We start from the raw sequence: 60948 nt of genomic DNA on the forward strand, positions 1-60948 counted from the left end.
AGAATGTATTTATATGGTTTTGAGGAGTGTTAATAACATATTTTAACACACTTCTTTTAAAAAACAATTATATTATTAATTAAAATTTATTAAAAATGATACAACATAATTATAACTCATTAAATAAAAAGTAAGACTCATAGATTTCTAATAAATTTTAATTAATAAAAAAGTATTTTAAAGAATGTACGGCTAATTTTTTCTATATTTTACACAAATACTATTTTTAATATCATGTGTATATATATATATATATATATATATAATGTAGTTATATATAGTTTTACATTTTTAGTTAGTTTTGAATTCTTATAATTTTATTTCAGGAAATCAAATTTTTTGTTAAAAATAAATAATTTTTTAATAATTAAAATGAACACTATAATAGAAATTATTATCAAAAATATGTAATATTAAAAGAGGAATTAAATTAGAAAATTAATTATAATATTGGAAATCACAATAGATATTGTAATAAATTATAGGTTCAAAAATACTATTTTAGGTATTATTATAAACTAGTGAGATAAATTTATTTATTAAAGACTTTATTACCATCGAATAAAATTCTGTAAGTTAGGTAAATAATATGTTACAAAGTACTTATTTTGTCTATGATAAAATAATCAATTAATTAATTGAAAGATGAAAAACTGATTTTCAACTATTAGTTATTAGGTTGTTAGCTTATAAAATTAAAAAATATTTGATAAAATTAATTGTTCAACAAACTGTTAAAATGTAAACTAACATAACAAGACATATTTTATATGGTTTTTATATAACTACTATTTTTATTTTTTATTATAATTTTGTTTTTACCTAATTTTGAAACTCTTATTAATTTTTCAATTCGTCGAGAGGTCAAATATTTTTTTAAAAATAAATATTTTAATAATAAAAGTAAATATTACTTCCTCCACCCATATTTATAGGACATAGTCAATAAAATTTTTATCTTGTGCATTAATTATTTTTTTTTACTAAAATACCCATTTATTTTAATTTATAATTAAATGCTACTTTAAATTGTTACTTTTTTTTTCTCTCCTATAAAGATTGGAGAAGATAAATAAACTCCCATTAAAGTTAAGGGCAAATTTGAAGAAATGTTTCAGCTAAATAAAAATTTAATGCAGATACCTAAATTAAGTAGTTTTCTTACTAAGTATAATATTATCAACTATGTCTTACAAATAGGGACAAATGGAGTATAATATTAGAAATTTATTGAAATAAATAATGTAATATAATATTTATTTATTAAAATATTGAGAATAAGAATAAAAATATAGTAATAAATTCCAAGTTGAAATACTACCTATATATAAAGAAAACTTGATATTTTGTTAGCCGTTAGATTATATATATATATATATATATATATATATATATATATATTATAAATAATAGTTGAGTTGATTTTAAACTTCTTAATATTCTATATTTTATCTCTTGTATCATTGTTTTCAAGAATTAAATTTTTAAAATGATATTTAACGATTTTGTACACAAAATAAATAAAATGAAAATATTTTCACAAAACTTATCATTATATTATATGTGTATCGAATTCATTGATTAATGGTTTTTTTTTTTATTCCAAATCTTCCTAACGTTAATTTCAAAAGTATCTATATACTATATATGCAAAGGGAGCTTGGATCAAATTTTAAAATAATTATAAATTTATATTTATCATAATTTATATATTTTTTCATTTATACATTTAATATTGGTATTATATCACTATATTGACTTACAGAAAGAATAAACCATACTAAGTTTCAACTTGCTTACATTTTTTTTCAGAATTATCAATTAAAAATGTAACTAATCTATAAATCTTAGAAATATACTATTGAATATTTAAAATTAAATAATTTTATTTAAATACATATAAATTTGAAAATAAACTAAAATAATTAATAGTCATAAAATTTTTTAAGACAACATCTCCTCCTGAATTAAAATATAAATAATTATCTTCCTCAATTTTAATATAATTATATTTTGTTAATGTATATATTTTTTATATAAATATAAAAAAACATTTGCATGAGAAGGGTTTAAAATCTAGTTTTAAGTATTGTAAGCTAATAAGATAAACTCATTGAGAACATAGGCTATGTAATGATGATAATGTAAAATAATTAATTTTGTAACTCATCCAATTTAATCACAATTAATCATATAATAAATTTATTAATTTTTACCATAAATATCTTAAAGTCATGATTTATAATTAAATGAGAATATGAAATTACTTTAGGCTGTGAATAGCTATAAAACTCAAATTCATGAGAAGAAAGGCCATGCAGATTTTGCTTTAATTTCCATTAAATAAATTCATCCTGTTACACACACGGCCACAAGGAGCTCTTGGCAATCGACAAGGCAGAGAGAGACCCGTGCCGTACCACTTTCCATGGACTCATCACAAACAGCATGAAGTGTTCAATTTAGATATTTTATGCGTGTTCATAAGGGCCGCACGTACGTCACTGCGTTTACTTCTTGTTAATTTTAATCACAATTTTTAAATCAAAGGCATAGATTATAAATAAAATTAAAATTCACAGACGACTTTGACAGACAGCATGATCCATGAACACTTCAATTCTTTGTTGATTTTGTGCAAACTAATCGTAAATTATTTGTACTTGCCTCTGTCTATGTGATATGCATTGACGTCTCCCTACCCATTTCTATATATAAAATTATTTTCATCATCCTATTGGAATTAATTGGTGATCCTTGCCTTAGTACCCATTTTCGTACGGTTAAATACGTACTAATAATATTAATCTTCTTATGATTAAAACTGTTGTGCAGTCACATTAGTTGGTGTTATGCATCCATCGTGGAATAATTTATCCTGTGTGTACTTGTTTGCTGCTATTAATTGAGTGAATTCCCAAATTTGTCCTTTACAGTGTGAGACTTTAATTCTCAGAAGTAGTAAAATTAAAAAAAAAAATCTTGAAAAAGAATTTGTTATTCTCGTTAGTTCAAAATTTAAAATATTTATGGACTTCAATAATAAGAATTTAATTGCAATGCATACATATAAAGTTTTTTTTTACACTGTGAACCAATTATTATTCATGATATGTATAACTTTTAAGATAGTTAGAATAAGACTCAAACTTTTAATGTGTAAAAGATCTTTAATAATATTAAGATGCTATCTGGTAGGAATGTTCATCCGTCTGGATTTACCAGTAAGTCATCTGACTCAATCATATTATAGGTTGAATTTTTTTTAAGTGTTTAATCAAACTCAATCTAATTTAATTAAGATTCAATTATAAAAAAATTGAATAATAAGTTCTATGTTTTGAAGTTGACCCAATTCATATAAATAAATATAAAATACATTAATTTTTAACTCACATATTTTATTAAATTAAATTACTCATAACTTTTTTTTTTATTTTTTAAGTTGTTATTTTTATTTTTGTATCGATTTTATTTATATTTTTTCATACTAATATAATAATTTATTTCTATCTAAAATAAAAATATCGTATTAACATCAAAATCATCAATTCTATTAATTAAATATTGTCACAATTTAGACTCTTTTAAATGTATTTAATCATTATATACTTATAAAATTTTAATTTAAAAAATTATTGTTTAAAAAATACTAAATAAAAAATATTTTGCAAATATTCTGAGATTAACTTAACTTGTTTGTGATAAGTTGGTTTAGTTAAGTTTATAAAACAAAAAATAAACAAACCGAATCCTACTTAACTCGTTAAATTTTAATCAAATTAAACTATGAATTTAACCAAATCTGATCGAATGTGATCCATCAACATCCCTATTATTATTGGGGGACTAAAGCAACAACAAGTAATTAAGTTAAGGAATTAAGATGATTGCATATAGAGTTGCTTTGAATTTCTTACTTTTAGACACTACTAATGTAAGAATGCTCTATAATTTCAGGACTATAATAATAGTTTGCCCACTATTAAATTCTTGAATGAAAACAAGGCGATTGTAACGTCTATATAAAGCAAATTACAAGTACAAGTGAGAAGTGTCCTTTAGTCTGTGAAAGAGACAACTACAACAATGGCCACTTCACTAACCCTATTCAAAACAATCTTTGTTTTCTTAATTATCTTCACTCTCCTCACACCCCAAGCCACGGCTGATTGTGAAGCCGAATCCAGAAACAGTTGCAACAACAAAAAGAAAGCCCTACCTCTAAAAATCATAGCCATATTCACCATCTTAGCCTCAAGCATAATTGGCATATCCCTACCCTTGGTGACACGTTCGGTCCCTGCCCTAAGCCCGGAAAACAACCTCTTCATAATAGTGAAGTGCTTCGCAGCCGGCATCATCCTCGGCACGGGGTTCATGCACGTGCTCCCGGATTCCTTCGACATGCTTTGGTCGGATTGCTTGAAGGAGAAGCCGTGGCACGAGTTTCCGTTTTCGGGTCTCGCCGCTATGTTCTCCGCCATAATCACGATGATGGTGGACTCCTTGTCCACTAGTATTTACACCAAGAAGTATAGGACTACTGAGGTTGTTCCTGGTGAGAGCAACCGTGCAGGTGGTGGGGACCAATTGGAGATGGCTGCTGTTAACTTGGGGCATTTCCATGGCCACCACCATGCTCATGAGACCAAGATTGAGGGCAAAGAAGCACAGCTTCTACGTTATCGTGTTGTTGCCATGGTAAGATACTGTTTGGCTCTTGCAAATTAAATACATTTTCGTTACCGACTAGTGTACTGTTTATCCCAAAATTAATTGTTGGGGTCTATCCAGAAAAATTATTATATGGTAAGTAGTGTGGAATCATTATCAGACCATGCTCCCATCAATCTCCATATAACATTATATGGTCTAGTTTTTTAATTGGTGTGAAACAATTAGGAGTAAATAATTAATTTAATCCATGAAATTATATTTCATTGTCATTCTAATCTCTAACATCTATCTTTTAGGTCTAGAATTTTTTTAAGTCTCTAAAATTAACTATTTTTTTTCATGTTGATCTTTAGGCCATGGATTGAAGTGATAATAATAATAATAATATAGATTTTAGGATTTATTTGAGACTTTTTAGTCTTATAGATTAATGTGACAACGAGATATAATTTTAAGGATTAAATTGATCATTTATTTAAAGATAAATAAGATTTGATTATGTTACACGAAAATTACTCAGGATTATAATAATCTTGAATCATATAACAATTCTTCAAAGCTTGTTAATTGGCCAATGATTAATTTTAAATATTTATCTAATACTTTAAAATGGATTTATTATATTTTTACTACTCCCTAATTTTTTTTATTGATTTTAGTCTCTTATTTTTTTTCCATCAAGAATTAAAAATAAAGATAAAAAGGTTAAGGGATGAAAAAAAGTAAAAAATTTGACCAATAGACAAAATATTCAAGACCTAAAAATAAAAATTTTACAAAATTTAAGGACTAAAAAGATGAAAAATATTTTTAAAATTTTACATTGCCACATCCAATTACCACATTGTTGTGTCCTTACACTCTTCTTTCTTTGAGGGTTATAGTGAATTTTCAACTTGTACATCTCTAACACCCCACACATGTAGAAATTATTATATGCTCTTAGATTATCATGTCTTGACTAATTTTTTCATGACATATAATTGAAAATTTTAATTTTAAAAAACTAATTATATACACAAAGATTTGTTGAAACTTGAAACTATAATAACCTTAAATCATTTAATAATTTCTCCCATATACCTCCATTTTAACATGAAATGTGTGACGGTTAAGTTTTCGTGGATAATTTAATATTCTAAGCAAATTGATGATGTTGGAAATGCAGGTATTAGAACTTGGAATTATTGTTCATTCAGTGGTGATAGGACTTGGCATGGGAGCCTCAAATAACACGTGCGCAATAAGAGGTCTTATAGCCGCCATGTGCTTCCATCAAATGTTTGAAGGAATGGGTCTTGGTGGGTGCATTCTACAGGTAATAAGAGCATATTATTTCCCACCTCATTTAAGTTTCACATGATTATGCGGTTAAAATTAATAATTTAATGATGATGAGTATAAAATAACTTTACGTTAGTATTTAATTACCAATAATTTATAAAATAACTATTATAAAAATTAATAAATTTATCACATATAATAATTTGTAATTGAATGTGATTGTAAGTGTAATACATAACATTTTTTTCCTCACTCTAAAATTAATTAACCCTTTAATTTTTTTTAATAGGCCGAGTACAAGTTTTTAAAGAAGGTCATCATGGTGGTCTTTTTCTCCGTCACAACCCCATTTGGAATTGCCCTAGGAATTGCAATGTCCACGACCTACAAAGAGAACAGCCCAAGTGCACTAATCACCGTGGGTTTGCTTAATGCATCATCTGCTGGTCTTTTAATCTACATGGCTTTGGTTGACCTTCTCTCTGCTGACTTCATGAGCCCAAGGTTGCAGGGTAGCATTAAGCTTCAATTAAAATCTTACGTAGCTGTGTTTTTGGGTGCTGGTGGCATGTCCCTTATGGCAAAATGGGCTTAATTTTCCCTTACGTGTGGTCTAAGCAATAATGTTGTCATAGAGCATCTTCAAAGTTGGCAATGTCAAGCTTTGATGTGTTCCATTTAAATAGGAAGTTTGACAGTGATGTGCTATATCCAGAAGACACAGTTTACGTTTTCCGTTAAACCAAGTATTTTATGTTGGTAATTTTTTTTAACAATATATATATTGAGGTTTGAATATATACTATCCAAATCTCTTCATACTAGCCGATCCTAGTGGTTGTTATTTTATGTTTGTATTTGACTAAATAAGTAAAAAATAAAGTGATCTAGATTTGCTGCTTTGAAATAAGAGTAATGTCTTTCTACTATATCCTCTTGCATTCTCTAAAAAGTCATAATTACAGTATTAAATAATTTTTTTTATTTAGTTACGTGAGTCTGCAAGAAGATTTCCGGTAGCTTAAATTTTTTTATTAAGTAAATAATTAGATTGTATGAAGTTTTAGTAAGATAATGTGATTAATTATACTTCAGGAGATGTTTTTATTTATCATACTTCATCAGGAGATGATAACAACTCATCAAATGAATGCAAATAGGACTTAAAGCTAAGTAAAATTTTCGATGGGATGAATTATTAATGGCTAAACGAAACTCGTTAAACCAGTAGTTAATTGATTGATAGGTGCCCCTGCATGACCCAATGTAAAGGAACTTGTTGGTTGACCAATCTATTATGCCTTGAAGAAAGACCTTTTATATTAACTAGCATGATACCCGTCCATTCGCACGGGCTATGTTAATTTTTATTCATATTTTAATTTTTTGATATATATAATAATTAAAATAAGTTATTATTATACATATTTTAAAATAATGTATTTTTAAGCTAAAATAATTAGTTTAAATATAATTTTGAAATTAGATAGTATTAATATTTGATACTACTACATATAATACTAATGCAAAAAGGTTGAAGAGAAAAAAAAGACCTGAAATGGAATAGATGTATTTACAAATTAACCGTTTCAAAAATGATTTTTTTTAGATGCACAATATACATGGTATTCTATTTTATTTTAAAATTAAATTAATTTTATAAGTTTAAAAAACCTAAAGTTAAAACTTTTTCAATAGGTAATATTGGTCCAATACCTGATCAAAGGGAAACTACAGTACCAATAAAAGACCTTTGCCAAGGAATAGTCACGCACAACAAATAAAATTAATTTCTAACAAAATAGATTAAGAAACATCTGTGGTTTCTAATCCAAGAGAGAAAAAAAGAAACAAAAATTTAAGTACCAAAGTCTGGCGTATATTAATCTTAAATTAAGAAATAATTGATGAATTCATTGGATTAATTCCAGTTGAAAGTAGATAATTTCGGAAACTAAATCGATTATAATTGGTTTGGTTGGATTTGAAGTGAGAATAAATTATTATCCAAATCAAATTAATTGATTTGATCTTATTTGGATTTTAAAAATTTTATGGTCAAATTGGGTAGATTTAATTCAAATCTTTGGGTTATTATAAAAAAATAGATAATTATATTTGTTTTTTAATTTTTTTTATCTTTAATTATTGTCTATTTTATATATAATTTTAATTTTGTGTTAATACTAGTCTAGTAATATGTGCCTCGCACGTGTATTAAAATTTCACTTTTTATACTTTTTATGAGTAAATTTTTAATATTATTTTGAATTTTTAATATATTATTAATTATTTACTTTAAATAATTGCAAATGTAAAAATTAGAAAACAATATCAACAATCAAACTTAAAATTTCATATGTTTAATTAGAAAAAAGATGTTGCAAAAATAAGGTGAGTAAAAAATGATAGAAGCATTTATCAAGATTGATATGTGAAAATAATTACCACATTTATTAAGACATATACCTTTTTTATTATAAACATTCCAAATGATTTACAAATGACAAAAGCTAGTACATCAAAATTAATATAAAAAAAATAAACTGATGGGGGAGAGCGACATTCTCCATCCAATACATATAAGGCTATAGGTGAGATCAATTAATAAAGAATAAGTACATGCTTGTTTTGTTACATGTATATTTCTTATATAGGTGAGATCAATTATTGTACATGAGAATCTCCTAATAAAAGATAGTCATAAGGCTATAGTTACACTTATTAATACACTTGTCCACTCCATTTCTGAATAAAGCATCAAATCCTGTACCAACAGCATATACTTCTTCGATCTATTATCAAGAAAGTAAGAAATTAAGATTGTCGAAAGAAAATAATACTCCTATGTAATATACAAATATTAATATAAAAATATCAATTTGGATATATTAAAATAAACTTAACATGGTAGAGACTATGACATGTCTTTCTAATTATACCTTGAAAATTATCCACCGTGGCATACCTGCAAATATATATACCAATCAACAACAACCTCCATATCAAATGACATAAAAAAATGAAAATAAAAATAGAAAAGGATGTCAATTCTATGATCATAATGATTATATATAGTAGAACTAATTCTAAGGGGAAAAAAAATTTATAGGAAAAAGATACAAATTAAAAGCTAGAGAAAATAAACAAAGTCAAATGAGAAAAATATTACAAAAAAGTAAAAACATATATAATATTGTAAAATTTTCATCCACTCACAAATATATATAACATATAAATATAAATATTATTTAATTAAGTATATATTATTATATTTTCAACCCACCAATCAATTAAAATATATATCATATCAATTAATTTAAGATTTAATAGAATGATTAAATCAATTTAATAGAATAAAATAAAATAAATAAAATAGAATAAATATAAAATCTGCATTAATTAGTTGAATTATTTGAAAAAAATAAATACGAGATTATCATGCACTTAATATCATCTCATAGAATTTTCTTATATATATATATATATATATATATATATATATATACTAGATACGGTGAAATATTTAAAAATATCATTAAAAACGTATTTTTGTAGTAAAATACTATATAATTATTGTTATTATATTATCCCTCGAATGGTTTCTAATAGCAATGAAAGTGAACTGTGACTCTATATAATATTTACTTTCAACATTATGAATTAAAAAATTGTTAATATGATAATTACCTTACCTTCTCTAACTCAAATAATAGTTTCTGAAATACGCTTATAGCAACCTTGTCAAATAATGAAAAATATTATATTGAATTATTTTAATGATGCATAATAATAATAATTTTTTATTCGAAATTTAAACTCTGACAATGTAAATATGAGAAGGATTGTTGAGGTGTATTCATAAATGCATATACTAGTTTAAAAAAAAAAACCAAATCTTAGATATGTAATCGTATAAAGTAAAAGAAGAAAAAAAATCGTTACCTTCTCACACAGAGAATAATGGTTGGTTTGGTAGAAAACAGTATTTTCTTCTTATTGTTTGGAGAAAAAATGAAAAGAAGTTGTTTTCGTAGATACAAAAATTAAAGTTTTTCCTTTTTGATATTTTCTTTTCAATTCATATTTTAAACTTTTCTTTCCTTTCTTATTTTTCCTTCTATGCAATCAAATATACCGTAAAAGAAGAAAGAGAGAGACAATAAAAAAAGTTTGACTTTAAATGAAACTAGTCACGTACTCTTGTGTATGCACGAATCGTTCCATTTTGTTTTATTTTTTTTATGCTTTAACTGTACTTAGATTAAAAAGTAAAATATGTCAAAAGGTATAAAAATTGTAAGAAAAAGTATAAAAAATTATTTATATTTTTTTCAAACTACTTTTAATTTAGTGAATAAAAAGAGTTTGATCCTCTCCATTATTAAAAAAATGATATATTCATCTTTACTTTTCTTCCCATAACACATGGTTGTTACACTCCACAGGTATGTCTCATGTATTTATTATGTAGTTTTCTTTCTCTTTTCCTATTTAATCGAAGTGTCAATAAGGATAATTTAAGTCATATAATTGGATCAACAATTTATTTATTAAAAAACAAATAAAAATAATTTATTAATTTTTATAATTTTTTCTTCTCTAACTATAATTTAATAAATGAATAAAATGTATATAAATTATATTGTTATTTAATCACAATTATAATATATGATAAATAATGTAAATAGAATACTGAAATTTGGATAAGTATCACAAATTTAATAAGGTTAAATTGGTATTTTTGATAGACTATTCTTTTATATATGTATATAAATGATAACACTTGACAAGAAAGGACAAATTTTATAATATATTAAATAAATAGTGTAAATAGAATACTGAAATACGCTTATAGCAAACTTGTCAAATAATGAAAAATATTACATTGAATATTTTAATGATGCATAAAATAATTATTTTTTACTTGAAATTTAAACTCTAACAATGTAAATATGAAAATGATTGTTGAGGTGTATTTATAAAAGTAGTTAAAAAAATAGAATCTTAAATATGTAATAATCATGTTAAAGTTAAACAAACTCAAGGAGGATTTGTTCTCATAAAATATACTTGTGATGTTTATCATAAATATAGTTTAAAAAATATTAAATTTACAATGTTATTGAATAAGTAATTTAAAATTATTTTTAACGACATATAGACTTAATTGTAATTTTTATATTTTTGACAAATTTTACCCCAATCAAATTATTCGATGCATTTTTTTCAACTTTATTAAAAACTTCAAATTTTCTTTATGTAGTTCAAATGACATTGCATGCGGACATAAACATAAAAGTTAGGTATAAATTTTGTCAAAAAGTAAAAAAAAAAATTAAGGGTAAAATTTGTTAAAAAAATTGAGGGTAAAAAATAAAATTATTTCAGCATGTCACGTTAATTTATTGACGAAAGATAAAATTTTCAAATTTTTCAAAAAAATACGAGGTAAAGTATGCCAAATTAATTTGTTGGGATTAAAACTGTTAAAAAGTAAAAATTAGGGATAAAAAGTGTAATTAAACCTAAAATATATTTAATAAATATATTTTAATATTTTATTATATTCTTTTGTAAAAAACTATACTTATCATATAAGTATTAATAGACAAAGTTTTTGTATATAAATTTATTAAATATAGAGTCAAAATATTACTTTGTATTAAAATAGTTCCATGTAAAAATGAGTTTATAGAATTTTAAAATAAAAAATTTAATTAATACAAAATAAATACAACATTTTTTATTCTTATGTAATAGTGTAATATTATTATAACTTATTTAATTACAAAGTATAATATAATGTAAATATAATATAAATAAAAGGAATGAGACAAAAGAAAGAAAAAGAGAAATTGAAAAAATGAAAAATATATGAAACTGTGGTATAAAAATTCATTATAGATTTTTTTTTTTTTGAAACCTGCCTCTTTTAGAAGAATATAAAAAAACCATCATTAATTAAAATAAAAAATAAAAATGATGAACTAAAAGAAGAAAAGAAAAGAAATTCCCTGCCATCACAAACCTTCCCACACGCCCACGGAGAGTAAAATAAGAAAGAGAGAGGGAGTGACAAAAGGTTTTACTTTTAATGAAATGATGACACTTGACAAAGAAAATGTTCACACTTGATAAGCGACGACAAGCTTTTATAATATAGTAAATAGACTAGCAACGAGATATGTGCATTGCACGAAATTTTTTTTATAGAAAAAAACAAAAACAAACTAAAAAGTGAATAAAATATAAAAACATCTAACTTGAAAAACTGTACAACAATTTTTATAATACTACTGATGATCACGAAAATAAAATTCAAAGGGTTGTATCACGAAAAGTAAAGGGGTAGTATTCACCTTTTCAGATTGATTCTCTCCTTTTAGTGATGAAAATTCTTTTTCTTCCATTGAATGATATTCATTTTTTGCCTAAAAAAAAAGTAAAGTGACGGTGTGTGATTTGATGTTTCTTACCAATAACTATAATTAATAATTATTTGAGAAACTAATATTATCATTATCAACTTTGTCATTGTCACTATCAAATTATGTAAAATTTCTCTTTTGCCCTCTTAGTAAATTGTTCTCACTCCCTCTTCTTATCGAGACCCAAACTACTCTAACCCATGAAATCAACCCTTATTGTCGAACCGCAAAGATTAGGGTCGCTCCAACTATAGGGTCTGGGTGGTGGTGACACACACTTGCGGAGGGCCTTGGAGGTTGAGGTCGCACGTGGGATCTGACCTAGTTGTTGTTATCGTTGGTGACAAGATTAGAACAGATCTAGGTGTTATAGGTCAGTGGTGGAGGAGGATGTTGATGTTGGCATGCACACGTGTTCGATGGTACTGGTGGCGACGCGCCAACGATGAGGTGACATGGAGGTGTCACATGTGTAGTTTGTTTGTCTTGGATGCTATTTGGGTCGCTTCATATGTGTGAGATAGAGATGTACGATGACATGATGGTGATGGCACAACGCGATAATGGTCATGGCCTAGGTGATTGAAGGCATTGGTGACATGATGGAAGGTGGTAGCCTCCATTGTTGAATCTATGTTGATGTTCTTGTTGAGGGATGTTGAGCCAATAACAAAAATACATTTCATTATTCTACAATGTATAACAAAATTATATTTTCATTACATATACAAGGTGGGGAAAAAAAATAAAAAACAACGAATATAAAAGTGTACAATGAGACAATATTTTCTTTGTTTTTTATTTTTTTCCATTCCTCGTATGTGCAACAAGAATACAATTTTGTTATACACTTGTATATTTTTGTTGTTTTTATTTTTTTTATCCCTAGGTGTGTAACAAAAACACATTCAATTGTACAAGTCTGTAAATATTGACATTTTCGTCAAAAGAGTAATTTTAGAATAATGTGAAAAGCACTCCATGTGAGTGCCATTAGCACTTATGATATACCAATAGCAATTCCCTAACTAATGCACATTGAAATATACCATTTTGTTAAATTTGATACACAAAATTGGATAAAATTATTGTGACTTATAAGCATATTATTTTTAAAAGCGTGAGCACACACATACATATATGAGAGTGAGGCAATTGCTTCCCGTAGTTCTCATATTGTGGTAGGTCTAGGACTATATACCAAAGGAGATGGACCTACAGGATATAGGAAGCAGCAGTGGAAGACCCAAAAGGAGAATTAACCCACCCAAGTACCTGAAGGACTACGTGTGAAGAAACTCTAAATTCTGTTAGAAGTTGGATTAGCTGGCAAGATAGGATTAGCTGGCATCTAGTAGGAGAATATACTTGTTAGAATAATTCGGTTATAGGAATTGTGCAATTCTGTTTGTCCTTGTCTGGCCCTTGTTTGTAATGCTTGTTATGCAGGCTCCCTAAATTTCCATTTTTGAGAGAAAAAAAAAAGATTAAAAAAAATACTACTTAAAAGATACAATTGAAAATTAGAGATTCATCAATAAATTATTACATACAAATAAAAAGAAAAATAAAATAACATAATTTAGAAATAAATTCATCATCTATGTGATCTACTCATTCTGTGATTTCAAATCAAGAGACTTATTAATCAACTCATGAATTGAGTAAACTAATCTAATGATAATGAAAATCTTTCGTATTATTTTATATATTATTCTAGAATAGAATTCTATTTCTATTAGAAATAAAAATGAATATTAAAACAAAAACAAAGAATAATAATTTTGTTATTTCAATTTATTTAATTTTGAATTAATATAGAAGAAAATAGAAAAAAAAATTAAGTCTTTGCTGGTATGAAAAACATAAAGAAAATTATCAATAATTTCCTTCTTAATCTTGCTTTTGGAGGTTCCCTTACTCCTCCAATGGGTTCCAACCCATGGGCCAGCCGGCCCATTGCGGGCTAGAGGTGGTCGGACTCAATTTTTTTTTAAAAAAAATCGGTACCGGCAACTCTTCAATCCGACCCACTTAGCCCGTGGGTTAAGTGGGCTCAACCTATGGGTTGGTGGGCCAACCCGTCAACCCACCAAATTTAAATAATATATTATTTTATTTTATTATTATTATAAATTTATAATTGTTAAGGAATTAAATTTTTATTTTGTAGCTAGCAACCCAATTGGCAATTCACAATCAGTAATAGAGTAAGTCCAAACAATAACAAAGCCCAATTGAATTAGCAATGGTTAATTTGTTAATGGTCCGCAACGCAACTACGCAAAGCTTGCACCTTTCTTAATTTCTTTGCAACCTAAAGCAACACCAACACATTTGAGACAATTGACATTATGCTTACGAATAGCGGCACCTCCACCACACGTGCCACCGACGATGACGGTGAGACCTCCGAACGCTCGATTGCCTGTCACCACGGCACCAACCTTCCTCTTTGTTTTCAATCGTTTGTGTCGTCATTGTGGTTGACCTCCAAAATGGTAATTTCTCTCCTATTTTCATGCTTTTAATTTCTTTCCTTTTCTTTGTTAAATGTTAATTATTCTTGATGTATTGAATCTGAGTTGAATGGCTTCTAACTATGAACCGAGTTGAATCCGAGTTTAATTTCTTTCCTTTTCTTTGTTAACTACAGGTGTATTAGATTGATGAAAATGACTTCTGAAACTGTAAATCGAGTTGACTCTGTTGATGATATTGAGTTTATGGAAGATGAGGAAGAAGCCAAGGTTGAACCTAAACCAAATGCAAAGGAGAACAGAAGTGACAATGATGAAAAAGAGAGTAAAAAAGTTAAGGTTTGCACTTCTATAGCTTGGAAATATTTTACTAAAATTGGTGTGGTAGATGGTAAAGAAAAGGCGAAATGTAATGCATGTGGGCAACAAACAATATGTAATTGGTGGGAGTAAAGTAGGTACTTCACATTTATTGCGTCATGTTAAACTCTTGTGTAAAAAGAAAGCTAAATTTCATGATGTGGGTGGAATGATAATTGATCATACTGGAAAGTTAAGCTCTAGGGAAGTTGACCAAATGCGTGTTCTTGAGCTTCTAACAATGTGTATTGTTCGACATGGTTTGCCATTTAACTTTGTTGAATATAAATGGGTTAGGGAATTACTTTCATATATAAATTCGGATGTTAAACATGTGAGTAGGAACACATTGGTGTCTAGTTTGCTGAAACTTCATGGTAAGATGAAAGAAAAATTAAAATATGCAATTCATAAATGTCATAATAGAATTTGTTTGACATCTGATTGTTGGACTGCTTGTACTCAAGAGGGGTATATCTGTCTAACAACACATTTTGTTGATAATAATTGAAAATTGAATAGTAAGATTCTTGCTTTTTGTAAATTGGAGCCTCCTCACACCGATGAAGATTTGGCAAACAAAGTGTTTGAAGTCTTGACTGAATGGGAAATTGATAGAAAAATATTTTCCATTACTTTAGACAATGCTAGTGCTAATGATCGTATGCAAGAACTTTTGGGTGAGTAATTAAGATTGCAAAATAGCTTGTTGTGTGATGGTGAATTTTTGCATGTGAGGTGTTGTGCCCATGTGTTGAATCTTATAGTTCAAGATGGATTAAAAGTGGCTGAAGTTGCTTTACAAAAAATTAGAGACAACATTAAATATGTGAGGGCATCCGAGTCAAGAAAAATAGTGTTTACCAAATGTATTGCTCAAGTGAGAGGTATTGATACTAAAGTGGGCTTGAGGTTGGATGTGCCTACTCGGTGGAATTCTACTTATATCATGCTTGAGAGTGCTCTTAGGTATCGTCGTGCTTTTGCAAGTTTCACTATTCGTGATAGAAAATACAAATGTTGTCCATCTAATGAGGAATGAAAAAGAGCTAAAAAATTGTGTGAATTTTTGAAGCCATTTTATAAGATGACTAATTTGATTTCAGGTATATTTTTTCAAACTTCATAATTATAATAAATAGTTTCAGATTTATATTTATAGTTTAATTATCTTATTTTAATTTTTCTTTCATCTCACCATGAAGTTTCAACAAACTAGACACCAATGTGTTCCTACTCACATGCTTAACATCCGAATTTATATATGAAAGTAATTCCCTAACCCATTTATATTCAACAAAGTTAAATGGCAAACCATGTCGAACAATACACATTGTTAGAAGCTCAAGAACACGCTTTTGGTCAACTTCCCTAGATCTTAACTTTCCAGCATGATCAATTATCATTCCACCCATCATGAAATTTAGCTTTCTTTTCCCACAAGAGCTTAACATGACGCAATAAATGTGAAGGACCTACTTTACTCCCACCAATTACATGTTGTTGCCCACATGCATTACATCTCGCCTTTTCTTTACCATCTACCACACCCATTTTAGTAAAATATTTCCAAGCTACAAAAGTGCAAACCTTAACTTTTTTACTCTCTTTCTCATCATTGTCACTTCTGTTCTCCTTTGCATTTGGTTTAGGTTCAACCCTGGTTTCTTCGTCATCTTCCATAAATTCAATATCATCAACAGAGTCAACTCGATTTACAGTTTCAGACGCCATTTCCATCAATCTAATGCACCAGTAGTTAACAAAGAAAAGGAAAGAAATTAAACTCGGATTCAACTCGGTTCACAGTTAGAAGCCATTCAACTCAGATTCAATACATCAAGAATAATTAACATTTAACAAAGAAAAGGAAAGAAATTAAAAGCATGAAAATAGGAGGGAAATTACCGTTTTGGAGGTCGACCACAACGACGACACAAACGATTGAAACGAGGTGGAAGAGGAAGGTCGGTGCTGTGGAGACGGGCAATTGAGCGTTCGGAGGTCACCGTCGCCATCGGTGGCTCGTGTGGTGGAGGTGCATCCAGATCAATTTTCGCAATTCGCACTATTAGGGATTTAGGTTTTGTAACTTTTGTTGGCTTGTTGTTGTTTAGGTTTTCTACTTGTCTACTTTTCTCTTTTCTGTTTGTGCGAAGCGTAATGTCAACTGTGTCGGTGTTGCTTTAGGTTGCAAAGAAATTAAGAAAGGTGCAGGATTTGCGTAGTTGCGTTGCGGATCATCAATAAACAATGACTTCAATTGGACTTTGCTATTGTTTGAGCTTGTTCTATTAATGAATGTGAATGGCCAATTGGGTTGCTAGCTACAAAATAAAAATTTAATTTCTTAACCATTATAAATTTATAATAATAATAAAATAAAATAATATATTATTTAAATTTGGTGGGTTGACAGATTGGCTCACCAATCCACGGTTTGAGCCCACCTAACCCATGGGCTAAGTGGACCGGGCTGAAAAGTTGCCGGTATCGATTTTTTTTTAAAATTGAGCTGGCCCACCTCTAGCCCACAGTGGGCCAGACTAGCCCACAGGACAAAACCCATTTTGACGGCTCTATTGCTAGGTGCACCTAGTATTATTGCTGGTGCACCCAACACTTAAGGGGAAAAGACTGAAATACCCTTAATTCGTAAGCCTTTAATTTGATCCGTAGAAGGCATACAGATCAACTTGATCCGTAAGCCTTTTACGGATCAAGTTGATCCGTATGTTTGTATTAAGCGCATACGGATCAACTTGATCCGTAAAAGGCTTATGGATCAAGTTGATCTGTAAGATTTACGGACCACCCTCACGCACATGCATCACAAATGCGAAGAAAGCGCAGGGGTAATTTTGGCATTTTGAAAAAAATGCTGGGTGCACCAGAAATAATGCTGGGTGCACCTAGCAACACCCTTGTTGGTTCTTGGTTCTTGCTTTGGGCCCCTTGTAGCATGTGGCTCATTGAACTGTTGACAAAAAAAAAAAAACATAGAAGAGTGCGGAACTGCGAATAACTGGCTAACTGCCATTAGCAGAAAAAATTAAGGGTGATATTGTCCTTTAACTCAGACGTTCCCACTCGAATAACATAAGGAAGGAAGAGCGATGTTTTTCAGAGGAAGCTAAACACCACCGCATCAACTGGGTTTGAACTTTGATGAACGGTAAACGATGAACGCAGTGAGGCGTAGATTGTTGCACACTCTTCGCAGCGACGCCCCCTCTGGAACACTGAAGAGAAGGGCGTTGGAATTGGAGAAGAAGAGAAAGACTCGGCACTCGAAGAGCAAGGACCAGTTCATCGTCACAGTTCCCGAATCCCTCTCCTACCTCGACACCGCCACCATCCCCATGTACTTCGCCGCCATCGGAATCGCTCTCTTCGCCAAGCTCCTCATGACGGTATGCCATCCACCACCACCACTCATCTTATTATCAATGTCATGGTTATTATTATAACCATTTTTTCATCTCGCTGCACACCACGTGTTCGATGAAATGAAGTAGTGACTAACGTATTTTTTTTTTCATTGACAAACATTAGTTTGTTAGAATGTTAGTTATTTTGTTAACAGAGGGATCGAAACCGCAACATTTCCCCTCTTTCCATTCTCCCCTAACCATCCAAATCACCTTATATTTTCGAAGTAGTAACTAACAGTTATGGATGTGACGGGTGGTGGCAGTACGATGATTCGAGGTCCCAAGAGCTGCTGGAGCGGAAGATAAAGAATGCCCCTGAAGGGCAAGGCAGTGTTAGAATGCTCACTCGAGAGGAGTGGGATGAGTTTCGAGAAGTCAGGCCCAGAACTCCGTTTGAGTCCACGCTTGCGCGCCCCAATTCCAGAATAAGAACCGGCGAACCGTTGCGTCTGGTAATAGCATGTGCCTCACTTTACGCTTTGTTTTCTTTGTATGCATGTAGGGATTGCATTAGATGAGAACATGATTTCACTAGAGGAACTAATCTTGAATAGACAAGGGTAGAAACAAAATGTTTTCAGTTCCTGTACTTTCGGTCAACAGTTGCATCTGGTAATAATGCACACCTCAATATATGCTTTGTTTTCTTTATAGGTTTAATTACTCATTTACTACATATATGATGTATCAATACAATCTTGACATTTTAGTCTCGACACCTAAAAACTTCATGTTTCAATTCCTACATATGCAGTTTTTAATCTATTTTCGTCCTTGGCATCCAAAATTGTGGAGTCTAGAAGGGATTAAAAAGTGTAAGTGTGTGTATAGGGATTAAAATGAGTTAAAATACAAGTGTAAGGATTAAAATGACTAGATTTTAGGTATAAGGACTAAAACAGAAATTGTGTGTTGATAATAGATATAGGGACAATGTTATCAATGACGGATGGCGAAACACGGCAGAAGGCCAAAATTCTGCCATATAGGCATGCTATTGTGGCCTATGGCACCACCATAGCAAGCCTCCCTTCACAAATTGTCTATGGCAGTTGGCGAAAAAACCTCCACGCCATTCCGCCATGGTGGCCATAGCACCGCCATTTAACAATATTATATAAGGATCAAAGGAGTAATTAAACCTTTTTTACATACATGTAGGAATTGTATTTGATGAGAACGTGCTTTCACTAGAGGAACTGATCTTGACTATAGAACCATGAAACTATGTATTTTTTGGGGGTGTCAAGAGACTAATTCCTCCAAATATTAAGATGCATTTAAAGAACTAACATCTTCTAATACATGGACTTGGAGATTGAACCCTGACCACATGATTAAGGGAAATGCTATTTGTTAATCATACCATGCCATGTTGGTGCATAAAACAACGGTTAAAGTTAACTTATCTCGCCTCTTATTAAATTCATCTCATATATTTATGGGATATATCATGTTTGAAAGGTGAAATGAAATAATCTTGATCACACATGATGCACACACATACACGGGCAGACTTGTGACATTTATGGCGTGGTTAGATAACAAGAGTTTTGCCTAAAGGAAGCATTTAGATTTAGTGGCTGAAGTTTCCTCACATGCTGTGTATAGGAGGACGTGAAGGATTGGACGACTGATGTTCTCATGGATGCTTTTCACAGGGTAGAAGAGTATGGTAAACATGGTTCTAAGTAATGTAACTTGTCCTTAGTTATATCTTTTTTTTTTCTTTTCAATTTTAATGCTTAATATAACTAATTTCCAGTACTATGTGTTGTTGTAATCTCTGATGAGATGGGGTGAAATCATAATAACTACTGCACATTCACCAAGGAAAATTGTATGAAATTTTGGCAAACATGAATTACCGAATGGATTATATATTGGTGTAAGTATGTTGTAATGTACTCTTTAAAACAATATAAGATAGCTACTGTGTATGCTCATCAATACAGAAACATTATCAGAAAAACACCTAAATTAACGTGAGTTTGGATTAGTTTTCATTTGATATCATTTCTACTAAAATCAATTCCGAAATCAAGTTGAAAACAAATAGTTGTTTTAACTTTGTCAATTTTCATCATGATTTTGGGGTCAAAATTGATTTTAAGAAGTAGCCAAACATATTATTAGACAAGGTCGATATGTATTTTAAGAATTTGTACCAAAACTTGTAAGTTTAGATAGATGGCATGGCGGGTGTCATTCAGACATTCATAAATGCTGTTATTCATAAAATTACTTTTGGTTGAGCATGATTTTAAGATTAAGTCTTCAGAGTTGTCTTCACACTAAAATGCACAACGACATGTCTGTTGACCATCCCTGTATTCCGCACCACAAGAATATCGAAAGTATAAAACTCATGAGCTCACCTGAAATTGAGACACAACAGAATTAAGGACTACAACAAAGTACGTTCCATGGAAAGAAAAATTACAATGAATTGTAGATAACAAGTGTGCAGGAGCAAAGTATTCAACATAAGTAAATCATTAAAATGAAAGGAAAAAAAGTGCAATTGTCTTCTTTTGTGGAATATTATTTTCTTCCTTTTCTGTATGGTTCTCATGAAATCCTTTTTCTTTTTCCTGGAAATTGACCTCGTAAGATCCCAAGCCTGCAATTTTTTATAAAAGTATTTTAACTTTGTTTTAAAACTTAGATATAGTATTTTTTTTAATGATTCAATTGCTAGGACTTCAAAAAATATAGGAGATTTGGAGAAATGTATCAGGAATGAATAATTGGATTCCTTGACTAGTGTGACCCAGTATATTGTTCATCAGAAGAATATTGTTACAACTGACTTTCTAGAATAATGCAAACTAATAGTACAATCATATCAGATTTTGATTTGAGCCATTTGATACATAATTTGAATTAATAATGCAAACTAATGCAAACGGGGCCTACGACCTGGCCTACATAAAGCTTGGTCTGAACTGTCCTATTTAATTAAAAGGTTAGACTCAGGCTTCTTTAAAAGCCTATTAAATTAAATAGACCAGGCTTAGACTTATTAAAAAGCCTTATAAGTATGATACACCGGCCTATATATATGTATATATATTTATATTATTTTTTTGTTACCAATATATACTTATATTATTTTTTGGGTATAATTAATTTTATTTTTGAAACTAGCAGACTTTGATTACACAGTACTGTTCCATAACTTCTATTCCTATAATCAAGTAAGACTTTAATTACAATTTAGGTGTGAGTCATGTGTCCCTTTATATTTCTCATTATTTTTATTGGTTTTTCTATTCCTGTTTCTTTGTCCTTTACCTATTACGTTCTTCTTACTCCATACTACTAAAGATTTAATATGAAGAAGGCTTTTAAAAAAGCTATCAGGTTAGGCTAGGCTTTTAAAAAGACCAGACCGAGCCAAAATAAAAGCCTTTGATAGGCTATAGGTCAGGCTCAGGCCTAAAAAATTCATCGTAGGCTAAATTCAGGCCTTTCAAAGCCTGACCTGACCTATTCCTAACCGTATGTTGCAGCATCCCTATAGTTACATCTATTTTTACTGCACCCATATATCTCACAGCAGTCACTCCTCTAACTATTGGAGAAATATTTTCAACTCATTTTCACACATTTTTTAACACTTAAATAAAACCTCATTAATTGCACTAAATTAAGAAAGTGATTCATTAAATAAAGATTAAAACATGTATCATTTAACAAATTTCAAATAAATATTAACAATAATGAAAAATATATTAAAAAATACTACACAAGTATGTTATTAATATTCTTGCTCACATTGCCTTCCCATCCCAATTTATTTTTGAGTAGATGGTCAATTAGTCACTAAAGTTATTATTCATTGTTACTTTAGTTTTGATATTTATCAAATTTAAAAAGAAAATTCATATACCTGTAACTTGTTTCATCTATGTCTCTAAAATAATTATTTTTATTATTGTCATTTCGATGCTTGAACATATTTAGTATTATCACAAGTCACAAGTTGCATAAAACTTTGGAAAATAGTGAGCTCCAAATTACAATTTCAAGAACTCTTAAACTGTTAATTCTAAAAATTAAAATAATATAGCGAATCTCAGTTGCAGTGTTGTTTACTTTTTTTCCCCTACCTTTCAACATTATCCCATGTAGTTTAATTTTTTTTTAAAAAATTCATTAATTCTAAAAGCTAAAGTGACAATGAATCATAATTTTAAAAATTAAATTGTTTATTTACTCTTTTGTTTCCCTATTTTTCAACATTAACCCACGTGACTCCAATAATTTATTCACATAACCACCCCCGAGATATTTTTAATTGGTCAGCAACGTTTCAAGGGACACAAATCCCATCCTCTGTCACTTCTTCATTAAGAAAAATAGTAAGACAACGGAAAACTAACACCGCTGAATAAGAAAAGGACATATATCCTCATCTGTTAAATGCTCTCAAAATTTGATTTACATTTACTCTTCCCCAGCAGTGGCATGTGATTCTACGAGGGACTCATGGGACAAATCATTGTACACCAAGGGGAACCCACACATTAAAGGCAAGTGTTCTGTTGTGTTGTGATTCTACTTTGGACACCAAATTCCATCGGCCAAAATGATAAGAATCAGACAAAGAGAAGGACCCAACAAATAAAGGAAAGAAAACAACACTGAACAAGAAATGCTTCCCGTTTTCTCTAGCCAAACTAAAACAACTTTAGCCAAATTAGTTCATCATTCTTTACAACATATATATTTAAAGGGGCAAATCATCTAATCAAAACGTGAACATAAATTATTTACCGACTATGTAAGTATATGTTGGGGATAGCAAAGGATAGTTGATTCTTGAAGTCAAAATCATGATGAAAAATTAAAAAAGTATAATTTATTTATTGTTGTAACTTTCAACATAATTTTAGAATTAATTATGACAAAATTAAATCTCATCCAAACATGTTATAAAATAATTACATTATTATATAATCATAAAATATTATTTATAATAAATTTATTAATGTTTATAATAATTATCTTAAAACACTTATCAATTGTGATTTATCTACTATCTACTGTAAAATGTTTAGGCCAGTGAAAATACCATTTTAATCTCAACATATTTGTGACACATATCCAATTGGAGACCATTTTTGTCTTCTACCAAATATTTACTCAATTTCTTGGAAATTACAGTGAGAGTGTGTAGTGTGTTTGGATGAGAAAATTTAAAGTTCTGAGAAATTTTTAATTCTAAGAATTTCAAATGCTTCAATTGAAATTCTTTTATTTTCTAAATTTTGTGTTTAGATAAAAAAAATTAAAATTGTAAGGGTGAAAGAAAATGAATGCAAAGAGAAGAAAAGATATGCTTGGTGTACTTCTAAAGAGAAGAATACTGATGCGCATGGGAAGTCACAGAGAAACCAGGACACGACGACATACACCACCACACCCGACCACAACATTCAGTCAATGGCGTAAGGCATGACCCCGGCCCTCGGCACAGGCAAGCACCTCCGCTGCGTGATGGATAGCGAAGGCTGCTCCCCTGACTGACAGATGCAGTTCTACGTGTCCCCATACGCCCACACCTGATCGATGTTCCACGAGCTCAGACGATGTTTCTTGAAGAAGAGGATCATCAGAGTGAGGGAAGAGTCGCAAGTCTGAGAACGGGATTTCGGGAACTTTCAGGTGGAAGAGAAGATGACAGTTATAAAGGAAATACGCGAATGTTTTAGAAAATTCTTCTATCAAGAAGAGAATTTCAATTTCTCACCTTTTAGAAGAAAATTGAAATTTCACATTTTTAGTTGCTTAAAATTCTGTTTTAAAATTCCAAAAATTTAAATTCTTCATAAAAAAACATCCAAACAATGAATTTTAGATTACAAAAATTTAAATTCTCTGATAAATTAATTTCCTGAGTTAAAATTCTCTATCCAAACACACTCTTGAGGAAATGAATAATTTCATATTCTAGATAGTAAAGGCAATACAAGGGTGGACCAGTGGAGTAGACTTAGCAGTTTTACAAACACAATTTGGGAAAATTAGCTTTTGATGGTAAGTAGAAAATTTTGAAAGCTGGTATGACTTACTTTCCATTTTTAATACCTTATATTTCATACTTTCTTGACTTCGGATATGCCCTCTGTCTTGTCCATTTTCCCGTGTCTGCTATTTGAATTCGTAAAAACATAGGGAAAAGCTGGTATTGAATGGAGAGTCTAAGCCCTTTTGTCCTTGCATTGGAAAAAAAGAAAACTGGTCATAATTTATTGATTTTAGACTGAATAGGAGTTGAACTTCAATACACTCATATGGACTTGGTGCTTGATGTTATGTATGAAAGTTTGAGTAAATTATGATTGAGTTAGCAATTCTATATAATGTCTAATTTTGGGGTTTGAGGTTGGAGACTTGGAGACATGAAGATAGACGTAATTAATTGGTGTTTGAATTTGGAATGGAATTACTCCTGAGACATTTGACATCGATCCTGATTTGAACTAAATTGTTTGATCATTTGCTTGCACATAACTCATTTCTATTGCAACTATTGGCTTATATAAATTCCAAAACTCAAGTTTGGTAAGCTGAATATCCAATTATTTTAGATTTGCATAAAGATTTGCCCTTGCTTCTTCAATTTTAAGTTCATATGCTATGTTTAGAATGGATTTAGATTTTTCATATATGAGAGAGGAAAAAATTAGGACTCACTATTCTTTTTGTAAGGTTTGTTACTTTTGCTTTTGTGCATAGTAAAACTTTCATGTACGAAGTTTCTTTAGATGACGACTATTAAGAGAGATGGAAAAAATTGAAGATATGCTAGAACAATAAGTGCAACAAAAGCAAGGTTCTGAATAGGGTGGAAGCAGTAGAGATAAGGATGTTCAAGTTTAATAATGATTTACTTTCTTGTGCATCTTAGCATGCTTTAGATTTGAACCTGCCCTAAAAAATTGTGAATTTGAGAGTTTGCGCGCTTGCTGCAGGTGGTAGTATGCAGTTTTGTATAAGGAGGATCTTAGTTAAAGAATAAACAAGGGAGTGAGGGACCACAACAAAAAATAACAGTTCAAAGCCTCAGAATAGTAGTGATCCTTACTCTAAGGATGTTGTTACACGATAAATAGGCTAAAGCTGGTGTGCTGTTACTATAACAACTACAGCTAAGATAATGAGCTTAAATATATTTGAATACATTTTAAGTGAATTGCAACAACCACCTATTATCCTTTATAGTTTATGGTAGTATGATCAGGTAGCATATCTTCTAAGTTCTAAGTACTAATCATCTATGTATTGTGTTTCTGTGAAATATGTTTGTTTCTTATATTTTATACTTTGTTTCAATTTCCTTATAGCACGCATCCCCATTGTATTGATATGTCTACTTTCTTTTCATTATTTCTTTAGACTATTGAAATTACATTGTTAGTCTTCTTCATTTTTAGATAACTGTCCAACATAGGATTATTTTTGTCCTCTTTCTTTTTCTCCTCACCTTTTGGCTTCTCTGATACGTTTCTCTCTTTTTTTTTTTTTCTTTTTTCTTCTCTCCACAGACAGCAAAGCCAACTCCCTCTCTCTATTTTTGTCTCTCCTTTTCATCATTTTCTCCTTCTTCTTCTGAAAAATCTAAATCCCTTTAGTCTTCATCTTCGATTTTGACCTAGTTCAGTTTCTCTCTCTCCCTTTTCCGGGTTCTGATTGATGACCCTTTTGCCAATACCTTTTCAATTTTAGATTTTTAGGTTTTATTTTGTTAATCGGTTTCTTGGCATAGCGATGTGTAGCTTATAACCTTTAACGTTATGAAAGGTTTATTTTTTAGACTCTATTATTTGTGTTTTATTTCTCAGTTATTTTTTTTTCTTTGAAGCTTAGGTATGGCTTCAAAATGCATCTTGAAGGAGCTTAAGGATTTGCAAAAGGATCCTCCTACGTTGTGCAGGTGAGCTTCTCCCTTTCTCTTTTTTTTCTTCTTTTTTTGTTGGGGTGTATGAAAAATAAGAATTAAAGGAGTTTTTGTTTTTATCTTTAAATAAATTTCGAAGGATAGATATATGCTTGAGATTGATAGATTTGTTGAAAATAACTCCTTTAAAGTTAGGGGTTCATTATGAGACAAAAATGCAAAGCTAATCAACTCTTGAGATTGTGATAAATATATGCTCTTGCATAATAAATTATTTAATGTTGTGCTTCCAATGTTATTTTTTTCCCTCATTGTAACATATATATTTATATTCTGATATAACAAATTAAACCTTTGCCCATGTTACTTGGATTTATGGTTATATGCTTCTTAATTTAATTATTAAACTTTTAATAAATATCTTAAGCCAGTTGAGCCTTTTTTTCAATCTAATTACTTTCTTTATTAAAATATTGTTACTGGTGTGTGATTAATATATTCCTTTGTTATTGATACAAGATTAAGTTATACCTATCTCAAGTTACTTTATTAACTTTGCTCCTTTTGGGACAAGGAAAAAAGGAACTACTTGAAGACACTTACTTGAGAGAGGGAATATAAACAATATTTAAACAAGAGTTGACTAGCTCACAAATAGTTATCAGATTTAGAGATTAAGAGAAAATTTGTTCTGAGAATGAATAATCATTGTGAAAAGATAGATAATTATGCTACATTCTATGAGTGATTTTTAGAAATGGCTATGAGTGAGGTTGTGTCTATTGATACAAGGAGAATAAGTGGGTGTTGTGTGTGTGAATTGCCTTTGTGAAGTGTATGTGTTGGTTGTGATTGAGTATTGAGTGGATTCAATCAGAAAAGAGTGGTTATTGTATATGCTTTCTGTTTTTGTCATTTTTATGTCTCACTATGAGCGTGTGTCAATTGCTATTGTAAGCGAAAAAATGACTATGAGAATAGGAGGATAAAGATGGATCTTGATTTGACTGATGAATTATGTCAATTTCTTTTACTGTTATGATTTTAGTTATATTTTTTTAAATCCAGAACAACCAGTATTATTGCTTGCTATTATAAGAGAAAAAATGACTTTGAGAATAGGAGAAAGATGAATCATCATCTGATTGATGAATTATGCCATTTTCTTTTACTTTTATGATTTTAGTTATATTTTTTTAGATCTAGAACAACCAACATTATTGTTTTGAAGCTAAGAAATGAGGTAATTGCTTTCAATTGATTGATCATTCTAAATTCCATTTTTTTGCCCATTTTTTATGGAATGCTACTGCAACAAAGAGGAAAGTTTTCTTTTCATGGCTATGTGGTTTTCATCATCTATTTTCCATATTATTGAAGCATTCTCATCTTCTCCTTGCAGAAATTAGAACTGTGTGCTTTCTGTAAGATTTTTTTAGAAAATTGAACTTCACTTATTTTGTTATTTCTTTTGATATAACATATGGTGTTGTTGTATGGGATTGGGTTAATATTTGTTTCAGCCTTGCACTGTTTAAGGTGATAAAAATCTTAATTTTTCATTTTTCCTTTCCTAGTTTAGTTCTCAAATTTCTCTTTCCTTGTTTTTCCTCAGATTTCTCATTTTGTTTATCAAGCTGAACCCTACTTTCTTCCTTTTGTTTTGTTTACTTTAAAGTTTCTTTGTTGAAATTTCTTCCTTTTTCTTACATGGTTTTGGCGGGACATGCAAGATATTCATGTGGCAAACATTAGCATCGGCCCTTAGAAGTAAGCAAGAGATTGTGCTAACTGTTGCATCAAGCGGTATTACAAAGTACTTCTATAACAAGACTTTCTATATTATGAACCATTACCATGTTTTACTTTCTATAGATTAACAATGATGGTCATTTGATCAAATACAATAGTCAAAACCTATCCCTTCAATTGAATATAAGATTCTTTGTATATAGTTCAATTCTTACTACTTATATTTAAATTGTAGGTAGAATGAATGTTGGTCACTCAATTAGCAAGTCATTCCATTAACTTTTTTGCAAAATGGTAGCTTTTTTGTTTTGAAAGCAAGCATTGCATACTTCAAATAGTGTTCTTTTACTACCACTAAGGTTTAAGAATATAAATAAGCATATTGTACATCAAGAATATTATTCTATATTATTCTCAAGATCTGTTTCATGACTTTAACTAATTTTCTTTACTGATATCTAGGTGATTAGTGAGACTATGAAGTAAACAACGACTGCTTCAATCATTTCCAGTGTATTTCATACACATTCAAACAAGGTGGATTATTACTTTAATACTAAACATATTCTACTCATAGACCAATTCAATTTATGTGTATAAAACCATGTATTTCACATAATTAAAACATTATTTTAATACGTTTAAATTGTTTTGTGCAACTATGGAAACTGCAAGTAACCATTTTTTGTTTAGAAAGCTTTTTTTGACAAGGAATCAATAGCAAGGTAACCATTTTTTTGGTTTGTTCTAGACAATAAAAGTGAAAAACAACTATTGTTACTATTTTAATTTCACACTATAGGTTGCATGTTATCACTATATGGAAAGCAAGCATTGCAAACAATTATGTTCAGCGTGACCACATTCGTTTTAGATTCCTACACACCTCATGAAATATTGCCCACATGACAAAAGTGCAAGATTAAGCTAATGGTTAACACTGGGTATCACCAATGTCTTGATTGGAGTTTTCATGATTAAGAAATCCAACTCCTAATATATTTCACTACACTTTTGATTATATATTATAAAATTATAAACAATGAAATATAATAATAACTATATTTAAATTATATATTTACGTTCAAATTATTGTCATTCCTATATCCATTAAAATTTTAGTATATCCCAACCGAAGTCTATTCTACTTTGTATTATTAATTTATCTCAAATTATAATTTTTTTAACATTTAAAAAAAAGTTTACTTTTTAATCTAATCATAATTTCGTTCTAAAAAAACAAAATATAACATGACGATCCGTGCCGTTACTTACTAATAATTGATTGAGAGTATGACCAAACAAACTCTACCAAAATTCACATGAAGGCCGAGAAAGTAACAACAAAATGTTATCTATCTTAGCAAAAAGTCGTATTTATTTAAAAATAATGTGACTAACTTAAGCGTTATTCACGAGAGTGGGACATCATTTCATAAATATTTCATAAATATTTCTGCGGTGACTCCTTGGACCAGAAATAAAAAATAAATTTGAACAACACTAGGGAGAAGGCATAATAATACTACACTTAAGCGTTATTCACGAGAGACACGATTGTACTAGCTTGAAAGTGAAACATGAGTGTTTACAAATTGTTGGGAAATCCAGAAGACCCCACTTCCCCCAAGAAAATAATTTCTGAAAATGGAACACTTTTTTGTGTATGATAATAAAACTACAAAAGAATGCCCACTTTGTGTTTTCTACAATGTACGACAAATAGACACAGACCGCAGATTATTGCAGACTTGTCTACATCTTTTCCTATTATCACAGAACTACAGCCCCTTTCACATTCCCAAATTCAACAGACGGAAAAAAGAAAACCTCAAAATTAAAACAAAAGAATCTTGTCAATCAGTTCCTAACTACACTAGTTAAGGAATTAAAAGATTTTTTTTAATATATAAATTATAGAAAAACAAAAAAATTATGAAGAGTGAAATTTTACTCATTTCAACAATTTTTTTTATTTAGTTTCTTAATTAGTATTCTTAGAATGAAATTTTACTCATCCTAACAATTTTTTTTTTTACTTAATTTCTTAATTAAACCAATTAATATTTTTCATATAAAAAATATAGACAAGGAAACCTAAAACACCCTTCCTACTCAATATTAACATAGTGTACTGTGAACAGCTAAGTACCAAAACCATCCTGAATGTTTTACAATAATGCATTATATTAAGAGTTAAAATAATGAGAAACTGTACCTTAGTGTCCTGTGAACAGCTATGTACCATTGTTGAATTCTCTACATAAAAAAAGAGTTAAGTGTCCTAACGAAAATCCAGAAGTGAGAAAATTGAGACAAGAGAAAGGAGATTGCATAGTCAACAAGAAATGTGGTTGGTGCCATAGCTGATTTCTTGAAGGGTTGAATGAGACATATTTGTGACCCATCTCATAGGGCCATTTGATTCTCCTTGTATGTTGTAAGCATAAGAGGGCCATGTTACATCTTTTCCACACATGTTCACACCCATTGTGATAATCTTTTGTGTTCTTTCAAGAACTATAAGGCTCGAAAATGTGGAGAAGCTGTTCCCTACAAAGATATCAGCCCTCAAGCACACTTCATAGTCAATTGCTGATTGAATTAGATATGGATACTTCTTGTAAATTCCATCAACACCAAGTTTCTTCTTCTCATAAGGTAGAAAGCCTTCTTCCCAACCTTCAAGTACTGAAGAATTTTGAAGGAGTTTATCAGCTACTGCAAGATAAACAACGGATGGAGTCTTCAAACCTTTGATGTTGGCAACTCTTTCCATTATCTCTTTCTTGCTACTACAAATTTGGTTTGTGTTCAATCTCTGCTCCAATTTTTTGCAATGAATCATCCAATCAATTTCCACTCTCATGTGGACAGCAACATAAGGAAGAGGCTGAAAAGAAGAACTATCATTCTCCAATTCCACTGATTCACTATTGCTTTGTGTTTCTCTTCCAACTGCTCTAATCCTAGACACAACTCTATCTGCTTCTCGACCAATCTCATCTATCAAAACTAAGCACTCAAAAACCTTTGCATAGTCCTTCACAGGCCAATGATCATGCCACAAGAAAGGGTTCTTCCCCACTATCCTAATCACCTCGTGGTCCTCAAACTCCCCTTTACTATAATCTCTCAATTGATCCAAATCCCTCTCCACTGTCCACTTCCTACCACTCCCTTTCTGCATCTCAAGCACCCGAGTTTGGTTCGAGAGATCTGAGTACCGACCCAGTTGCACAAACCCGCTGCACAGTGCATTAAACTTGTCATATTGGAACACCCTGTCAAAGGAAATGGGTTGCAAGAGGTCAATTTCTTTGTAAAACAAGGAGGCACTAAGACTAGGCATCAACAGAATTCGATTCATCGTTCTAGCGGTATGGCAAGCCCTTGCAAATGCAATCTTCTGGTTGTTCAATCCCCACACAATCTGAGGAACCTCCAAAAACTTATCTTGCCTAACCCCAACACCAAATGATGGAGAATGGTTCCTGATATACACAAAGTTGCTCCATTCAACCCCACCAAAGCCAGGGGAGGGAGGAACCAACAGAGCTCTAAGAATCAAAAGAGCAACAATAAGAAACACAAATTTGCAAGTCAAGGATTTCACAGTGCCACCACCCATTAACTGAGACAACTTGCAATTAAACAACACTTTCATGTCAGAATCACTCTCTCACCATTCAAACCCTCAATTCAATTTTATATTTAGATTGGATCATTCACTTACTCACAAGTCACAAGGGATCAACATCTATGAAGAGAACTCGTCCACATATGTTGCAAAGTCAAGATCCAACTTTTAAGGGCAGCACAATCTGACCAGTTTTCAATAGAGTCCCCCACTAAAATGAACATCTACAAAGAGAAAAGAGTCAAAATCAGCTTATGGATTTGCAAAGTGAAAAAAAAAACATTTATATTCAAATCCATTTAGTATTATAATGAAATAAGACCTATCCAAGCCGTGTCAATCTCGGTAGTAACAAACACCATAATCATCATTTATCATTACCACAGCCGATCTCTTTATAGAAGAAGAAAGAACAGAATGATCAAAACAAAGAGCAATGACTGAATTTTGAATAATTGATGTGGCTCTTAAAAATACAAAGTAAGAGAGAGAATGAATGAATTGAAGGGAGAATTGGGATGGTGAAAGAAATAAAGAAAGAGAGAATCTTGGGAGAAAAACCCGAAAGAGGAGACTGAATGAATCCCTTTTAAAGGAAAAAAAAGGTTGGTAGCACGCTGAACCTCAAGCAAAGAGGATGTACCAAAAGAGAATATTTGAGAGAGAGAGATGGTGTAAGGGGAAGAAGACAAAAACAAAAGGGAAATGAGTCAGAAGAAGTGAGAGATGCAGAGGGATTGTATTGTATTGTACAGATCAGACGACAGGTTAGTTTTGCTAAGAAAGACAACTGGCAAGACTCCACGCATTCTAAGGACGATGTAGCAAACCAAAACAAACCAAACCCTGCTGCTGCCTCACATAAATAAATATTCAATAATAATGTTGGACCGGAGATAATAATTTTTTTTATCTGGTGTACAGAAAAATTAGTCTTAACTTATCTAGCCTAACGAAACCAAATATGGCCACTGATTTTAGTTTGTTTATTTTAAGAGAAAATATTGTGGATTGCTGCTGTAAATTAAAGGAACCCATATGAATATTATACTTTTTTTCTTTTTTAGCTTATGGGATAATTTTATTAGAGTTGAGTTGAATAAAATTATTATTATAACTAATAAAGTTTTTCTTTGGAGTATCGATTCAATCTTGATATTTTATGAGTCGAGGTTGAAATAACAATATACAGAGATTCTTTATGTATAAGTATGATAAATATAAATTTCATAAAGAAAATTTGACACACAATTCCTGACACACAATTTGAGTATAGTTTGGTTTGTCTCCTGTGCCTTCTGTTGCTATCTTTATTGGTTGAATGATATTTCCTAGCCGGTTGTCTGCTAATTTTTGTGAGAGGTCAACCTAGTTGAGATTTCTTTCATAAATCTTTTGCAGCAGTCAACTTTTCTTTTTTAAAAAATAACATTTAAGTTTCAATGTAGAAATTCAAATTTTGTTAGCTTTAATAACTAAAAAGTTAAAATTTACACTACTACCAATATAAGCTTTTAACATCAGTTGTTATTAAGAACTTTCAACATCAATTATTACTTGATGTTGAAACTACCGACTTTAAAAATATTAACATTAACATCAATTTTAGAAAACTAATGTTAAACTAAACTACACAACATCGATTTTTTATAAAATTGATGTGTATAGTAAGAAATAACAAAAAAAATGTAAAATATTTATAAATCAACATCCGTTTTTAGAAAAAAAAAAAAAAAACTGATGTTGTGATTGTGTCACAACATTGATTTTTTCAAAAATCACTATTATTTTCTGCTCACCAACATCGGTCTAAAAATCAATGTTGTCAGTCAACCACAACATTGGTTTTTTCTTAAAACCGATGTAGTTGCGCAATCACAACATTGATTTTTAGAAAAATTGAGGTTGTGTTTTGCACAATAACGTTGATTTTTAAAGAAACCGATGTTGTTTTCTGAAATTTTTTAAATATCCTATCTGTTTTTTCAATTACCCCAGATTAACCTACAAATTGAAAAATAAAACCAATCCAGACAATTCAAATTTTGTCCATAATAGTTGAACATTTAATGTCAATTAAAAGAAATATTTAAAGTAATGAAAGTCAATACATAAAATCAATTGTAACCTAATCTAAATTAACATAACTCTACAATTCTAAAATTACTTAAACATCTAGTGTTTCATTTTTAACTTTTAGATAATATCTTGCGCACTGAATGCGAATTGTCTTCATGGTCTTTGGTTCCAATGGTATTGGATCAGTAAAATATTGCATGATATAATAAAACATAAGTTAATAAATATAAATAATAAAAATTATAACAAATTGAATTAGTTTTGAAGTAAACAATTATTGTTTCCCAATTATCCTTGAAACCTCCTAGGACTATCATTGACATCCAATGCATTACGTAGTACCCACACTCAGTGCTTCCTTTTTGCTTATTGCACTAAATTGAATAGGATATTTAGACATTCAAAGTTAACCGAAAATTAGTGTACAAAGTAATAAAATTTAAATTTTAAGGCAACAAACATCATTTAAATCATTTACTTTAACTACAATCCATCTAGCAACAACCTTGGATTTACTTCCTTGACTATCGTTGAATCCTTTCAAAGCACTGATTAAGAGAAACAGGCATGCATAATGTACAATTAAAGTATTGATGTCAAATACTAATCATAAAGTAAATGTATTACAAAATACAACTAACATGTTGATAATTCCTTTTCAAATAGTTGTCGGACCTATTGTGCAAGGAACAAAACCAGATGATAACATTGTCCTTGGGACATATAATGACCATTTGTCAATATGCACTGCATTAGAAAACATTAAGTTATTATAATGCATACATTATTAAAATTGATTTGTTCAGTTTAACTTACCCATTCAAGTAGGCTCCTAGGTAGACATCTCTATGTGAATTCTGCATCAATTTCTTAATATAATATTCTGATTCAAATTGTGATTGCCCAGATCTCTATATGGACTGTGGCTCGAGGAATCCATACACAGGCATTCCTTGCTGCATACTTGTCTCAATCATATGCCTATTGTTGTTAAAATTATGTAAATTGTCTATGAATTTAAAACAATTAGTTAGCTAATATACAATACTGTAAAGTAACTTACAAAATCCACAATTGTATAACAGAGATACTGAGACATTGACCATCGTGTGCTATTTTAGAAAGATTTTCATGCTTTATGTACAAGGCGAAGTTTCATTATACACCCCAAACACGGTAGCATCCTATGGCCTGCAAAGGCTTAAGGAAAAGATGTGGGATGGTCAATGTCATCAGGTATAGAGGATCAACATCAGGATCAGGCCTATCTGCAGGTTTCGCTGGTCCCTTAGCTCCCTGTTTACCCTACATAATTAATAAACATAATGAATTTTAGTCAACACTTTATTTGTAACATTCTTTTTTAATAATTTTTAAAACAATAAAATGAAATACATGTCCTAAAAAACGCTTTACAAGATGTGTCGCCCAAGTGAGGAGGGTGTTAAGTGTTTGCCCCACTAACTAAACCTCTTGAGTGGATACAATAATGCGAGCATCAACATCTCGAACTTCCTCAACACCAACCTTGACTTGATCATTGCCTAAGGGATGTTGTGGACAGTGGTTGACCCCTCATAAACTCTTCCATGGGCAACTGGGCGGGGATGATTTTTATCGACATACAACCGACATTTCTCTGAGTCAGCCGTGTTTGGATCCTGCCTTGAGGGATCGACACAACTTTCCTTTGTACTGACATGGGTAGTAGAAGGATCAACCACAAGCTCAAGAGGTAGTGCGAGTCCCTGTGATTGTATCTACAACTGGAACAGGGGCTGCATCTGGCTGAAGGACAATGTTAGTTGTCGAGCCACTTTTTGTGTGATTGATTTCTCCAGCTGGTCCTTGATTTTTTGTGTCAGTTGCTCCAGGTCTTTGGGAGCCATGGACGTAGATGTGCGAGAGATCCTTGAAGCCAGTCCAAAATATTGTTTGATCGTGACACCGGCTCCAACAGCACAAACACAACCAGAGTGTTCTGGTCGCCCAATGGCAGCAGTCAGTACATCCTGATGTCCATGGGTGACAAAGCTTCCCTGTGAGACATGTTCTTCCAAGGAATCTTGTAGTCAACAGATGAAACAAATTTGGTTTACTCATCAAAAAATTATTATAAAAAATGACCATTGACAAATGAGAGTCACTTACAATCCTATCTATAATTTTCTTTGTCGCCTTCGACGTCATTTGACCAGATTTTTTCGTGCAGGCCATCTTCCACTTCATGTGTCATCTAATGGGATACAGAGGATCAAGGATTGTGTCATTGCTCCTAGATTGAGCTGCTTCCTCCAATCATTTCTTTTTCTTGTCCTCCATCAACTTTTCTTTTAGATAATCATAACTCCTACGAGACAACACGTGAATGACAGTGTTTTGTTTCTGAATGGTCTGCGCCTTCTTTTGAACATCCTGTAACAATTACACATTAGCCTAACTTTATACATTTGACAATAATGTGTATATATAAAGTTTAAAACAATGAAAATCAACTAACTTCTCATGAAGGGTCTCTTCGACTCTAACAAAATTGGTTTCACTTCTCCTTGCTTATGTTGTATTTTTCACATACTTTATCATCCTTGCCCTCCTTACCGTCTGTCAGAGCCCATTTGAAGGTCAAATTTGACTTAAACTGTCTTCACCGCTGTAGTTTTTTTCTTCGTCCTCAAATTCCATTAAATAAAGACTCAATTAAACACTTACCCACTATTTCAATATTTGTATGTATACTTAACTTTTATCATAATGAGTACTTATTTAGTGCATCTAGATAGTTATATCATTTAGCATAATAAAATTTTAAATTTATTGATGAATATATACTGTCAACATTTATCCAAACATTATAAACTGAATTTGTAAATACCTAGCAAAAGTAATTACTACTTTGGCATGACATACACACACGGGAATATTGAAAAATAAGAACGTCAAGAATATCTGCTACAGAAACCCAAGTTAAAAGGAATGCAAGATCATCAATTTCCAACAAAATGAATTACACTAAAAACATTTGTAATTAAAAAAAACAATTTTAAAATTACCTATTCTTATAAATTATTGAAGACTTCTTTCTAAACAACATTAAAAGTACTGTTTTTATCTTCTTCACAATCAGTTATCAATATTTTCAACCGTTGCCTAAAAGTCACTCTTGAGACTGCAACATATTTTCAACCCCTGCCAAGAAATCTCTTAAACTTCATCTACTAATTAATAATTAGTAACTTCAAAAATCTTTTATTACGAAGATATCATTATGGCTATACATATTTTGAAACAATATTGGAAATGGAATTCCATGAAACTATCCAAGCAAAATATTTAATTAACGCTATAGCACAAATGATATAAATGATAATTTTGAATTTGATATTGCTACAAAGCCCATTATCATTTGGTAACATAGATTTTGAGTTGGTAATTCTACCATATATTCAAATTCATGAAAATTAAGCATTAAAAGCAGACTTAAATGATTATGTAATATAAAAATAAAAATAAAATTATTAATTAAAAATAATTATATTATTTAATAAAAATTAAATTAAATTGTTTAGTAAAAAAGAAAATCATGAAAAATCTGGAAATAATTGACGGAATTAATTTCCACTCTTATACTCTTTTTCATTAACTTTAATAAAAGTACTTTCCCAATCATCTACCATATATTCAAGCATGATTATATAATATTTGTAAGGATAAAAAATTATGTCAAAAGGATAGGAGAGTATGTACAAATCATGCCCTTTATAAAATTATATCTTTAAACGTCTTCCTAAGTGAGGAAAAAAGTAATTCTTTAGTAAATCACATCATATTCATATCTAGTCAAATTTCTTTACTCGTCAAATTATATCTTTAAACAGTGGAACTAAAAAATTTCAAATTTTCAAAGGTTTAATAAAGAAATAATTCACAATGATGTACGTATATTCTAAATAAAATTCACAATTTTATTAGAACCTTTATAAAATTCACATTCTAGCTTGTATAAAATTTTTGAAAATTAAATTTACTTATATACATTAAAAATTTGGGAATTGAATCATGTAATGCACTTAATTATTGACTTTTCAGCAATTCTTTATATAATGATACTTTATCTAATATCTTTGTTAATTAAAACCTTTTTTAAGTAGTCATTTCTAAGTCTACCATCTCTGACATCACTCAAGTGCTCTCAAGATCATTGATTTTTCTTACAAATTAACATGAAAGTTTTGAATTGTACTTAAAGCTATCGGTCAACATTTTGTATTCAAATTCCCTTAGTCAAAGTTATCAATTACAATTCAAGAATGAAATATATATATATATATATATATATAAAGTTTATTGGTTATAAGTTGAAGTCAATTTGTGTTTTCTTATTGTACATATTATTTCTTGGTACATATAAAAATAAGAAAATTAATATAAGGAAATTAACCTATCATTGATTTTTCTTACAAATTAATACGCAACTTTTCAGCGTACTTTGTTCTGATTTACACACTTTTTGGAAAATTTATCGAAAGGTCACTCATTCCATAACTATTCCAAGTCAAGTACGCTTTACTTTAGAGTTCTTAAGTAACAATATCCGAAAAATAAATATATCCTGTCGGTATAGGTGATGCCAATTAATTACTTAAATTCATCCTTAGTTGTACAATCTCATATTTGTAAAGCCTTCTGATCCCTTTCTTTGTGTTGTGTTTCATCTGAGGGGTAACAAGTCACATTTTGATTTGGTACATAAAAATAATAAATAAAAAAAACAATCATTTCATCCACCAATCAACTCTCAACTTAAATTAGCATTCACATCCCAAATAACTTTGGAAGGCCACTTGTTTCCTAAAGGATCAAACAACGGTATCAAATTGGAATTTTTGTTGATAGCAAGATGGCAGAAACCATATGGCATAACCTGTTGAATTAAAATTAAAAAATTAAAAAATAGAAACAGATGCAAGATAACCCAATATACAACTGTTGTGTATTTATAAAGATGATACTATAAAATAAACATGCCCGACCACCTGAAGAAGCATCAATTGCAGACAATTGCTTTTCTAAGACATATGTAGATATGGATGATTATCTATCAGAAGTATATGCAACATAAACTTAAAATTACAAAAAAAAGAAGAAGAAATATTTGATACAAATACAAAGATTCATACAACCTATGAAACTATCTAATCTAATCTAAACAACTAATATTAAGATGTGTGTACAATAATATTACATATGCAAAGTTCACATCGATATGTTCTTCGTTTAAGATCGACTATTTATGCATTTCTCATCGTTGTCAAAATAAGAATAATCTTCCATTATGAGTAAAAAAACAAAGAAGAAACCAATGGATAGGAAGACATACATGATATAGTAGATAAGGAGACCTTTGATACTGATTCATGACGTACAGTCAATATTTATAGACTGCATAATTAGATTGGGAGTTACTTGGAGCAAAAATATATAAAATTATGTCAACACTGAAAAGTTAAAGTTGATTGGAACTGAGGATGCTCAATCGTTAGTGAATTTCTTGCATAGTAGACAAATAAGATCCAACGTTCTATTACACTATGCAATTAGACAAATAAGAGTTACGCTTGACTAATGTCTTTTAGAAAGATGTAAAAATTCAAAGTTGGTGCCCTGCCAAAAAAAAAGAGACAAAATGAGTTTGGTCCAACTGATTCAACCTGTCTTGTTACTCTTATCGTGCAATATTAATAGATTATTATTATTATTATTATTATTATTATTATTATTATTTCTAAAACAATATAACTTCATTAATATTGTGAAACTTTTACATTATGTAATAAATCCATAAAACCCTTTCACAACAATTAAACTAGACAACAATTAAACTAGGGACGTATTAGATTATGATTTCAAAATATTTTTTTTATATAAAAATCCTGTGATATTCAATTAAGTTTTTAAAGATTTTTTAAGACAACAAAATGTGATAGTATTCAATTAGGATTTTTTTTATAACTTATAAAAAGTCTTTTGTTATTAAAAAAATACAAATTTGGATGAATTGTTTTTTAAGAAGGATTTCAATAGATTTCATGAGATTATTTTAGTATGAAACATCTATCAAACAATCTCACCTAAACCCTTGAGATTATGTTAAACTTTTTCTTTCTTTTTCTATTGGTTACTAGAATTTAATTTCTCTTATCACACATACCATATTCTCTTTTTGATATTCTTCAACATGTGTGCGTCTTACATATTTTTTGTATTCTTTGAAATAAAAAAAATGTCAAATATACACCTCCCCTCTACACTTTTCTCTTTGTTTTCAAAATTAAATTAATGTTTGTTTTATGTGCTAAAACTAATCATATTTTTTCTTATATTGACTATGTTCATCACTTGTTTGACGCAATGTTTTCGTGATTGTCATCCTTAATTTTCTCATCCGCATAACTTAGTATCCCTTTTACCAATTTTTCACCCTCACTACTCCCTTTTGGTATATGCTTATTATTGCACCCAATTTAAACATGTCATTAGATTTATCATGAAATAATTGTAGTAATTAAAAAAATCAAGATATCCACATATGATTTTACATCTATTGTTCAAATTCAAAAGTGAGAATGAGAAGATGATATTACAAGAAAAGATAGTATATGAGGACATAAAGCTAGAATCAATATCACTACTACAAAATAGGCTTTTTACGACGTCCCTTATACGATGGTCGTGACAAAACCGTTTTAATTAATAATGCGGTGGCATTACCGTAAATATAAGCATGTCTGGATTGAACTCTATGACGGTTGCATTAAAGACGTCTTAGAAAGCACGGTCTAGTGGCATTTTTGAAATTAAATGAAAGATGATATTATATATATATATATATATATATATATAATATTTTCGACAAAACCCTACTCAGTCTCGTGTAACGTCGCGCCACTAATTTCGACCGCGCCTCTCCTTCTCCCGCTTGAAGCCCCTCAAGTTCTCCAGAACAATCAAAGCAGTAGCCGCCGATGACGACACCATAGAGGCACCAGCAAAAGAAGAGGCTGCATCGGTTGGGTTCACCCCACCAAAAAAATGTACTAATTTTTGTTTTGTTAGGCAAAAATTCCATATTTTTATTTTTTGTCGGGAGGGTATTTTCTTGCTTTTATATTTTCTCTGCTTCATGTTGTTGGGGATGTCTGTGAGATGAACATATAAAGTTGAGATTTTTTCAATTATCTTCAATTTAGCAAGTTTAATTTTGTGCCCTCAAAATTCCCTTTATCTTCCCGTTTTCGATCTCTCTAACCCTTTCCAAAAGATGCTTCCTGGCTAGGTACAGAGAGCCGCTTGGTATTTGTCTTCCCGTTTTGGATCTCTCTAACACTTTAGAATTTGAAGACTACATAGAGCTGCTTAAGGTGTACCTGGCTAGGTACAGAGAGATAATTTTTCTTTTTTCTTTTGCTTCCTTTTTTCTTGGTATAGTTTTCGATGGTTTCTGTCAAATTTTGTTTTTAGTTGATTTAAATACATCATAAGGATATATGTTAGAACATGAGGAGACAATTGAAATAATCTAAATTAAAGTTGTCTGATACATCTAGCTCTCTTGAAATGTAGAATCCAGATATACATACAAAAGACAAATTTATTCTTAAGTAAATTACACTAACTATGAGGTTTTGTGAAATTACACAAACTTCCTAGTTTTCATTTCCTTTTCCCTCTTGAGGTGCGGTTTGGTGTTTGGTTAGATGAACTGGGTGGGTGGGAAACCTTTTAAACTACTGGATCTGTACAATTCTTATCCTCCTCCCTTCATTTATAATTATTTGGTTGGTGATTTTCGAAAGACGCTTCCAATTTTGTGCCCTCAAAAGTGTAGCATTAGGCTGTAAATTTGACTCATTTTAGTATAGTTTTAATGCTGTTATTTCACATTAAACAATACTCATTTAGTTAAGTTGATATCCTAGGACATTGTATATCTCTTGGGCTGGAAGAAAATTAAATTAATGAAGGTGGTGTTACTTGTCATAAGAGTACTTGGCCTCGGACTTTGTGGCTGGTGGCAGGAATGTATTGGTCTCCATCTCCATTAGAAGCTATAGTTGCTGCATTACTTGTGATCAATTGTATGCTTTTCTACTCTTGTAACTAATGCTTCTACTTTTCTTTTATGTGCTCTTTGAATGATGTGTTTTTTTTTTCCCTTCAAGTAATGTTTGGCTTGCTCTGCCTAGCATATGCATTACTTGTGCCGTGTTAGCAAACAACCTGTAAGTATATTTATTTATTGACAAGTGATTAATTGAATTTGATTATATATATACTATCTTGAAAGATTACTCAAATTTGAAAATTTGGGTACATGCCTTGATGATTTGATGCTCCTACATGTGAATAAAGAGTGTGCACAATTTTAATAGGAAACTTACTTCTGGTTTTTGATCCATTTGCTCAGTCAGCTTTCACAGGGATATCAAAGGGGCTAACATTCTAGTTGATCCTAATGGTGAAATCAAGTTGACAGACTTTGGAATGGCTAAACATGTAAGTTTATTTGCTTTTAGAGAATGAATTACTTTTGCTCACTTGAAAAGTTATTGCTTCTGGTAAAATAAATTGCTTTATTGTTATACACTTGTATTTTAATTAAAGTATGTTAATAGGTTACATTTTGATTTTAAGATAATTTTTAGTTATAATTTATTAATTTATTTTAATTAAAAAATAAGAAAGTATAACTTAACAAATCTTATAAACATTTATTTGTTAGGTCAGAAATTATAAGCATTGCTTGGTCTGGTAGTCCCACTTTGCCTTTTGGAGATATATATATAGAGAGAGAGAGACCCAGATTTTTTTATCGGTGGAATATGAATAGTTGAATACTAGATTACTCTAGGTGGGAAAATATAGTGACCATTTGTTTTTTCAGACTCCCATATCAATGGTTTAATAAATATTTTTTTAAAATATTATTTGTGGATTTTCCTTTTGGGTGATGGGCCAGCTTGTGACTTGTGTTCATTGGATCAAAGGCCCCCCGTCAAACATGATTGAGTTGAGCTATTAGCAGTATGTGTATGGCTATTATTTGTGTACGGCTATTATTTGGTTTTCCTCTTGTGTATTTGTGTATGGCTATTATTTCCTTGTTATTTAATCAAATGCACAAGCTATTAATAGTTTCAGTATTGTGAATTTGGTTTTCCTCTGCTTGTGTATTTGTGTATGGCCATTATTTCCTTGTTATTTAATCAAATGCACAAGCTATTAATAGTTTCAGTATTGTTTCTATTCTTTTCTTTTACATAAGTACGTAACCTCATGGCTGGGGCCAAATTGCTATATAACCTCTCCTCCATGACAAGTGATGAAAAGAAAAAAAAAAGTTGGATTAATTAGGATTTTAGTCCCTCAAATTTTAATTTTTGGTCCTTCAAGTTTTTTTGGATAATTTTCAGTCTTTCCTCAATTTTTCTTAGTATTTTTAGTTCCTCTAAATTTTTCTCTATTTTTAGTCCCTTGTTTATTTTTATTTCTTAAAATTAATTCATGTTTTGTCTATTTTTAGCCCCTTATTTATTTTATATTTGAGAGTAATTTTGAACAATAAAAATAAATGAGGGATTAAAAATAGACAAAAAATTTAGAGGGACTAAAAGTGATGTCAACAAAATTAATAAAAGACTAAAAGTTATCATAAAAAAATTGATGAGAATCAAAAGAGCGGTGACTTTCAAGAGAGAATCATGATAATAAAACCTTTTCCCTTCCACAACCTCACATGAATCTCACTCCACTGAAAAATGCAACAATTTTAGCAAAACACAAACAATCACAAGAAAGTAAAAACACATAAACAGAAGAAATTCATAAACTAAAATAAAACAAACTTGTGAATTCTCAAAAATCATTGTAACATTGGAATGCAACAACAAAAAAGTTGATTAAAATTCTATTCAATGTTAAGCTTTAGCCCTTAACAAATAAAAGGTCTCCAGCCTGTCGCATTTTCCATATAACCACGGTGCCCACTAATAGTCCATTGATGGCTAGTAACAACAACAAAAGTTCACCCTGGCAACAAGACACAACTTGATTGGACTCCTCAATCAGTTATATATGTTGCCTTTGGTAGTTCGGCAGTAATTGATCACAACCAACTTAAGGAATTAGCTATTGTACTTGATTTCGTTGACACATCTTTTCTTTGGGTTGTACGACTGAGTAATGATAACGAGGTAAACAATGCATACTTTGATGAATTTCATGGAAGTAAAGGCAGAATTGTAGGTTGGACACCACAAAAGAAGATATTGAACCACCCTGCCATAGCTTGTTTCATTAGTCACTGTGGTTGGAATTCTACTATAGAAGGTGTATGTGGTGGCATACCTTTCTTGTGTTGGCCATTAGCCAAGGATCAGTTTGTTAACAAGTGATATATTTGTGATGTGTGGAGGTTTGGATTGGGATTAGACAAGGATGAGAATGGATTCATATCAAAGGGAGAGATAAGGAATAAGGTAGAGCAATTAGTTGCTGATAATTGCATAAAAGCAAGGTCATTGAAACTGAAGGAATTAACCTTGAATAATACAGTAGAAGGTGGTCACTCTTGAAATAATGTCAAAAACTTTATCAGTTGGACAAATTAATAATGCTTTGGTATAGTTTTGAAATCATTGTAATTTAGTTACTAAAATTGTTCATTTTGTTATGTACTTTTTGAGTATATTGTAAGGTATGGCATTGTTGTTTCCTAAAACAATCGCTAGTGATTTTTAATTGCAATCATGCCTATTGCTCTATCTTTTAAAGCCACTTTAATACTAACACATTCCACTTCAAAAAAAGAAATGTTGAGTATTGTCGCAACCTACCCTTCGGCAGGAGGGCGACGCGGGACTCACGGGGGTGTCTTCCAAGAAAGGAATACACGCGGAGTCGCCACCAACGTTTATTTGAGGAAAACGTCAAAAAAACCGGAAAAGACATGGTCTACGAACTTTAAGTGAAAGGTTCGGGAGTTGTATTTACACACGGGAAAGGTATTAGCACCCCACACGTCCGTCACAAGAGACGACAGCCTTTAATCAAATGTGTAAATATGACTTCAATTTATGTTATCTTCCCTTTTTTCACGTTCCTATGCCTTTTATATATTTTTCATCTTTTTATGGTCGACGACGGTGTTTCCCTTGCTCCTACGTATTCCTCAATTGTGATAAGAAAATCAGACCTACGTAGTTCTTTGAGAACCAAACGTTGGTTAAATTATTTTTATCTTTTTTGCAAAATATGTTTTTATTGAATGAAAGGTCATTTAAGGCGTTGAACCATAAAATAATCTTTCAATTCTTTTGAAATGAGAAAACATTAAGGCATTGGACCATTAATGATCTCTTGTTATTTTTTAAAAGAGGTAATAAAGCTACGTGTTGATTTTAGGCCTTTTTTAGAAATCTCCATAAAAGCGGAAAAGATCATTTTAAGGCGTTGGACCTTAAAAATGACTTTTTTTAGGTGATGACAAAAGCTTGATTTATGAATTGATTTTAGCTTTAGTTTCACTTTGGTTATTAGTCAATTCGATTAAGAAAGAAAAATCTCAAAGAAAAACGTCCGATTGATCTTTTTGATTATTTTACTAAAAAATATTTTTTGATTATTATTTTATTATTTTTCCTCTTTTTTGGCTTTAAACGTGGTTACGACATGACCGAACGGTCAGATTTCATTTTAACAGAAATTAAAATATGTTACAATATGAATGATCGGTGGAAATTTATTTTATTTTTTTATTAGGCGAGAAAATGACTTAAATAAATGACTAAAACACGTCAAAAGGGGGTACAGAAAGTAAATGAAATAAAAATAAAAGCACGCGAAACAAATGAGGACTACTAAGGGTACATAGAATGAATTGAAAAGTTCGATTTCGGGAACTTACCGGTTGAAGACCGAAGAATGACGAAGAACGAACGAAGAATGACAAAGAACGGCAGAAAATCTTCACGAAATCACCCACGGAAACATCTGGGAGCGTTACGGAAGCGCTTCGGCTTGGGTTTTCTTCACGGAAACAATTTTTCTCACTAATTTTAAGTGATTCTCAGATACCAGGAGGGTTGAACATTTTTGTTCTTCCCTCCTTCCCCTATTTATAGGGAAAAGAATGAGAAGCTTGCCACCCAGCTCGCCTAGGCGAGCTAGGTTGCTTCCTCCAGATGGCACCGCCTTCTGGGGAACTTCTTGGAAGGCCCAAGTGGGCCTGATCGCTATTTGCACCCCCTGTTTACTAAATACACCCCCTTGCTTTTTTTGCTGATTCTTTTTTCGTAATGTTACGGAACTTTACGAATTATGTAACAATACTTGTTTTCTTTCCGTAATGTCACAAAACCTTACGGATTACGTAATCATCCCTTCTTTGGCTTCCGGGATGTTACAGAACTTTACGGATTGCGCATTAACACTTCCTTTTGACTTCCGGCATGTCACAGAACTATACGGATTGTGCAACAATGCTTTCTTTTGACTTTCAGCATATCACAGAACTTCATGAATTGCCTAACGATGAGTGCCAAGTACCTCGAAGTGGTCAAACGAGGGTCGCATCCCAACAAACGGATGGTCCCCAGACGAAATTAGGGTATTACAAGTACATATCCGTGGCATCTTTTGTGCATTTCTTTGGGTTAGAACACACTCAAAAACATTCTTTATTTTCTAGAGAAGATATTGGTTTATATAAGTGGATTTGATGGAGCACCTACCCTTATAGATACCCTATCAACAGTGAAGAACAGAGGAGGTGCCTATTTCTACTTGAGACAGAGCTCACTTACTAATTGTTGTATAAGCTGTCTATCTATTTATATATGGATGACTCTAATTTATTTGGACAAATTTATCAATAAACACTTGAGAAGAAAAGAAAAATGTTAAATGAATTAAGTTTTTCACATAAGTTAAAATTAATTTATGAACTAACTAATTTATAAAAGTTCTCTAAGTTAACTTCTCCAAAAATTGATTCTAACTTACGTAGATGAATAATTTAATTTTAAGTATTGATGACAAGCTTAACTTATATTAGCTTCTTATATTTCTAATTTTGATGCTTCAGTTTTTTCTCCTTATGATAAAATAAAGAGCTTTCAAGGACAATGATTTGAAGTGTCTAGAGGACAAGCATATGACAAGGAAGGGGAATGAGGATGAGGTAGAGGACAACTAGTGAGGTCTATAATTAAATTAGTCAACACTAAACTCAAAATTTTGTCCCAAACATTGTTTTGTCAAAGAAAGACTATCTGGTCTAGATGAGGCCATGAGGAGAATGTAACTTCAATAGATTAAAGGACTTAAACAATGTCAGATTGCTTAATTGAAGCCTCCAATACTAAGGGTGATTTACAACTTGCCTGATATGTTAATGCTAGTGGAATTGAGATAATTGCCAACAACTACTTGGCCTGTTGTCAAGCTTTCCCTTTCATCTGGTGCCATGGAATGGTAAGCTTTCATCTCTACCAACTAATGGGTTAATGTAGAACACAAAGTTTTAACTATCTAAATTTCTATTATGCAATTTATCCAAAAATAAATAAATACAAAAATCAATACTCTGATGAATAATTTCCCCTTCAAACTTTTTCTTGGTTTGCAGCCTTGTAAAACAAGTTTATACCTCCGATATAGATCTAATTCAATATCAACAATACTTTTGATTTGTACAAAACAAAGACCAAAAGGATTTTTTGGTCAACATATTCAAGTTATACAAGCAGCTAAAAGTGGGAGGTCTTATATTTTTTTCATGTTGAGCACGGTTAACTATGCTGGTTATTGCTAAACTTGCCATTGGCCTAGGTAGAATTGCCTTTTTGTTCTGGGTCCTAGGTTTGATCCAGGCAGGTGCCATTTCACCCAAGCCACATTACCCATCATCAGAACTTATTCCAATACATATAAAAAAATATCAAGATACAAAGAGATCTTTTCATATCCTAAAATATGTACGATATTTACAATTGTAGTTTGTTCATTTATTCTAGGATAGATATGTAGCCACACAAGAAATGACAAGATACAAAATGTTCGCATACTAGGAGATATATTTATGACAATTATCAAGGAAAAATTATAGAAAAATTGGTTAAGGTGGTGTGGACATATGCAAAGAAGACCATCAAAGATGCCAATGAGGAGAGTACATCACATGGTTTGTCCGTTAAAAAGGAAAATGAATGGCGGGTCTGTTTCCATGTTCACACCCATATAATCATCTGTAGTTTAATAATTTTGAACAAGAAAAACTCTGAAAAATATCTACTATTTATCCGCAATAAGTAATAGTGTATACAAGCCCAACCTATTAAAGTAGTAATTAAAAGAGCAGAGGCAACCATTGATGAGGAAGGACATGGGACTCACAGAACAAGCACAGTTGTTGGTGCTTTTGTTGATCATGCAGAAGTACTTGGAAATGTTGAAGGCACAGTAGCAAGGATTCCCCTTATGCTCACCTAGCAATTTACAGGGTATGCTTTAAAGGCTTTCGAGAGAGTGATATATTGGTTGCATTGGATGCAGCTGTGGAGGATGGAATAGATGTATTACCAATATCCCTCAGCTCGAGAAAGCCAAATTCTTTTTTTGATGAAAGCATTGCTATAGGCACATTTGTGGCAATGTAGAAGGGAATTTTTGTAAGTTGTGTTGTAGGAAACTCTGGCCCTCTCCTTGGCTCCATAGTTAATGGAGCGCCTTGGATCCTCATAGTTGGAGCAAGCATTATCAACAAAAGCATTGCAGCAACAACAAAGCTAGGAAATGGGCAAGAATTTGACGATGAATCTATTTTCCAGCCTTCTGATTTTTCTCCAACTCTGCTACCCTTGCACATTAGAAGTTGTATTTTGTGTTAATGGATCCTTGAATGATACAACTTTCTGAGGCAAGGTTGTTTTGTGTGAGAGAGGAGGAGGTATAGGAAGAATTGCCAAAGGAGAGGAAGTAAAGAAATCTGGTGGTGCAGCCATGATTCTCATCAACTATAAAAGGAATGGCTTTAGTCTCAATGGTGATGTACATGTTCTTCCTACAACACATGTAAGCTATGATGTTGGACTTAAGATTATAGCCTATATATAGTATTTATCTGAAAAATATCTACTATTTATTTGCTAGAGTGGTGTCAGTGTCATATCGGTTTTAACTTCATCACTACTTTGATACCTATTGGTATTTCTTTAACCATTTTGTATGTATATTATCATCTCATGATGTGAGACCTTTTCCAGCTCCATACTATCTCCTTAACTTGTATTGTGACCATTTTAGTTACTATTTCAAGGTTGAACTAGCTTACTTCAACCATGGAGGTATCTTATAATGTCATCACAAACTTGATCAATGCTAATACACTCCCTTAAGGCAATTGCTATTTTCAGTTCCCATATTTACTAATACACTCCCTTTTTTGTTTTTATATTTTCCTAAAATATCCTAAATGCACACTTCCCCTTCGTCATTTTCTCCCTCACGTTCTTCTGAAAAACATACTCCTTTTATCTGCAAATTTACCAATGGCATCATATCCCCAATGTTTTGTCTTGTATACCCAAAACCATGTAGTAAGACATTTTTCTATATTTTTTTTTCAAAAGGGGGATATTAATACTAATAAGACACTACAGATTTGCAAACCACAAATGAATGCATCTATACTTTGTCGTTTCCAAATCAATTTTTGATCATGTTATGCATTTGACATAAAGCTGACATTAACCTAATTGGGTGAACAAAACCAATAAAGCACCATTTGAGTGGAACAAAAACTATAATAGTTAGGTAGCAAGAGAGCAAACCTGTCGAGGGAACAGTAAATGACATACGTTTGTTGAGGGAACAATAAACGTGTAAACCTAGCTCGCCACCACAACACCAAATGCACAACACGACATGGCCACACAATGCGTTTACACGACGACTCAGAAACCAACAAGGGCGGAGGAGTGACGGGAGGACGGGAGATGAGATAATCACTAAGGGTAAGAGATAGAGGGTAGGGCCTATGAGTGACTTGATGGGTGTAAGGGGTAGTCTTTTAATCGAATTCCCAAACCACGACGGTGTTTATCCATAAACGTTGTGGATTTCTCATTTCAACGACGGTCAAAACTAGACTTGTCGTTGTAACATCCATACGAAGACGAGCTACTTTCCACCGTCGTCATTTACGCAGAACATAATGACAAATTTGTCACCGCATATTATTCAATGACGATTTCATAGGACCGATGTGGAATGTGCGTCGTAAAATTAGGTTTTTCTAGTAGTGTTCTTTCAAGGCCGTGTTGGCTAATGGAGTGGCAGTGGTGGTGAAGAGGACTATAGAAATTAATGTTATGGAGAAAGATGATTTTGATGTAGGGATGAGGAAGCTGACATAGCTTAAACACTGGAATATATTGACTCCTTTAGCTTATCATTTTAGAAAGGATGAGAAACTAGTAATCTCTGAGTATGTTCCAAGAGGTAGTCTATTGTTTTGTGTGCATGGTAAGACTTATTCTTCCTAACTTCTTCAAATTCAACTCAACATTTTCACATATACAAAATTTAGATGCATTTATGCTTACTATACTTTTAGTATAGTTCTGTAATATGAATTGGAGTTTCACCTCCACAATCTGAGGTCACCTAGTATTTGAGATATTTGTTTGTGTATATGTTGTTTTGTTAACTGTTGATTTTTAATACAAATGAAATTCAGGATATAATTTACTGAAACTGGATTGTTATTTTTTTTGCTTTGAAAATTGTATTTTAGAAAAATTTATCCAAATAAGACATAAAAAATCCACATCGGTTATTAATTAAAATCCTTTTAGAATTATGACATTTTAAGACAGTTTTGGAGTAAAAACCGTTGTCAAATATTGATTCTTTGTAGTCACAACTATGACTGGATGATAATTTAAATAATTAATTCAAAGAAATGTACACCCTTAAATGATAACTGTAGGATCCTGCATTTGCTTGCTTTATGACTCCAGGAATCATGGTACATATGACTTCTATAATACTCATTGAAGTATACAGTGAGTGCACTAGACAGAATCTTAGAGGTAGTTCGAGTATATATTGAATTTTAGTATATGGGTATATACACATTACACACTACGTTAACTTCGGAAAATGAGTACGAAATGATGGCGTGACTTAGGCTTTTTAACTTGGTAACATGTCCGCAACCTACAAGATGCGAATGTCACATCACGTTATTGGTGATTTCCTTGTTTTGTCGTAATGAAATTATGTCTAAATTTTTCTGTTGAATTTTCAAGCAACCATACATATAGAGTAATACTATTATTTGTTGTCCGAGTAACATATAATCTATAATTATTGTAAAGAGAATAACTTTATTTGATATGATCTTTTTTGGTGTTTTTATCTTTAATTATTATAATATTTTATTTTAATTTCTAATAACATGAGTATCTTTTTTGTTCGGATTATATATAAAAAGAATATAAATATTTTGATGTATACATTTTTATATCATTTTATTTTTATAATTATATTTATAAATTATTATTTTGTCTTTACAATTATCTTCACAAACCTACAAATATTTACTATCTTTTATTATTTTTTTTTATAAAAAAAAGCTTGAAAAGACATATAGACACGAAGTGTCTGTTTTCCTACTATTGATAACTATAGTTTCTCCTTGATCTCCCATTTCCCCATCTAATTTGTAGTAGTAATTACCATATACCAGCACATCACTCTATCTAGCAAGATATGTTCTATATATGTTCATTTTTTTCTTCTACCCCAACATGATTTGCTCCCTTTTCTCCTCAACAGTAATTAATAGAATAGAACTTTATATAACTATATATTCTCCACACTGCCACACAAAAATACAATAGATAAAGACAAGCTGTTCTATATCTAAAGCTATAAATTAAACCCAATTAGTCAGTACTTTCTATATTTTGATCTGTCTTCTTTCCTCGATCTACTTCCCCTTAATTTATTGTTAGCTAAATCTTCCTTTTTGGTAGACCTATGATGCAACCATTGAATTAAACCTACGCATTTTTCTAAATAAAAATGTAAAAGTAATGGTCTTAAAGGTTTATTTTATAAAGATATTGATCACCTTTATTTAGTCTAATCATAAGTTATGGATAAAAAAATTAAATCTAACCATAAATTTAATGAAATTAATTTTAATATATTATAAATGTACAAAAAGCTTCGCATTAATATTTGTTGTATCATTTAATCATTTAATGAGAATAATATTTTTTATGGAAGAGTAATATTTATTTTATGTTATTAACTAATTATTGATAAAATTAAACTTATTTATGTCAGTGCATAATTAAATGACACTCGAAAATATTTTAACATTAACAAAAAAAGTGAATCTAATCTTATAATTGTGGTAATCCTATAACATCTACATCTATATCTATTATATAAGTAAAATAAACTCTCATAAAAAATAGAATAAACTTGAAAATAAGTATTAAATATAGAATTTAGTCTTAATTTCAATTTTATGTTAGTAATAATTATTATAATCTCTATTCAACATTTTCTAATGAATTGTAGCATTGAGAAAAATAATGAATATAGTAGTAATATTTAACCATATTATTTTATTTGATCTTATATTATATTAATATTTAGTTATGTTATATGTAATAAATACTATAATTAATATATTTGAAGTAAAATTGATTTTCGAATAACTTTAAATATTATATTAATTAAATGTAATAAATATAATGTATGTTTATTGAACATATTCCCTCGTTCCAGATCATATGTAATTAATTTATTAAATTTCAAAAGAAATATTAGGTAACTTTTGAATAATTAATGACTTATATAGTCTTTTTATACATTACTTCCACTAAGTATTAATTAAGAATAATTTTGGAAGAAGTATTTAATACAACATTGGTTTTATAAAATGACATCTATTAAAACGTCATGTAATTTGGAAAGGAAGAGTATGATTTTTCATATCTCTATATATTTTGTACAGGGATTTGTTAACACACATTCATGTTTTTTAGAATAAGTATGATAATAAGTTATAACTAAAAATTGTCTTCAAATACATTAATAGTATAACTTATTAATACATATTCATACTTACTTAAAAATGAGTGTGTACATTAACAAATGCTAATAGAATTTGTTAAAGTCCAACACACTCTTATTTTTTTTAATATAAATACGTTAACAAATAGAATTTGTCTTAAAATACACTAATAATATAACTTATTAAGACTATTATATTAAAAAATTGGAGTGTATACTTAAACAAATTCATATATATATATATATATATATATTAAAATATCAGTTAAAAAATTAGTTCATACAGCCACGTTTTGATGACCCATTTTAATTAACCTTCACGAAACACTTTTGACTCATACAAGATTGTAGTAACCAATCACTGAATTAACTTCTCTCTGTCTTTGACTCTTCCGAAAAAATCTTAAAACCAATAAAAGAAAATTAAGATAATGAAACAATTAATAAAGGAATGGAGCACGCAAAGGTCACTGCCAGTAAATCAGGCCCTCCTATCTAACTCAAAAGTTCGGCTCGACTTTTACTTTCTTTCCATTTCATTAACACGTTCAATTATTTATTCCTTATTACATAAAATATCATAGCATATTTTTTTTAATGATTAGTACATAAAATATCATAGCATATATTTTTTAATGATTAGTACATAAAATATCATAGCATATATTTTTTTTTTTATAATTAGTACATAAAATATCATAGCATATAGCATAGTAACATAAAATCATAGTTAGTAATAATTGACAAGACATGGAACAAACTAAAATAACCTGCACAGTGCGTTGCCCTCAAATCCTTAGTTATAAATACCCTCACAAACCGTTCCAACTCCCATCCCACACCACCTTCTTCACCACTTGCACAACTCCATCTTCCAACTTCTCTCATCACTACCTCGATCATAATCAATCATCTTCAACACTAAAAAAAATAATAAAAATGGCAAACCCAACACCAAAACCTAGTCCTAGTCTTATTATCCTTCGTGTGATCTTAGGTTGTTGGTTGTGTTCATCCGTGGCATTGGGAGCCACATACAATGTGGTCAATTTTGGTGCCAAATCGGATGGCAAAACGGACTCAACCAAGGCATTTCTCAATGCATGGGCCAAAGCTTGTGCTTCGACCAACCCAGCCTCAATTTACGTGCCACAAGGAAAGTTCTTGCTTAAAAGTGCAACCTTCAATGGGAAATGTAACAACAAGGGTATTTCTATAACAATTGATGGCACTTTGGTGGCTCCTTCAGATTATAGGGTCACCGAAAACTCCGGTAACTGGTTGGAATTCGAGCGTGTCAACGGAGTTTCGATTCACGGCGGGGCGCTTGACGGCCAAGGCACTGCCTTGTGGGATTGCAAGAACTCCGGCAAAGGAAACTGCCCCAGCGGAGCCACGGTATGTTAAATTAATTAATTTAACTTTCATGGATTGAACATTATTCGTTGACATGCACAATTTCTTGCTCCCATTTTTATTTTTTTGATTTGATGTTGGAGGTGGAGTTGTGGACTTGGTGATTAGTGAGAGTTTGTTTAGTGGGGGAGATTCATGGAACGGTTTTCCACTGCTCAGAGTGGTTGCTAGAAGTTGAAGCAAATATCAAGCAAGGAGTTAGTAGTCTATATATATATATATATATATATATATATATATATATATATATATATATATATATATATATATATATATATATATAGTTATGTGGTTAGTTTGCTAGAATATTGCTGCTGCAAGTGGGGCCTGGACTTTTGATAATTTATCTCATCGATTTTTTTTTTTAACATACTAGTACAATTGTATTAGCCACATTATAAGAGACGTTTTTTTTTTTTTACACATTATAAGAGATTGGCTTTCCTATTCAATATAAATAAAAATATAATACATCAAAAGATATATGAACGTCGAACAATGATGATATATGAGAGAAAATTTTTTTTGTATGTGAGTGAGGGGTTTAAATTTAAATCATATATTTAATTAAATGTAAATGATTAAAATTTAATGTTATGTGATTTTTAAAAAAAAATTATTTGACTTTTTAATATTAGTATTAGATCTTAGTCATGTATGTATGTTTAGACGATTCAGATTTAATCATTTTACTCTCATATTAAAAATATTAAAAATATTACTTATAATATCATTACAAAAAATCATATTATTATTATTATAACAATTTTTTTTACACTCGACCAATTATTTATTGAATTTAACTCTGTATGTTTAATATGTTTTCAAATTAATTATGGTAAAATGTCAATAAATCTATTATATATGATCATTTGTGATAGTTATTATTTTGTTTTTCTCATGCATGATAAAATTGATAATTTTAGTATTAATTAATTAATTTAGAACTCGTCCATCTAATCATTTGATAGTGTAATTTCAACACCAATTCTACTATATTTAATATTCTTCTTCTTCTTATTATTATTAAACCAAGTCTACAAAACACCATGCTTCTCTTGGCGCTTTGCATGTAAAACAATTATTCGTAAATTTCATATAAAGCAAAGGAGAATTTGAACTAACCGTAGTTTTGTTTTGTTGTGTTTAGACATTGGCGTTCACCAACTCCAATAACATTGCCATTGGTGGGTTGACCTCAATGAACAGTCAACTGTTTCACATAGTGTTTAATGGATGCCAGAACGTGAAGCTGCAAGGAGTGAAGGTCTTGGCCGATGGAAACAGCCCCAACACCGACGGCATCCATATCCAAATGTCATCACACGTCGCCATCATCAACTCCAAAATTCGAACAGGCGATGATTGCATCTCCATTGGTCCTGGAACCACTAACTTGTGGATCGAAAACATTGCTTGTGGACCAGGACATGGAATAAGGTATTTTTATTATTATTAATGACGAGGACGAGATTCGAATGTTAAGACCTTTATGCATTTATCCCTACTCCTAGCACTAGCGTCGACAGATCCTACTAGTAGGTTAAATTAAGAATGTTGCTCCGTGTTATTAGCGGATTATAGGTGTTGACATGCTTATTATTATCTTTATAATGTTAATAATTGCAATTTTTTATTGGATTTTGCAGCATTGGAAGCTTGGGAAAGGATTTGAAGGAAGCTGGTGTTCAAAATGTGACAGTTAAAACGGTTACATTCACTGGAACTCAAAATGGTGTTAGAATAAAGACGTGGGGGAGACCCAGCAACGGATTTGTGAGGAACGTCCTTTTCCAAGACGCAATCATGGAGAATGTTGAAAACCCCGTTATAATTGACCAAAACTATTGCTCAGATAACAAGGGTTGCCCCGGTCAGGTATGCAAATTGTAGTATCTCCTGGACCTGGAGGGGCTAGTGCTTCCTTCGTTTTTTAGTTATTTCCTGCACTCTTCTTTTTTTTTCCAGAATGACCAATCCAAAATGTGAAATTGTTACATTCTGGAATGCACTTCTCTTTTAATTTGCTTTTAGAATGACCTATCCGGAAGATAAAAACACATTCTGAAAAGAGTGCAGGAAGCAACAACCAACTTGAGTTAAGAAAGAAAAAAGATGAACACTAGATCTCTTTGGATATATATCATCCAGTTTAATTAAACACTTATTGAATAACTATTATCATATAGTAAACTGTTATGAATAAATCACTTTTAGAATTCAAGAAGAAATAAGGTTAAATTGGTTTTATATGCATGATAAGTTAAGACGAAACTCCAATTCTCATTAGAGAATACTGAAGTATAAATAAACTCTTCCAAACACATCCTAAAATAAATAGGAAAATCATTATGATAAAAGTGAGCTGATTTTGTTTTTAAAGTTTGATTATTTTTTTTTCTTAACCCAATTGAATCAATATAATTAACAGGCTTCTGGAGTCAGAGTGATGTGACATACCAAGACATTCATGGAACATCTGCGACCCATGTTGCTGTCAAATTTGATTGCAGTTCCAAGTATCCATGTAGTGGGATAAAGTTAGAGGATGTGAAGCTCACTTACAAGAACCAACCAGCCCTGGCTTCGTGCAACCATGCTGGTGGAGCAGCATTGGGTTCAGTTCAACCCGAGAGTTGCTTTTAGTTTTAGAGCATAAACTATATGCACAAAATAATAAAAAATTACCAAGCAAAGATTCTAAATGGTATCACTATGATTGTCCCTAGAGTCATACGACAAGATAGGCAAATACAATGTATCACTAGTTTTTTTTTTTCTTGTTTATGGGAAGTGTATGTATCACCATATGTTGTAGTTTGAGACGTTTGTGGCCCATTGGGCTACGGTGGAGCCTGGTCTTGCAATTGTTATGGACCGTATGTGCTCCGATTTTCTATTACATGATTGTATTTCGTCTACAAAATATACAAATATTTGTAGTAGTAAATAAAAATGTCGTGTTACTATATATAGGATTTTATAGTACTTTTGTGTTTTCTTGTGATGTATTAAATTATATATTTACTAGCCTATTTAAAATGCTTTACTACAAAATGGGTTATTAGGATAAGTTAATAAAAAATTTCAAAAAGATAAACCCGCCTTAAACTTATATAAAATAAATAGGTGTAACTTAACCCCACCCAATTTTACACCTAATAGCAGATTATGCAATAAGAAATTGTACAAAGTCGAAGGTTTCAAATATATGCTAAAAAGTAATGTTACATAATGCAATGATTTTATTTCTTATTTTTGGTTGATTTAACTAATGTCTGAAACGTTTGTAAGAAGTTATTTTATTATGGTTGCAAAAAGCTAGGCATAGTTTGAGACATCCATGCTTATTGGAAGCTTGATAACTCTAAATTAAACTAAACACTGGATTTGGAATTATTATTCTCATCTATTGCTTTAGAGTCACTTTTATTTTTTAAATACCCTATAGTATTATACATATACTAATTTGGTCTTTTATCATAATATCATAGACAATAGTAATTTTTTATATATAAAGCTATGACCTGCAAAGGCATCACAACAGGACAAAAGCAAAAAATTTAAAGTTTGTATTTATGATTTTTTTGTGATTGAGGATTATTGCATTTTTTTAATGAAAGAATGCAATTTCATTGGTCATTAAATGAAGTTCATCTACTAGAGATGCCTCATCTAGCACAAATTATTGTTTAGATTTCTGCCAAAATGCAACTAGAGGCTCATGAACTACTTGATTGAAACGGAAGAGTAAAATCCTCACTTTAGTTTATATCATTATCCTCCAACAATAAACCTAATGTTAATATGGCCATCACTAATGCTTAAAGATAGTATGGGAGTCTCCCACAAGTTGGATGTGATCCAGGTCCGAGAGGATAGAAGCATTAGATCTTATCTTATTTTCAAAATTCATTTTAAGTCTATATCTTTTAAATGATTCATTTTGGTTGTTTAACTCTCATATTCAAGTTACTATTGTAATTTTGAAACAAAGATTTTTATTTTATTTTATTTCAAGGCATGATTTTGAATAATTTTTATTTATTTATTTAAGATGTAAATTTGTCTCATTAAATTCACCTACATATAAACTATGAAACTCAATCAATGTTCGAACCAAAGAGTCATACAAATGGTAAAAATCCCATGAAAAGTAAGCCATAAAAATTACTTGTTAAGTTAAAAGACATTTGTGTCTTAAGATGAATTAGGACCCTTAATTATTTTGATTAGATGCAAACAAACGCAAATGTTAAAAGTTATGTCTTAGGAGATATCAAAACATGCTTCATGAGTTTGGGTATGATGTTACAAGCAATAAAAAACTAAAGTCACGATCTGATCGATACAACATTAAATGATGGTATTTAAGATTTCATTTAATACTTTGTGTTTGAGATTTATTTTGCAATTCTCCTAGGATCGGTCAAATCCTATAAAGAATAAATGAAGATCAAGTTTTAAAAGTTGTCAATCACCATCAAAAGAAGGGCTTTATTGTACATACCTGCTTTGACACAAAAAGTAATAGTTTTCTGCTAGAGTGCTTAACATGATAGCTAAAGAGAATGATTTTTCAACAAGAAGTATGTGCATCCAACAACCACAATCTTGAGACGCAAGCTCAAGAGAAAAAATCTATTTGTTTATATACAACAAACACTTGTTGAAGAATACCTATAAATACCAAAAGCTTTGAAGACATGGGACATGAACTTACGCGCTCATATTCAAATTCTTTATGTAAAAATTGTATATTTCTATAAATTCTTGTAAAGCTATCAAAACACCTTGAGAGAAAAGACTATGTGTTTAGATTGTATATCCGTCTATAAGATGATTTAGTGCTAGCTAGTGTGTAAGCTAAATAAAAAATCTTCTGATTTGAATTAGAGCCAACAATAACTTGGTAGGACAAAGAATACTGGTTGTAACAAGTCTGGAGTAGATCTTGAGTTATAGATCTAGAAGTGGCAATGATTAATACTTGTAACTTGTTGGAGTTAGTGGAACTTGGTCATTTGCCAAGAACTGGATGTAATATTAGTGGTTGAGACGAACCAGTATAACTTCTTGTGTCTTATCTTTTCTTGTCTTTTCTTCTTTGCTTTAAACTGACTTAGGGTTTGAATTTGATTTTTATTTTGAAAAAACTCTATTTGTTTTACAAAGTCTGACGCTATTGTCTGAACCCATTTACGAAAATATGATCTTTGTATTTACACGATTTATCATCAGACAATAACATTGTTGTTTAAGAAAAATGTTTTAAAATTTCTAAAATCACAATTCAATCCTCCTTATTGTGATATTTGCCTTTATAATTTGGTATTAGAGCTTAACCTCTAAAGGTTGAGCACCTGATAATGTCTAGAGGAAAAGATCCTGGTGTCTAATAACAACAACAAGCTTGGTTCATTGCTAAGGGAGCATCCTTCATGAGGCCACTAGGTTTCACAGGAGGGGACTATCCATACTAGAAAGATAGAACTAAGATGTACATCAAGTGTGCGTTTGGATTGGCATTTGTAGAATTGATTCAAGATCAAAATGATTTTATACAATTGATTTTAAGTAAACGTGATTTTAGAGTGATGTGATTTTTGTTTGGATACATCTATTGAAAAAATTGATTTTCACATTCAATGATGTTTGGAAAGTAACTATCAAAATTGATTTTGAATGTGGAATTACCAAAATAGGTATTAATTGTTTGTAGACGTCTTTTGCATTATAATTTACCAAAATAACCGTGTGTAATATCCCAACTGCCTTGATGATTATAGGGTTAGCTAGTTAGTTACCAAATTATTTTGTTTTTATTTTATTTGTACGGGAAAAGAACCAACATTATGAACCAAGAAATAACACTTATATACTAACCAAACAATATAATAACAGTGTTATTATGAACCAACAACACCAAATATAATGCTAACCGAATAACCTTATGAAATTAAATGCTAAACACAACACCAAATATAGCAGTTATGCAGCAAAATAATAGTATAAAAATAACATGCGGTGGAGATCACAATAAATATAACAGTATAAAAATAACAACAAAACAATAAGCACAACATAAAATAGATGGTGGAAAAAACACACGCATGCATTAACTTCATAGACAATGGAAAAGGGTGAAGGGCAAAAACGAAAAATCCAACATGGAAATATGAGAATTGATTCTTCCATGACGTAGAAGCAACTCCAAGGTAGCTTCATCCAAAATTGATTTTCAATACATGAATCACGTCCAACACAATAAACCAAATGTCATGGTTTCCCTTTTTTCACGTTTGACCATTTTTGATCCACATCTAGGGGT

The 60948-nt window shown here is 30.8% G+C and overlaps 4 protein-coding genes and 2 long non-coding RNA genes across 13 annotated transcripts in view; 5 read left to right on the forward strand and 1 right to left on the reverse strand.

The window, feature by feature from the left end:
• LOC114419805 (fe(2+) transport protein 1-like) overlaps positions 1-6874 on the forward strand; it is an 8036-nt gene extending 1162 nt beyond the window's left edge. The window contains exons 2-4 of the mRNA XM_028385595.1: positions 3961-4704; positions 5849-5998; positions 6254-6874. Coding sequence (XP_028241396.1) covers positions 4090-4704; positions 5849-5998; positions 6254-6559 — 1071 coding nt within the window. The 5' untranslated portion in view covers positions 3961-4089 and the 3' untranslated portion in view covers positions 6560-6874. The remainder of the gene's footprint in view (positions 1-3960; positions 4705-5848; positions 5999-6253) is intronic.
• An 11416-nt stretch (positions 6875-18290) lies between these two features.
• Positions 18291-20615, forward strand: LOC114419806. 2 transcript variants are annotated; one of them, XM_028385597.1, is made up of 3 exons: positions 18291-18648; positions 18933-19121; positions 20185-20229. In XM_028385597.1, exons 1-3 carry the CDS (start codon positions 18418-18420, stop codon positions 20212-20214), a joined length of 450 nt encoding a protein of 149 aa, XP_028241398.1. In that variant the 5' UTR covers positions 18291-18417; the 3' UTR covers positions 20215-20229. The 2 variants fall into 2 exon arrangements, with proteins under 2 accessions (XP_028241398.1, XP_028241397.1); XM_028385596.1 differs by lacking the exon at positions 20185-20229 and adding an exon at positions 20281-20615 and having other exon boundaries at positions 18294-18648.
• Positions 20616-26193: 5578 nt separating this feature from the next.
• Positions 26194-29071, forward strand: LOC114419808. 2 transcript variants are annotated; one of them, XR_003668302.1, is made up of 4 exons: positions 26194-26335; positions 26548-26614; positions 28312-28394; positions 28793-29071. It is a non-coding gene; the product is annotated as an uncharacterized LOC114419808 (long non-coding RNA). The 2 variants fall into 2 exon arrangements; XR_003668301.1 differs by having other exon boundaries at positions 26197-26614.
• Positions 29072-30424: 1353 nt separating this feature from the next.
• LOC114419809 (O-fucosyltransferase 23-like) lies at positions 30425-32783 on the reverse strand. Of its 5 annotated transcripts, XM_028385602.1 has the most exons (3): positions 32293-32783; positions 32071-32194; positions 30425-31890 (listed from the first exon to the last, which is right to left on the reverse strand). In XM_028385602.1, the coding sequence occupies exons 2-3, from the start codon at positions 32088-32090 to the stop codon at positions 30669-30671; spliced, it is 1242 nt and encodes a 413-aa protein (XP_028241403.1). In that variant the 5' UTR covers positions 32091-32194; positions 32293-32783; the 3' UTR covers positions 30425-30668. The 5 variants fall into 5 exon arrangements, with proteins under 5 accessions (XP_028241403.1, XP_028241401.1, XP_028241404.1 ...); XM_028385600.1 differs by lacking the exon at positions 32293-32783 and having other exon boundaries at positions 30425-31964; positions 32067-32194; XM_028385603.1 differs by lacking the exon at positions 32293-32783 and having other exon boundaries at positions 32067-32183.
• Positions 32784-40979: 8196 nt separating this feature from the next.
• On the forward strand, positions 40980-47646 carry LOC114419812. 2 transcript variants are annotated; one of them, XR_003668303.1, is made up of 5 exons: positions 40980-41140; positions 42026-42184; positions 42269-42328; positions 42514-42602; positions 47191-47646. It is a non-coding gene; the product is annotated as an uncharacterized LOC114419812 (long non-coding RNA). The 2 variants fall into 2 exon arrangements; XR_003668304.1 differs by lacking the exon at positions 47191-47646 and adding an exon at positions 42829-43401.
• A 6306-nt stretch (positions 47647-53952) lies between these two features.
• Positions 53953-57527, forward strand: LOC114419810 (polygalacturonase-like). The gene is made up of 4 exons (XM_028385604.1): positions 53953-54599; positions 55768-56057; positions 56267-56495; positions 57049-57527. The coding sequence occupies exons 1-4, from the start codon at positions 54141-54143 to the stop codon at positions 57070-57072; spliced, it is 1002 nt and encodes a 333-aa protein (XP_028241405.1). The 5' UTR covers positions 53953-54140; the 3' UTR covers positions 57073-57527.
• Positions 57528-60948: the final 3421 nt, after the last annotated feature.

The sequence above is a fragment of the Glycine soja genome, chromosome 7 (genome assembly GCF_004193775.1).
Source record: "Glycine soja cultivar W05 chromosome 7, ASM419377v2, whole genome shotgun sequence".
NCBI lineage: Eukaryota > Viridiplantae > Streptophyta > Magnoliopsida > Fabales > Fabaceae > Glycine > Glycine soja.

Coding starts and splice junctions, on each gene's coding strand:
- LOC114419806 (XM_028385596.1), top strand. CDS start 18,418: ATGAACGCAGTGAGGCGTAGATTGTTGCACACTCTTCGCAGCGACGCC. Junction 18,649..18,932: donor TCGCCAAGCTCCTCATGACG/GTATGCCATCCA, acceptor GGGTGGTGGCAG/TACGATGATTCGAGGTCCCA. Junction 19,122..20,280: donor CCGGCGAACCGTTGCGTCTG/GTAATAGCATGT, acceptor TGCTGTGTATAG/GAGGACGTGAAGGATTGGAC.
- LOC114419809 (XM_028385600.1), bottom strand. CDS start 31,961: ATGGGTGGTGGCACTGTGAAATCCTTGACTTGCAAATTTGTGTTTCTT.
- LOC114419810 (XM_028385604.1), top strand. CDS start 54,141: ATGGCAAACCCAACACCAAAACCTAGTCCTAGTCTTATTATCCTTCGT. Junction 56,058..56,266: donor GGACCAGGACATGGAATAAG/GTATTTTTATTA, acceptor TGGATTTTGCAG/CATTGGAAGCTTGGGAAAGG. Junction 56,496..57,048: donor ACAAGGGTTGCCCCGGTCAG/GTATGCAAATTG, acceptor TATAATTAACAG/GCTTCTGGAGTCAGAGTGAT.